General features: G+C 37.8%; 3 protein-coding genes and 1 long non-coding RNA gene across 7 annotated transcripts; 1 reads left to right on the top strand and 3 right to left on the bottom strand.

Annotated features, from left to right (window-relative positions):
* The first annotated feature begins 27852 nt into the window (after window positions 1-27852).
* Window positions 27853-33230, top strand: LOC119981673 (ubiquitin-like domain-containing CTD phosphatase). 2 transcript variants are annotated; one of them, XM_038824758.1, is made up of 7 exons: window positions 27853-28186; window positions 28627-28771; window positions 30590-30704; window positions 30803-30845; window positions 31126-31288; window positions 32373-32670; window positions 33016-33230. In XM_038824758.1, the coding sequence occupies exons 1-6, from the start codon at window positions 27864-27866 to the stop codon at window positions 32616-32618; spliced, it is 1035 nt and encodes a 344-aa protein (XP_038680686.1). In that variant the 5' UTR covers window positions 27853-27863; the 3' UTR covers window positions 32619-32670; window positions 33016-33230. The 2 variants fall into 2 exon arrangements, with proteins under 2 accessions (XP_038680686.1, XP_038680685.1); XM_038824757.1 differs by having other exon boundaries at window positions 27855-28186; window positions 30782-30845.
* Window positions 33231-34096: 866 nt separating this feature from the next.
* Window positions 34097-38971, bottom strand: LOC119983008 (uncharacterized protein At4g06598-like). Of its 3 annotated transcripts, none has more exons than XM_038826647.1 (5): window positions 38833-38971; window positions 37140-37890; window positions 35740-35815; window positions 35541-35667; window positions 34097-34623 (listed from the first exon to the last, which is right to left on the bottom strand). In XM_038826647.1, the coding sequence occupies exons 2-5, from the start codon at window positions 37856-37858 to the stop codon at window positions 34433-34435; spliced, it is 1113 nt and encodes a 370-aa protein (XP_038682575.1). In that variant the 5' UTR covers window positions 37859-37890; window positions 38833-38971; the 3' UTR covers window positions 34097-34432. The 3 variants fall into 3 exon arrangements, with proteins under 3 accessions (XP_038682575.1, XP_038682574.1, XP_038682576.1); XM_038826646.1 differs by having other exon boundaries at window positions 37140-37878; window positions 38833-38970; XM_038826648.1 differs by lacking the exon at window positions 34097-34623 and adding an exon at window positions 34653-34827 and having other exon boundaries at window positions 37140-37878; window positions 38833-38970.
* Window positions 38972-42104: 3133 nt separating this feature from the next.
* On the bottom strand, window positions 42105-46574 carry LOC119982274. Its single transcript, XR_005464333.1, has 3 exons — window positions 46236-46574; window positions 44619-44962; window positions 42105-42326 (listed from the first exon to the last, which is right to left on the bottom strand). It is a non-coding gene; the product is annotated as an uncharacterized LOC119982274 (long non-coding RNA).
* Window positions 46575-49316: 2742 nt separating this feature from the next.
* LOC119982273 lies at window positions 49317-51004 on the bottom strand. Its single transcript, XM_038825571.1, has 2 exons — window positions 49774-51004; window positions 49317-49600 (listed from the first exon to the last, which is right to left on the bottom strand). Exon 1 carries the CDS (start codon window positions 50540-50542, stop codon window positions 49994-49996), a length of 549 nt encoding a protein of 182 aa, XP_038681499.1. The 5' UTR covers window positions 50543-51004; the 3' UTR covers window positions 49317-49600; window positions 49774-49993.
* Window positions 51005-69506: the final 18502 nt, after the last annotated feature.

The following is a 69506-nucleotide window of genomic DNA, read 5'->3' as shown; positions in this document are numbered from 1 at the left end:
GAGGTAAATATCATAACAAATTTTTATCACTCTCTGTCTCTTTGTCTTGGTGATAATCTGGTTTTGGTTGCTTTGGGTTTTGTTCTCTGAATGCCATGATTTCCTCTCGGTAGTAGCTCTGAATCCTTCGATACCTGCAGTAGCATACATCTTTGGTTAATGTTCATTTGTAATACTTTGCTTGGATGCTTGGGATCTTGATGTTTGATATACAGTGGCTATTCCATTTCTGGCAGGGATAAATATGTGTATATATATATATGAGTTTATAGATATATGTATGTGTGTATATATATAGGGTGTGTATGTATATATATATGGGTTTGTTTGTGTCCATATGTTTATATATATATATATTGCTTTTCTGGTTGGGGAGTGTCTGTCCTTTTCACTTCTTTTTACTATTTTCGTTTACATTTTTTCTAACATTTCTAGTACCAACTAATTCATTCGGGTGAGACATCTCATGATGTCATGATGCACCCATTCCTATATATATATATATGGTGTGTGTATATTATAGACCGTGTGTGCATATTGATTTGCTTGTGTGTAAATGAATGTATGTATACCTACGGTTTGTATGAGTGTATATAACATGGTTAGGGGTGCACACATGTTCATGTTATTTGTATGCATGGTTTGACCGTGTATGACATTATGTAAAATATGTTTGTGTATATGTATACTTGATGCTAATTGGATCCCTTGATATTATGTTTGGATACCCCTTTGCCCTATTTTTTGTGTTTGCTTGTTGGGGCTTGGATCGGGCTTGTGATCGCTTGGGCCGGAGGGCAACTTAGAGGATTTGGGCCGGATTTGAGCAATGGGTCCCGTGGGCAACATCCCAATTGTTGTATAATATTTTACATTTGTCTTGTGTACATAATTGTAAAGAGTAATCCTTGTAATAGGATAGAAAAATAGTGGATGTAAAATAGAAAATGCATACATGATATTCTAGAATTCTAGAAGCATATAGAAACTAGGGATTGATTATGTGAATGATGATTGCATTAGAATGCATGCTTAGGACTTTGATTTTTTATACAATGTCATGATGCCTTAGATGCATGTTAGGATTGTTTGAATGCCATGAAAACAAATGCAACGCGTTAGTCATTAGAATGAATCCAAGCCGTCTCACATTAATAAAACACATCAAGATTAAATTATGGAATCCTTATGTTTTGTTTAAATACCAAAGAGCCTTCAAGATATTGGGGTTCCATGGGCATTCATTGAAAACATTTGGATTTCGTGGATCCGGAAAGCAAATGTGTTTTTAGGGATTAGGAGAATTTATTTACGGACTCAACGGTGGGTTTAAAGATATTTGACCCATTCAATGAGCCATAAATGGATTCTTTCTTTTCTCATGAAGAACATAATTGTGAGTAAGACTTGAATTGAACATTATTCCTTGATTGTGGGCCCTTTTGGTACATCAACCAAGTCCTCAAGAGTCATTTTTCCCAAATATCCAAACCCACTCCAAGTGGTGTTTTCTCCAATCTTTGGCCAAGCCGGGAATGACCCCAATGATCTCGTGCAACTCCTTTTTTCAAATATCCAAACCCACTCCAAGTGGTGTTTTCTCCAATCTTTGGCCAAGCCGGGAATGACCCCAATGATCCCGTGCAACTCCTTTTTCCAAATATCCAAACCCACTCCAAGTGGTGTTTTCTCCAATCTTTGGCCAAGCCGGGAATGGCCCCAATGATCCCGTGCAACCCCTTTTTTTCAAATATCCAAACCCACTCCAAGTGGTGTTTTCTCCAATCCTTGGCCAAGCCGGGAATGGCCCCAATGATCCCGTGCACCTTGTTCTCCAAACCACTCCAAGTGGATTTTTCATTTACATTCCAATAAGACCCATCAAAATGAGATTTTCAAAAACAAATTAGAGCCAAATAGGAAAACATTTAAAGGTAACCGATTTCGGGAGTTGTGGGGTGCCTAACACCTTCCCCATGCTCAATAGACCCCCTTGCCCATTTTTCTCGTAGACCAGAACGGATGTCCAATTGCATCCTAAAAATCAATTGGTGGCGACTTCATTGTTTTTTTTCAAGCCGGTTGCTTCAGCTGGCGACTTCACTGGGGAAAATTGGTTGTTGTACCAAAGGGGTCGGGCCTTTTTGTTAGTGTTTTCCTATTTGGTTGATTTGTTTATTTTGTTGTACATTTTTCTTTCAACATTTCGAGGAATCTAATGTGTTTGTTCATGATTGTAGATAAAGTAACAGGTTTTTGGTTTCATAAAATTTGGGTGTTGGTTGAGGATATGGTATGATTCCCCCGCACACACATCACTATTCACATGCACACAAATGGCCCATAAAAACCGGGTCCTACTAGTGATTAGTGAGGGTTGATCTTTGCTTTTGATGGATTTTGTCCTCACGTAAGCAAGGAAAGACATCCTCCTGGATTGACGTCCCTTCAAGATATTGGGGGATGGGTTCCACTTCCAGATATGGGGTGTGAACTAACCTGATCCAGTGGCCTCTCGCGTAGCCGCGTTATAGTTAGATATGCCACCCAAATGCACATTACATAACCCTAGATCCGGTTCGAGACCTTCAGAAATTGGTAGGAACCTGATTTTGTTAGGAACAATGGGGGATTCTCCTATCCTTAACTCTATTTATTTCCTGTACATTTAAATACCATGTACCTTTATTCCTCATTTACATGTTTATATGTATTTGATACATACCTGTATGTATATATTCATCAAACCATACATGTACATGTCTTATACACTTGCCATGTATATATTAGCCTAGGTTATGGTACTTGTACACTTGTTAATTGCCATACATGTCCATATATGCTTGCATGTTTGTTCATACATATCTTATATTCATCCTTTTCATGCCCCATGCATTCACTAGGCACATTCTTTGCAATTGGACAAGAGGATGTTTGCGGAAGCAGTGATAGGAACCAGTGACATAAGACGAGACAGCCCGTGGGAAACTAGAGATGTGTTGGAAAAATTGCAGGCAGAACTCGGAGATAGTTTAAAAAACGATTTACCATTGGGAATTGTTCGGAAGACACAGTTTCAAGAACAGGCACCACCGGGGTTAGCACAGTTTTGGGAGGCACAAAGTAATGAAGCACGCAATAATTTTGGGAAAATTTACGGACGTATTGGGCATCTATTAACTGTCAAAACACCGGTAACTCTTCTTCAGGCTGCTATGCATTTCTGGGACCCTGCATATCGCTGCTTTACTTTCAATACAACAGATTTGTCTCCTTTATTAGAAGAATATGGTCAGTTGTTGGGATATGATCCACATGTGAACAAGGTTTATAATCCGGAGGAAGTTACTGATGGAAGGAAGATTGTTCACCGTCTTTTACAGATAGAGCATACCAGGACTCCTGGAAAGGATAAAGGTAATATTTGGGTGTTTCCAATTGACAGGCTTATGGGTTTCGCTCAAGGGAGGTTTGCAACTCCAGAAGGGCAGATGGCTTTTGCCCTTGCAGTGTATGGAGCAGTGTTATTTCCTTGTGCAGGAGGATATGTAGAAAAGAACGTGATTAAATTGGTTCACCTTGTCAAGTATGGTACCAATCCAATACCTGCAATGTTATGCGAGACAATCCGGTCCCTTAATCATTGTCGCATTCAAGGAGAAGGCAGCTTTCGGGGGTGTTCGCAATTATTAGGACTCTGGTTGGTGAGTCACTTAAAATACCCAAAAAGAATTGGAGCTCCGATGATTGTATTTGAAGATCATACCCGGATGCTTAGAGATCCCATTCAGAATTTCAAGATGGCCGAGATGCAATCTAATGTACCAGCTGTTGACGTGTGGAGACAATTCCTAGAGGAGTTAGAACAGAAGGAGACATTTGATCGAGCAACATGGTACAAGCCCAAAGGTTTGCTTTACAGATGTGGTAATTACAACTGGGTGCCTTTGGTGGGACCATGGGGAGGCACCAGTCAAGCACCTGCAATGTTCTTGCGTCAAGAGGCTGGCAATTTATGTACGCCAATTACACATGGCTTGTGGGAGTTTGAATTCGCGCATGGGGATGAGAAGGCGAAACGTATGTCTTACCAAGTGTTAGAAGCATGGAAAAGGACCCACATAATGGAGCGCGGAAGGCTTACTGCAGACCCGGAAGGGAAATATCGATATGTGCAATGGCTCCGAGGAAGGAAGAAGACTATCACCCAGTGTCATAGCTTTGTTAGCATGAAAAAGAAAGAGACGATACCTGGTGGAAATGAAAATTCAGGTCTGGAAATACCATCAAATGAGCTTGATGAAGGTGTAGACACCTTGATTGCCGAAGAGGTAGAAATAGCTCAGAATTCCTGGAGAGAAAAGTATAACAGATATAAGAACAAATGCAAAAAACTGAAAAAGAAGGTCCAGGGGGAGAGGGAAGCCCGAGAAGTGGAAAAAGGACAGTTTGATACACTGAAGGAAAAGATCTCGAAGCTACAGAAGAAAATGAAGAAAAGAAAAGAGAAAGATGCAGCAAAACATTGTAGGACACAAGCAGAACTTCAAGAAATGCAGGAGCATATTCAGAGGCTAAATGAAGAACTGGCATCTCGGAAGGAGGACGCTTATCAAATGTATGTAGACAGAGAAGAGCAAAGAAGAATAGAAGCTGAGAAGAATAGATTGATAGATCAGATGAATGAGATGCTTGAAGAGAACCAGCAACAGATGGAAGGGATTACAACTTTAAGGGAACAGAATGATTATTTTCATTCAATGCTGGAGGAGGTCCAACAGGAGCAGACAAGTACCAAATTCAAAGTAAGGTTGATGATGAGTCGCTTGATGACCCTATCAGAATGGGCTGAGGTTTATGAACGACGTCTGCAGAAGTTGAGTTCCAATCCTATTTTGGAAATGCCAGAGTTGACACAGATATGGGCATTTTTGAAAAATTTGAAAAGTGACTTACAGGAGCTTCAGAGGAGGTTGAATGCAATCCAAGCAGGAGGTGCTGTTATGGTTGAAATTCCGGTTGTTCAAGTGGACTGAATCTGATGTTTCTTCTTGTATGCTTTGAATGAATGAAATGAATAAAAGAAGACAATCTTGTTCTCTTGTCCAATTACAAAGAAATCTAGGAAGCACATAAACTCACAATCATGCATATGCATAGTTAACAGATCTGATTAACTAATAAATGTTTCTTTCATCATGAAGGTGGCACATAAAAAAGAAAAAGCACCAATTCATTCATATCACCGTCATCCTTATCGCACCAGATTACAGTTGCGAATTGCTAGAACAATGGAGAACGAACAGCAGAAAGAGCTGATCCAGAAGCAGAGCCAGGAAATTACAGATCTGAAAGAACAAATGGCTATGTTGATTACTCAGATGTCGCAGCTTATGAAAGGAAAAGCAGTTGCAGAAAGTTCAGCACAGAAAGGAGAGCCCATGCTTCAGCTTTATGACAACGCGGTAAAGAACTTCTCAGGAAGTGCGCCGGTAGTTGGGCCAGCCCGGGATGGTGGATTTCCATCACTGGATTGCCAGCAGAAAACATATGTCATGCCCGTAGAGGCTAAAGGGGAGCAAGGAAGAGGTCTTACTATGGAGCAATACAAAAAGATGGAAAAATGGATGAATTCAATGGAAGGATTTGGGCCTGTTGGCGCTTTAAGTCCCTATAAGTTATGTTTGGTGAAGGATTTGATCATTCCTCCTGATTTCAAGCTTCCGGCTTTTACTCTCTTTGATGGTACTGGAATCCCTCTAGATCATCTGACCATGTATTGTCGGAGGATGCAGCCATATGTTCATGATGAAAAGATATTGATTCACTTTTTCCAGGAAAGTTTGACGGGGAGTGCAACTCGGTGGTTTACAAGCTTAGATCCGTCTTCTGTTGAGACTTGGGAGGATCTGGCTAACTTATTCCTTAAGAAGTATGAGCATAACATGGAGAAGGTCCCTACCATCTATGATCTTCAGGGTACTGTCATGAAGGAAGGAGAAAGTTTTCGGGATTGGGCCCATAGATGGAGAGACTTAGCATCCCAGATGCACCCTCCATTGGCGGAACAAGATCTGGTTAATGCATTCATTGACGCACTTCGAGAGCCTTATACTTCAAAAATTGCTGGAGGGGGGCATGCAGGTTTAGGAGAAATGATCCGAGCAGGGGAACGTATTGAGAGATGCATGCAAAGAGGAAATATTAGCATTAGCGTCCCGATGCTTGAGAAGCCAGAGTATCAGAAGGGAGGGAAGATGAAGAAGAAGGAAAACGAGGTGCATACCGTTAATTATAGCAGCAATCCCACTTATGGGTCTCCCACTTCTGAGTACAGGCCGCGAAGCAATGCTCCTAGGCTGTCGAGTCCATATAGCCACTACCCAAACTCAAATTCCTACCTGCCACCTCAGTATTCTTATCGACCACCACAACAGACTTACCAACCACCACAACAGACTTACCAATCACCTCAACAAGCTTACCGGCCACCTCACCAAAATTACCAACCACCTCAGCAAGCGTACCAACCACCCCGCCAAAATTACCGAAACTTTGAAAATAATCCCAAGCCCCAAAGGCAGATAGAGCAGTTCGCTTCGATACCGATGACTTATGCCCAATGTTATGACAAGTTATTGTCAAATGCAGCTATTGCACCTATCCCGGGAGGGAAACCCCAGAATCCACCTTACCCCCCTTGGTATAACCCTGAGGTGACATGTGCCTATCACGGAGAGTCGCCTGGACATTCAATTGAAAATTGTCTGGCCTTCAAGAGGATCGTGCAAAATATGGTCAATTCTGGATGGTTGAATTTTGATGGGATCAGGAAGCCCGATGTAACCACTAATCCTCTGCCAGACCATGGCAATGGAGGTACCAATGCTGTTGAGAATTCGGATGACTTTAGGAGGAAAATTGCGGAGGTAACTATGTCTCTGAGTTTGGTGCTGGGTGCTTTGGAAAATGAAGGACTTATTAAAAGAGAGGAGTTGGACTTGACGTTGAGATACGATGGTTATGATGAGTTGAAGACTTGTGAATTTCACAAAGGAGTTGAGGGACATTCTCTGGAGAATTGTTTTCAATTTCAAGCAAAGGTGCAGGATTTGATTGATAGCAAGAAAGTAGTATTTGGTGTGAAGTCAGGGTGCCTGAATGCAGTCAATGTTATTGGGGATGAATTCTATAAAGGACCAAGGCCTGGTGGGAGGACGAAGCCAATTGTTTTGCAGTACTTTTTAGAAGATCAACCGTTTGTCAAAGGTCCACATCCTTCAAAGCCTTCTTACGTAAGTGATAAGGCTGTTCCGTGGGTATACGAGAAAAATGATCTTGAGGTTGCTGTGGATAATATCTCAGGGGTGAGTAGGATAACCCGAACTGGACGGGTTTATTCTCGAGAGGAGTCAGGTGACCCAATGTCAGGAGCGGAAGCTGAAAGGAAAAGGAAGGGCAAGGACGTTGTAGGAGCGGAAGAGAATTTGAAAGATTTGAAGAAAGATCATATTGTATGTGAGGAAATTAAGAAAGCAGTGACTGATGTAGAAATTCAGGAGTTTCTGAAGATTGTCCGTCAAAGCGAGTATATGATTGTAGACCAGTTGAAAAAGACCCCGGCAAAGATTTCCATCTTAGAATTAATCATGAGTTCGGAGCCACACCGTAAAGTGTTGTTGAGAATGTTGAATCAGGCCTATGTGCCAGAAAAGATACCAACAGAATCTTTTGACGGGATCATCGGAAATGTGCTCGCAACTCACTTATTATCATTTACTGAAGAGGAGATTCCAGATGAGGGGATGGGCCATAACAAAGCGTTGCACATTTCGGCCATGTGTAGGGGTTTTGAAGTGGCAAGTATTTTGATCGACAATGGATCGTCGTTGAATATCCTACCAAAGGAGACTTTTGATAGGCTGCCAATTGACAGATCATATTTGAAGCAAGTACTAGTGGTGGCTAAAGCCTTTGATGGAACCAAGAAGGAGATAATGGGGGAGATCGAGGTCCCTTTGGAGATCGCAAATGTTACATTCAATGTCCCCTTTATGGTGATGGATATATCGCCGACTTACAGTTGCCTATTAGGTAGGCCGTGGATCCATACTGCTGGTGCTGTACCATCGTCTTTACATCAGAATCTCAAATTTGCTCACGGAGGAAGAGTCTACATTGTTAAAGGCCAGTCGGAATGGATGGTGGCTAGCGTTTCAAACTCACTCCATATCGATGCGCCCCTGCAGGGGATTGAAAGCTCCTTCCAGTCCCTTGAAATTGCTACTGCCAGTTTTGTGAAGGAGGAGCAGCTTCTGATGCAGCCCCGTCTATCAAAAGTGGCTAAGTTTATTGGAAGAATTATGTTGAAGATGGGATTCCGACCAGGAGGAGGTTTAGGTAAAGAGGAGCAGGGGATAAAGAAGCCAATAGCTGTATTGAAACAGGCTGAGCGCTGGGGGCTTGGGTATAAGCCCAGTAGAACTGATAAGGTCCAGGCCCAAGCTGAGAAACAGGCAAGGCGAATCGCTCGTTTTGAGGGTCGAGAGCTGAATATTCTGAAAAGGTCAATTCCTTGGTTGTATGACAGTTTCGTGTTTGGAGATTTCTTGGAAAAGGTCAATCCGCTCAATGCAGGGGCAATTCTAGGAAAATTGACCCTTAATTTTCCCATTGATCAAGTTGAAAGGAGTCTAGCTGGGGCGAATTTTGAAGAGCTGTGTGAGCAGTTGGAAGATTTTCATGTTGCTGCTATAGAGGAAGATCCGAACTTTGCTGCTGAGCCTTATTTTGTCATTCCTCGGCCTCCAGGTTTTGGGCTCAACAACTGGACCAGTTTTGAACTGCCAGTCTCGATCAACAGCCTTCAAGAGTAATCTCCATATGCACTATGATCTGTGGTCTAGCTCACGGCCACTGATTGGGTTTTTGTAATGAGCATGTCTTTACTTTATCTTTTGATGAATTCGCATAGTATGGCCTTCGCATATTCTCATGTTTCGGATGATTCTGCTATGCTTATCATAAATAAAAATCTTTGTTCAGAATTCTCACATCTGTTCACCTTATTTCATACATCACTTCTAAAAATTCAAATCTCACACATTCCCTTTCAACAGGACTGAAATTGATGATAATAAAAAAGATGAACCGAATGAACCAGATTTTGGGGCACCCATTAACAATGTTGAATCTGATTCCGACACTGAGGATGAATTTGAGATATCGCCAGAAATGTTAAGGCAAGTTAACCAAGAGGAGAAGATAGTTCAGCCGCATAAAGAAATAACTGAGGTTGTTAACTTGGGAACTGAAGATCAGAAAAAGGTGGTTAGGATTGGTGCAGCTTTTGAAGGAGGAGATAGAAAAAGATTGATAGGTTTGCTACATGAATATCAGGACGTTTTTGCATGGTCATATCAAGATATGCCAGGACTTGATACAAACATAGTGGTCCATAAATTGCCATTGAAACCAGATTGTCTGCCAGTGAAGCAAAAGTTGAGAAGATTGAAGCCGGAGATGCTTTTGAAGATTAGAGATGAAGTAAAAAAGCAATTTGATGCAGGATTCCTTGCTGTAGCAAAATACCCTGATTGGGTTGCAAATATCGTACCAGTCCCAAAGAAAGACGGTAAGGTTCGGATGTGCGTGGATTACAGGGATCTTAATCGGGCGAGCCCGAAAGATGACTTTCCTTTACCCCAAATTGATATACTAGTAGACAACACTGCTAGACATTTTGCGTTCTCCTTCATGGATGGATTCTCAGGATATAACCAGATCAAGATGGCACCGGAAGATCAGGAGAAAACTACTTTCATCACTTTATGGGGTACCTTTTGTTACAAAGTCATGCCATTTGGTCTCAAAAATGCGGGAGCTACTTATCAGCGAGCAATGGTTACTCTGTTTCATGATATGATGCATAAAGAGATTGAGGTGTATGTGGATGACATGATTGCTAAGTCAAAGGAGGATGAAGATCACGTGATTAACCTGGAGAAGTTGTTCAAGAGGTTGAGAAGGCACCAATTGAAGTTGAATCCCTCGAAATGCACATTTGGGGCAACCTCAGGGAAGTTGTTGGGTTTTATTGTCAGTAGAAGAGGTATTGAAGTAGACCCGGATAAAGTGAAGGCGATTATTGAGATGCCGACCCCTCGCACCGAGAAAGAAGTCAGAGGTTTCTTGGGCAGACTCAATTACATTGCAAGATTCATTTCACAGTTGACAACTACGTGTGAGCCAATTTTTAAGTTACTTCGGAAGAATAACCCATCAGAATGGAATGATGAATGTCAAAGTGCCTTTGAGAGAATTAAACAGTATTTACAAAATCCACCGGTCTTGATGCCTCCGGTTGTTGGGAAACCACTTATTCTCTACCTGACTATATCGGACAATTCGATGGGGTGTATGTTAGGGCAGCACGATTCATCAGGGAGGATAGAGCATGCGATCTACTACTTGAGCAAGAAATTCACCAGTTGTGAGGCAAACTACTCCATGTTGGAGAAAACTTGTTGTTCATTGGCATGGGCTGCGCATAGGCTCAGGCAATATATGCTTTATCACACTACTTGGTTGATCTCGAAGATGGATCCGATCAAGTATATTTTTGAAAAACCATCTCTTTCGGGGAGGATTGCAAAATGGCAGATGCTGTTGTCAGAATACGATATTTTGTATGTTGCTCAGAAGGCAGTGAAGGGAAGTGCAATAGCAGATTACTTAGCAGAGCAGGCGATTGATGACTCTCAGCCTATGAATCCAGGGTTCCCAGATGGAGAAATCTTGTCCTTAGAGATGGAGAGTCGGAAAGATATTGACAGATGGGTTATGTTGTTTGATGGCGCTTCTAATATCGTTGGTAATGGGATTGGGGCTGTGCTTATTTCTCCAGAAGGAAAAGTTACCCCGTTTACTGCTAAGCTTTATTTCAGCTGTACCAATAATGTGTCCGAGTATGAGGCCTGTGCCATGGGAATTCAAGCTGCTGTTGATGTTGGGGTTAAAAAGCTTCAGGTTTATGGTGACTCTCAATTGGTGATCAGGCAATTGTGTGACGAATGGGAAACCAGGGATGCCAAGTTAGTCCCGTATTATCAGCATATCAAGGAATTGATGAAGTTTTTCGATTGTGTAGAATTTGATCATATTCCAAGAGAAGAAAACCAGATGGCAGATGCTTTGGCCACTCTGGCAGCTATGTTTGATTTGGACCCTCGAGGAGAAGTAGAGGTTATCAGGATTGAGAAGCGTAAAATTCAGGCGCACTGTTTGAATATAGTAGCAGAACCTGATGGCAAACCCTGGTATTATGATGTGAAGCAGTATTTGGAGAAAGGAGAATACCCTCCAGAGGCCTCAGATAATGACAAACGCACCATCCGAAGGCTCTCAAGCTCCTTTTTCTTGGATAAAGACGTGTTGTATAAGAGAAGCTCGGGATTTGTACTTCTTCGATGCGTGGATACTGATGGAGCCAAACAGATTATGGAAGATATTCATGAAGGAATATGTGGTACTCATGCAGGTGGGTATTCAATGGCAAGGAAGATATTGCGAGCAGGCTACTATTGGCTTACCATGGAAAGAGATTGTATTAACTATGCGATCAGATGTCATAAGTGCCAAATTTATGCTGATAAAACTCATGTGCCAGTAAACCCTCTACGAGTATTAGCAGCGCCTTGGCCTTTTTCGATGTGGGGTATTGATGTTATCGGTCCTATCGAGCCCAAAGCTTCCAATGGACATCGCTTTATCCTGGTTGCAATTGATTATTTTACAAAGTGGGTGGAAGCAAATTCTTATGCTAAAGTGACAAGTAACGTTATCGCCCGATTCTTGAGAAAAGATATTGTATGTCGCTATGGGGTTCCCGAAAGGATCATTACTGACAATGGCACGAATTTCAACAGCAAGATAGTAAATGATTTATGCGAGCAGTTCAAGATCAAGCATCATAATTCATCTCCTTATCGTCCCAAGATGAACGGGGCTGTTGAGGCGGCTAACAAAAATATCAAGAAAATCATCCAGAAGATGACAGAGAATTACAAAGATTGGCATGAAAAGCTTCCTTTCGCTTTATATGGGTACCGAACTTCGGTGCGTACATCCACTGGTGAAAGTCCTTTTGCTTTAGTATATGGGACAGAGGCGGTCCTTCCCATTGAAGTAGAAATCCCTTCGCTAAGAGTAGTGATGGAGGCCAACTTGGAGGAGACGGAGTGGATCCGAGCCCAGTACGAACATCTAAATTTTATTGAGGGAAGAAGATTGGGAGCACTTTGTAGAGGACAACTTTATCAAAGACGAATGATAAGAGCACATCACAAGAGAGTGCGTCCTCGTTGTTTCAGAGGAGGGGATTTAGTACTAAAGATGATTCAGCCACCTCAAAGAGATCACCGTGGAAAATGGACTCCTACCTACGAGGGACCATATGTGGTGAAGAAAGCATTCTCCGGTGGAGCGGTAATTTTGACAAAGATGGACGGAGATGATTTGCCTCACCCAGTAAATGCCGATGTTCTCAGGCGGTATTATGCGTAAAAAAAAATCCCGCTAGAGTGAAAACCCGAAAAGGCGCTCTAGGCAAAAATTAGGGACAAAAAAAAAAAAAAAAAAAAAAAACCGCTAGAGTGAAAACCCGAAAAGGGCGCTCTAGGCAAAAAAAATCCCGCTAGAGTGAAAACCTGAAAGGGCGCTCTAGGCAAAAATTAGGGACAATAAGAAATTTTATTGAAGTGAAAACCCTTACGGGTACTTTAATTATGGCTGCAAATTTCGGTTGAAGATTGTTTGAAGAAAGGAGGTTGAGACATGAGTCTGTTGGTTGTTAACTTGTCTTGCATTGACATTGGTGCGGAGTACAAAATCGGCTTCGTAGTTGCCTGATCAGATGACAGTTATTTGAGCACGCACCCAAAACTGGGGCAGTTTTTGGGATGCTCTTTATGCTATCATTGGTTTGAGAAGTTTGTTGGCAGAAATGGAGGACTCAGAGACAATCTCAGACGAGTCAGATTTGATCATTGTTAATTGGGTGCACACCAAAACTGGGGCAGTTTTGGTGGAATCTTTGAATTATTACATATTTCATCTTGGCATTTACATGGTTTGTCCTATCTTCTTTTGATTTCACTACATTCTTGTACATATCTTTGTCAATTGGCACCCATCCTTTTCAATAAAAATGGTGAAGAAACTCATTTCTGTAGCCTGGTCACTTGTGACATCTTTTTCCATACCCAATTCCATTCTCAATCCATATTCCAAAAGGTTTATCATTTGCATTCAGTAATTGACATGCATGGCTATACTATTGAATTTATCACTGACAAAGTTTTGACAGAAAATATGAAGAATGCATTAGGACATTACTTTTGACAGGAATTTGATTAGATTTTGGCATCCTAAGCTGGAGAGGATTTGAATAAAAGACTTGAAGCCGAAGTAAGCATTAGCAGGAAAGAGAAGATCATAATCATATGACACGCACAACCAAATGAAAAAATAAACCCAGATGAAATGGCAGCATTGAACTCAAAAGTGGGCACACGTGCAAATAAGCAAAGAAAAGGAAGAAAGATAGCTGAAGAGTTGGGTTTGGGAATGAGCGAAGGCTTTTGCTAATCAGTATAGAGAAGATGCATCGAAAATCCAGAATCGGAAGGTCAAACCCTACAAAGAAGCAGATTTGTTCTATCAATTCGCAACTGTACGCGTGACTAAGGACGGCAAAGCCTTGAGAGAGCATGCATTCACTCATTAATGAGACATTCATATTTGAGCAAAATAGGTCATTACATGCATCATTTTTGCATATGGTTTGTCCTCTTTGTATTATGGCAGGTTTATGCAGAAGGTACAGCTTGGACGTAGTCATTCTCCTCAAATCAAAGCATATCATCTGCTCGAAACATCTTTCTGTCAAGGTGAGATTACAAAAAAACTCCCAAATACCTTTTCTCAAAAAAAAAAAAAAAACAACAAAAAAAAAAAACAAAAAAAAAAACAAAAAAAAAAAAAAAAAACAAAAATAGAAGATCCTTTTTCAGCCAAGCCGGGAATGGCTACAATGATCCCGAGCACATTGTTTTTTCAATTTACAACACCCACTCCAAGTGGGATTTCATTCAAGCATCGGCCAAGCCGGGAATGGCCCCAATGATCCCGAGCACATTGTTTTTTCAATTTACAACACCCACTCCAAGTGGGATTTCATTCAAGCATCGGCCAAGCCGGGAATGGCCCCAATGATCCCGAGCACACTGTTTTTTCAATTTACAACACCCACTCCAAGTGGGATTTCATTCAAGCATTGGCCAAGCCGGGAATGGCCCCAATGATCCCGAGCACACTGTTTTTTCAATTTACAACACCCACTCCAAGTGGGATTTCATTCAAGCATCGGCCAAGCCGGGAATGGCCCCAATGATCCCGAGCACACTGTTTTTTCAATTTACAAAACCCACTCCAAGTGGGATTTCATTCAAGCATCGGCCAAGCCGGGAATGGCCCCAATGATCCCGAGCACATTGTTTTTTCAATTTACAACACCCACTCCAAGTGGGATTTCATTCAAGCATCGGCCAAGCCGGGAATGGCCCCAATGATCCCGAGCACACTGTTTTTTCAATTTACAACACCCACTCCAAGTGGGATTTCATTCAAGCATTGGCCAAGCCGGGAATGGCCCCAATGATCCCGAGCACACTGTTTTTTCAATTTACAACACCCACTCCAAGTGGGATTTCATTCAAGCATCGGCCAAGCCGGGAATGGCCCCAATGATCCCGAGCACACTGTTTTTTCAATTTACAAAACCCACTCCAAGTGGGATTTCATTCAAGCATTGGCCAAGCCGGGGATGGCCCCAATGATCCCGAGCACACTGTTTTTTTCAATTTACAAAACCCACTCCAAGTGGGATTTCATTCAAGCATCGGCCAAGCCGGGAATGGCCCCAATGATCCCGAGCACTTTTTAAGCCAAGCCGGGAATGGCTACAGTGATCCCGCGCATCTTTCCTTATCCTTTCCGTACGAAATTCGGTTAAGTACACCTTTGTCCGCCTTTTACTTCATAAAAGACATACAAAGGGGGGCAGCTGTAGTAACCGATTTTCGTCCGGCCAAAAATACAAAACTATAAAAAAAATATAAATATAAATATTAAAACAAAAAAACAAAAAAGATAAAGTGGTGGAAAAGTAAAAAAAAAAGGGGAGGAGAAAAAGGGGAAGGAAATCGGTGGAAAAGGAGAAGAAAGGAGAGAAAAGGTAGGGGAGAAAGAGAGAAAAAGTAGGGGGAAATTGGGTAAATAAAAAAGAAAAAAAAAGAAGAAAAGAAGAAAGGGAGAAAGGAGGTGAAGAGAAGAAGGGGAAAAGAGAGAAGGAGGAAAGAAGAGAGAAAAGAAAACCGGGAGGCCAAGAGAGAAAGAAAATACACGAAAGAGATTTTTCGCTGCAATAACCAGAGGAAAGCGAAAGCGGGAGAGGTAAATATCATAACAAATTTTTATCACTCTCTGTCTCTTTGTCTTGGTGATAATCTGGTTTTGGTTGCTTTGGGTTTTGTTCTCTGAATGCCATGATTTCCTCTCGGTAGTAGCTCTGAATCCTTCGATACCTGCAGTAGCATACATCTTTGGTTAATGTTCATTTGTAATACTTTGCTTGGATGCTTGGGATCTTGATGTTTGATATACAGTGGCTATTCCATTTCTGGCAGGGATAAATATGTGTATATATATATATGAGTTTATAGATATATGTATGTGTGTATATATATAGGGTGTGTATGTATATATATATGGGTTTGTTTGTGTCCATATGTTTATATATATATATATTGCTTTTCTGGTTGGGGAGTGTCTGTCCTTTTCACTTCTTTTTACTATTTTCGTTTACATTTTTTCTAACATTTCTAGTACCAACTAATTCATTCGGGTGAGACATCTCATGATGTCATGATGCACCCATTCCTATATATATATATATGGTGTGTGTATATTATAGACCGTGTGTGCATATTGATTTGCTTGTGTGTAAATGAATGTATGTATACCTACGGTTTGTATGAGTGTATATAACATGGTTAGGGGTGCACACATGTTCATGTTATTTGTATGCATGGTTTGACCGTGTATGACATTATGTAAAATATGTTTGTGTATATGTATACTTGATGCTAATTGGATCCCTTGATATTATGTTTGGATACCCCTTTGCCCTATTTTTTGTGTTTGCTTGTTGGGGCTTGGATCGGGCTTGTGATGACTTGGGCCGGAGGGCAACTTAGAGGATTTGGGCCGGATTTGAGCAATGGGTCCCGTGGGCAACATCCCAATTGTTGTATAATATTTTACATTTGTCTTGTGTACATAATTGTAAAGAGTAATCCTTGTAATAGGATAGAAAAATAGTGGATGTAAAATAGAAAATGCATACATGATATTCTAGAATTCTAGAAGCATATAGAAACTAGGGATTGATTATGTGAATGATGATTGCATTAGAATGCATGCTTAGGACTTTGATTTTTTATACAATGTCATGATGCCTTAGATGCATGTTAGGATTGTTTGAATGCCATGAAAACAAATGCAACGCGTTAGTCATTAGAATGAATCCAAGCCGTCTCACATTAATAAAACACATCAAGATTAAATTATGGAATCCTTATGTTTTGTTTAAATACCAAAGAGCCTTCAAGATATTGGGGTTCCATGGGCATTCATTGAAAACATTTGGATTTCGTGGATCCGGAAAGCAAATGTGTTTTTAGGGATTAGGAGAATTTATTTACGGACTCAACGGTGGGTTTAAAGATATTTGACCCATTCAATGAGCCATAAATGGATTCTTTCTTTTCTCATGAAGAACATAATTGTGAGTAAGACTTGAATTGAACATTATTCCTTGATTGTGGGCCCTTTTGGTACATCAACCAAGTCCTCAAGAGTCATTTTTCCCAAATATCCAAACCCACTCCAAGTGGTGTTTTCTCCAATCTTTGGCCAAGCCGGGAATGACCCCAATGATCTCGTGCAACTCCTTTTTTCAAATATCCAAACCCACTCCAAGTGGTGTTTTCTCCAATCTTTGGCCAAGCCGGGAATGACCCCAATGATCCCGTGCAACTCCTTTTTCCAAATATCCAAACCCACTCCAAGTGGTGTTTTCTCCAATCTTTGGCCAAGCCGGGAATGGCCCCAATGATCCCGTGCAACCCCTTTTTTTCAAATATCCAAACCCACTCCAAGTGGTGTTTTCTCCAATCCTTGGCCAAGCCGGGAATGGCCCCAATGATCCCGTGCACCTTGTTCTCCAAACCACTCCAAGTGGATTTTTCATTTACATTCCAATAAGACCCATCAAAATGAGATTTTCAAAAACAAATTAGAGCCAAATAGGAAAACATTTAAAGGTAACCGATTTAGGGAGTTGTGGGGTGCCTAACACCTTCCCCATGCTCAATAGACCCCCTTGCCCATTTTTCTCGTAGACCAGAACGGATGTCCAATTGCATCCTAAAAATCAATTGGTGGCGACTTCATTGTTTTTTTTCAAGCCGGTTGCTTCACATGTCAATCTTTATGTGATTCGTTCTATTATAGATCTTGTTAAGAGATTGGGTTTTCTGTCAATAATAGGGAAAAGAGGGAAAAAAAAACTTTGTAGTGGATTTGTTATTCTGATGGCTAAAAGGGCTAAGAGTGTGGTATTTGGTAATAGTGTAGCATTGAGTTCAAGAAATGTCGAAAGACGTGTTATTCTAGGTCTTACAACATAAGCATCAATAGTGAAGCTGCAATCGAAAAACTTTTGCATTGCTAAAGTAGGTCCTTATATTGGTCTGAGACTTTCTCCTAGGCTAGTTGGTCGTGTATCGGCTGAAGTTAAGGTTGAGAATGACAGTGTAGTGGTTTCTCCAATATCTATTACTTTAGCCCTCCCAACAGTAAAGAGGATTTCTATAACAATCAAAGGTATGAGATATGTTTTTGGTTGGGAGTATATTTTATAGTGAGAGAAAGGTAGTCTGAGTGAGTACTACTCAAGTGAAACACTAGTGAAGACCACAATAGTGAAGATCTCGAGGTATTGAGCTGGTTCATGTGGTGGATTTCGATTGAAGGTCTACACAAGTCAAAAGTCTTTGGTGGACTCTAAAGCAAATTCAGCATTGGTGGACTCTTGTTGAACTAAAGCATATGCTGAGTTTAGATGTACTAAAAGTTTTAGTTGAGGTTAAGTAATTCCTTTGTAATCTCAAATTCATTATAATGGATTGTTTCAAGGTTAGTCGCTTAATAGACTCGAGGTTTTTCCCATTTGGATTTTCCTGGTAAATATCGTGGTGTTTGATTCGTTTCTTTATTCCGCATTTGTTTCCATAAGTGTCGTTTATCTAAATGTGTAAGTACACATGTTTCACACACACTTTTGCACTAAAAGTTTAAACCCAAAGCCATGAAACTTTAAACTAGGTGGTCCATATAGGGTAAAATTAGCCCATTTTCATGCGTTTGGCCAATCAATGGGCTTATCGCTTTTTCAATTCTTTAGGATTCTTTATCATACTGCCTTTTTTAGGTCATCCATGATTCCTCCTTTATTATTTCATCTACGAACCTGGCTCAAAACCACCTTTCTGGTCGCCTTCAATCCTTTGTTCATATACCTTCTTGGAAACTTCCCTCAAACTGCCTTTTTTTGGTCGCCTTTTGGCTCCACGATATGTTATTCTTTAAAGTTCTTTAAAGGAGCCATCTTTTGGACCGCCCTTTTTTTTTCTGGTCACCTTTGGTTACTTGATTCTTTCATTATTCAAGGGATTACTTTCGGACCACCTTTTAGGTCACCTTCAATCCATTGCAACTAATTTTATTTGGCACCTTATTCGACCATCTTTTTGGATCGCATCTTGTTTCTCATTTTATGCTTCTTTTGAAACCTTAAACTAAGTTCCTCATTTCCCCTTGGAACCACCTTTGACAATTCTTCTTGGTTGATGCCAGTTCTTCTTAATTTCACCTTAGATCATTTTTTCCATCTAAGATAATTCATTACTCATTTTCAACGGATATCTTCAAAAATTCAAATCAACCCCTTGATCACTATAAATACTATTAAAATACTAAAAGAGAATGTAATCCTGAAATATTCTTCAAATAAGATAAAATTCAGAAAAGGTAATATCCAAATATTACAAAAACATTTTCAACGATTAGAAGGGTCAACCACCACTCTATTCATAATAGTCAGAGGAAGAACATCAACTAGCTATGCATCAATGGGTTCAACCCCAAGTAAAGGATCAACAACAGCAGGTAGCTCGATGTCAATCGGTTCAATAGGATCAGCAGAAAAGACTGTCAAGTCATTTTGAAGTCAAATTGTCTTCAATTGCCACGACTTGGGTAGAAGTCTCACACAATTCCTTCTCCGCTTTGAATCTTCAGACTGTTGACATTGGTTCAACAATTCTTCATATTCAGTGATATCTTCATTGACTCTCAACATGCTAGGTCACCCGCTTGAATTGCTTTAGTATTTTAAGCTTCATTACCGATGCAACAAGCGCTTTGAGATCTCTTGCTTGCTCTATCATCTTGACTCTGTCCCTTTCAAAATTGGTCTCTATGCTGACTATCTTCTCCTTCAATTCTTGCCTCACCCTTACTACTGCCTCTTCTAGCTCTTTCTTTTCATCTTGAGCCTATTCCTAATGAAATTTAAGAGCGGTCTTGAATTTTTTGACTTTCGCTATAACCTCACCCTTTCTTTTTGAAGCTTAGTATTGCTCTCCAAAACAGTACGAGGACCTTCAACATTATTATTAGTCCTTGCCAAAACCTCAACATATTCTTGCTACCACTTCAAAGAATCAGTATTTCACTTCTCCACCTAAGACCTCCAATGTTTAACAATGCTCTTAAAATTTTGTATTTTTCAAGCGCTCCCCGCCAAAGCATGTCTATTCATGACTTCACGATGCTCAATCTTGGTCGTTGCCTCCTCAGTGATCTTAGCAGCCTTTTTCTTAGCAAGTTAGACTCAAGCATAAGCATCCTCGATATTGGATTGAGCAATGTCCAAACTCATTTCCAAATTTTTTGAGGCTTCAGCTTTTGAAATGTTGAACATCCTTTGGGAAAATCAATTTCTTGACCCCAATAGAAAGACTAGTAGGAATGATTTAGCACAAGCCATCCATTGGCAAAATACAAGAAATAGGTCCTCCCACAGTAGTCGTTGTTCCATTTCCCTCATCATCAACAACTTTTTCTCTAGCCTTCCCCTAATAAGAAGCTCCCCCTGACGATTGCCTAACCTCCACGATTGCCACATGATGAGGTTCACTTAGGGTTTTCTTTGAACTACCTACCTCTTTTTGGCGAGTTGAAACTTGCTTTTTCTTAGGGTTCGAAGCCCTAATTTCTTCTTTTTCTTTTACTTGGTTTTCTTCAATTAAGTGGCGTCTTTACTTCGACAATGTTGGAAAAGTCAAATAAACTGTAGAATCAATATCCACATCAATAACCTACACTTCATGCCCTTGAGCTTCGCTCATCGACAACATAGAAGTACTCTCAAAAACCGACACAGACCAAGACATAGTCCCTATCCTAGGTGATGCCATTGATGGACAACCAAGAAACGTCGTTTCCTCTTGTCCTTGCTTTTTTTGAGCTCTCATTCCTCATTCCTCTTCTCCGCTCTCTCAGAAAGAGCTAGGTCATCTCTCTCTTATCTCTCCATGACTTTATCACGAAGGAATGCGTCAACGCCCAACTTCGCCGGCTTGATGTTTTTCCGCCCTTCTCTAACTCAAGAGTTCTTTTGGCGACATCGAGTTTTAGAGTATAAATCTCCTCATCTCTTCTTCTACGAAGACAAAATTACTATTGCGTTAGCAAATACCCTTAAGGTGACCTCGACCATACAAATAAAGCTGCTTACCTTATCTCCACAAAGTAGTCCAAATAAGATTTGACTGACAAAGGGCAATCTTCCAATCTCTCTCCTCTGTTGGAATCTCAGGAAATGCCTCTATCTTGCTGGAAATTTTAGTTTAGGGTCAACCTGGAAGCCTTTCTCTCACTTCTGCTTCAGAACTGCAAGAAATAGAATACTAAGTTTCAGTCGACATTAACTGAAAATATACCTGTACAACAACACTTACGTTTTGGGAGCCTCCGTGCATACTCAAACCTATTTTTTCTCCAAACACCATTCTTCCCTTGGCAAAGAAATACTTGGTTTTTTGGACAATGTCGTGATCTTTGCATGGAAAATTCGAAATCAACTCCTCCTACATTCACTTGAGAGTAAGGGAATATCTCCAGATTCCATGCTTCTTCAACGTATACATATACAACAAATCATTCAGCATGAATTCCTTATTTTGAATCTCGAACAAACAATGGATAGCCAACACATGTATGAGTTAGGCATCAGTTGACTTAGTGCTAGATTGAACTATCTCAATAAAGCTCCAAGCAAAGTCATGATTGGAAATCTGAAACCGATCTTGAACATGATTTCATATATTGTGACTTCTTCATTATTATCCTAGTCCACTCGCTCCACATGCTTAGGCAATTTGAGTTGTATGTCACTAGGAATCCTATATGTATTCCTACACGTGCTAAGTATTTTTTTTTCCTAACTTAGACTCGACATTCGACGTTGTTGATAGAGTACCACCTAGTACGTTGTGGCAATCGAAAGATGGCTCTTCCAGAATTTTCTCTTCTCTCTCTCAAGCATTAGATTCTTTCGGAACCTCCTCCATGCTTGGAGACCCTCTTCTCAAACCAGGTAATTTGGCTTCCAACGTAACCCTCTCAACACTTTGCTGATCAGACTCCTCTTGAAGAACGAGACCCTATAGCAACAACGACCTCGTTGTCGTCCATGGCGAAACCCTTGCCTCCCGCCCTAACTTCGATTGAATCTCTTGAACTCACCATTTATTATGTGTGAATACTAAAAAATTTAAAGCTCAAAAAGAAATTTACCTTCACTAAGGAACGACTCTGAAGTTCTCTCAAATGCAAGAAACAAAAAAAAACTAAACGATGGACTCCTATTTCTCTCTTGAAAGTAATATTTTAAACATCTCTTCACATAGATTGGAGCAACATCATTAAGCATCATCTCGCTTAAAACGAGGCATCTCACCTTGAAACACAGTAGAACTCTGTTTCTTGTATCGATTTAGATTCGTCGGTCGGATGAGACATGTGATAAAATATAATTTTCCATGCTTTCTCACACCTTTTGATTGCACATATCAACCAACTACTCATTTATTGCATATACTTCAATGCATTTAGTGCAAAAATTTTTTTAGGGCAATCTAACCACAGGAAATGGATTCGCCCTCGAAGAGAAAAATTCCTGCCAAGAATAAACATATTCAGGTTACCTCGTTTACACAAAAAATCCTTTACTTATCTGGATTCTTCACTTTGCAGGAACTCCAGACAACATTCTTGAGTTTCACCACATGGTATTATTAGGCCTACTCAGGCTTATTCATATTCTCTCTAGAAAATCCTATAACGCCTCACTGCTAAAACTAGTTCGACTATAAGTCTTTGCCTCTACGAACTCATGGAAAGCGACAATTCTTGAGTTTCACCATTTTTTAAATATGTCAATTTTACATCTTCTAGGTTTCACCAGAATCTTTTACTATTTCCTTCTCTAAACTAAAATCCTGGTAATGCCTCGCTGCTAAAACCAGGCCAGTTATAAAACCTTGCCCTTGCGCACTCACATTTAGCTCTAATTCTTGAGTTTCACCACATGATATTCTCAATGCTACTATACTTTTATAGCCTCCTAAATTGAGTTTCATTGCACGGTATTCCTAATATTGCCACCTTATTAGAGATCACCATCTGGGTATCCTCAGATAACTTGCTGGAAAGTGAGAGTCACCATTTAGGTCACTCACTGCCTGGTCTAAGCTGGCCAACATATCATTTTTTATAGTCACAACTGACAAAGTATACACTTGACTAGCTTGATTCAACTCGATTCAACTTTCATTACTCTCTAAGTCAAGCTACACTTAACTCAGAGAGTGGGGGAGAAACTATAGCGGCAAAAAATGGTCAGGCCAATTTTCTTAGGTATGGCTTAAAGCCCATTCAACTCTTTGACTAATAAGACCTTAGACCTACGCTTTATGTTCAGGTTCACTATGATCACCTTAGACTATCCACAAATAGGCGCATGGACCTCCATAGGTATGTCAACTATATACTCTATTTTTTACTTTTCATATCACGTGCATGACTAGACACCATGTCCATATCATTCTCTATTCAGGCAACTTGCTGCCCAAACCTTTTTCTTCAACTCGCCCTCATCATTAGCCTTAGCAGTAATTACCAAAGTTGATCTCAGTGTTCCGCTAATCATAAATTTTCCTGCGGCATAAAGCCTAACGTTTGTTGCTCCATGCAACCTTGAGACTTGCCTCGTCCCATCACAGGGGACGAGCTCTAGTGACATATTCTTTTTGTTACTTATCTTATCAACCCCTATTTTTGACACACGCCACTCTCAAATCATACTACCACAAAATCATCATTGAGATCTGACCCATCATGGTGTGATGTCATCTTCATTGTCTATATAAACTCTTCTTTTCTCCCAGAAAAAAGGGAAGTCATTCTGAATATACTTCGAAACTACGCTCTCTTCAGCCTATAGTATTCTTATCTATTCTCTTTCCCTAAACACTTTCTCTGTCGCACCTTCCTCCACAGTCACAATCACACATACTTGCATTTCTTTTAACTTTCTTTTTGGCTTCCACCTTTACTGACTCGATCGTCAAAGTCTCTTTGGCCGGCACTCCACTGATGCCAAGGTTTTTCTGATTGTCTTTTGCCTATGTGTCTTATAGGTTGCTGGTGGCCACCTTGACTTTTCAACGATTGTAGATCGAGCATCTATGGTCGATATGTTTTTAATTATATTGTTTTGAAAATAATGTAATAACAACCTAATTTTTTTAAAAAAAATGTAATTACATTATTTAATACTCAAAAAATAATGAAAATACACTGTTTTTCAAAAAATAATGGAATTTATTAAAACATTAAAATTAAGCCTTACAAGGTGAAATTTAGACTAAATTCACATTTCAAAGAAGAATCACTGTTTTCTATATTTTTACTGAAATTACATTGTTTTTAAAAATAATGAGAAATCACATTGTTTATTTTAAAATTTAGAATTTGATAGTTTAACATATATATTATTGGAAAACAACTATAATTAACCAATTGTATTACATAATCATTGAGTCATGTGTTCTTTTTGTAATGATATTATTTTTAAAAATGATATAATTACAGGTATAGTATCAACAATCTCATTGTTTTATTTTTGAAAACAATGTAATTGCATACAAAACAATGGAATTAGATTACACAAAATAATGTATTTATTATCTGGAAACACAAGACATTGGATTGGAATTACATACAAAAACAATGAAATTACGATTGATATAATTACAATGTAATAACAATCTGGAACGTTCAAAAATAATGTAATAAAAATATAAAATACTTAAAACAATATAATTACAATCTGTAACATTGAAAAAATATTGTAATAACAATCTAGAATAGAAACAATGTAATAAAAATTTGGAATATAGAAAAATAATGTAATTATTTTATGTATTACGGAAAATAATGGAATTACATTCAATAACAATAGAATTATTGTTTGGAATACAAGAAATTAAATAATAGAATTGCATCTAAAGTCATGTTGATGTCACTTGCATCTTCCACCTTCCCCAACTATGTGTGTCCCGATCTTCATCAATAGATCGTCACCTCCACCTTTCATCATCACTACAACCCATTATCTCAAGCCATGTCATGGTACCTAATGATTATGCCACACCATCATCTTCTGGTAGATCTTTAGCCGTAACCTTCACCATAATCTGTTAGGATTTGATAAAAAGACAAAGAAATCTGGGCAGAGGTAAATCCATCCAGACGGGCGGGGAAGCAGTTTGAACAACAATCATGAAACAACAGTGGAGGGCAGACATACGTGTTACTGTTTGGACAGCTCGAGGAGTTGGCCATCTGGACAGCTGACGAAGAACTTCACTTCTAGACGAGTTTTTTTGCTACAAACGAGTCTCTATTTTGATGAATCTTGTTTTTCAAGTTGATCTCTAGTTAGGAAACATGATTGCTATCATATTTGTATCTAAAAGCATCTTAGGGAGGGACTTCTAGGTAGAATTAAACTCTAACATCATATACTAGTTTTGGTTTTTTTTTGTTTTTGAAAACCAAAAATGATTTCAATTTTACAAAACAATTTCTAAAAACAAACACTCAAATGAATTTTTTCACACATTTTAATTTTCAAAAAGAAAAAACTATTTTCGAAACTACAATCAAACACACCCTAAGTTTTTTGTTTACTATAAATACTAGTGTATCATGAGTGTTAGATAATCTTAGAGAGTATGAGCTGGAGTGGGGCTTATGATAATCTTTTGGCTTCTTGGGTTTCTTTGTTTTTGACGTTTTTATCTCAGATCAAAAATCTTTGATCGAAGCTTTTGTGTAAAATCTCAAATCTCAGATACTTCAGACCTAACCATAAACTTATAAAAAGTCTAAAAATTCTTAATTTTGAACATATCGAAGCTTCAACAATGAACTTTGACTCACAATCCACATCTGAGCCCCTATTACGATTAGAGGAGGGGGAGGGGCAGAGATGAGAGAGAGAGACGACGAGGGGGAGGGGTAGAGATGAGAGAAAGAGAGACGACGAGGGGGAGAGGCAGAGAGGATAAAGAGAGAATGAGGGGAGGGGAGGGGTGGAGAGGAGAGGAGAGGGTAAATATGCGTTTGAAAATAATTTTTAGGTTTTATGAGAGGAGAGTATTTTTTTTTAAAAAAAATTCATGCCTTGTTGGCATGTTGACATATACCTGCCACATAGAGTATGGATGAATATCGTATGGATACATAACATTTTCTTTATAATAAATCTATGATATATTTTTGATAAAAAAAAATCTATGATAAATAGAGTTGGTAAATACTTATCATAAATTAAAGGGGTATTACCCATAAGAACAAAAACTAAAAGTTATATTCCAATAAGGACAACCTAAAATAAACTTTAGAAAAAAAGACAAAGCCGACTAACTTACCAAAATACCCTCCATCCTTCTTCTTCCTTCTTTCTTCTTCTTCCTCCTTCGGAAGTTGGCTGTCCGGTCATCGTTTTAGACGAACTAACTACCAAAATGAAACTCTAGGTCAGCCCGATCAAAACCTAGTCATCACCCACAGTCGATTATCACTTAAGTCTCCGAAAAAAGCTTCGTGAAATCACGACCACAGTTTGAAAAAGAGCTAGATCCGGCAAATACGACCAACACCGACGATCATCAACACCCCCAATCAACTCCACAGAACAAGGTGCATCACCTTTGAGGTTTTATTGCTTTTTCGAACTATTTTTTTCCTTTTGAAATTGGATCTGAATCTGCAGATATTATATCTTTTCGAATATGTTCTAATATGTTATCTGTTTCAAAACTTCAAACATATAACATTTCATTAAAGACGGATAATATTTTAACAAGACAGATATCATTTAGCAAAAAAAATAACATAATAACAGATATCAAATTAATCGAAACAAATAACATATCACTGCAATCTACAGATCCCAAATTAAAACCAAAAAACCATAAAAATCACCACAAAAAATGTCAAAAATAATGATGCGATGACGGTTCGAAAGAAAACAACAAGATCTACATGTCCTATGGTGAGTATGAGTAGATCTAGTTATAATACAACAAAAGTCGGGATGAAAAATCACTAAAAAATGTCATAGAACTCTCGAATAACCCATGAGGGGTGGAGACGAAGCTTCCGGCGGAGGTCAGAGATGAATTATGTGTAGGAGACATATGTCGTGTTTAAGGATTAAGATGAGGGTATTTTAGACAATAAAACCATATATTTTAACTCTTTGTCTTTTTTAGAATATTAGTTCAAACTACATGAACTTTATAGAATAAAATTTTTAAGAGTGTCCTTGAAACAAAACTCTTCAATAAGGAATTAATATTTAATTTTCCCTAAATTAAAGTTTTACTCTTTTATATTGGTAGTACTTAATTAATTTCATTGATATTATTTGTAAATATTATAATACTAATAATAATTGTCGAATCGGGTATACAGGTTGAAAACATCTACAGAGGAGCTAATCCTTTTGCTCATGACGTGGTTAGGTGGGCTTTGGAGAAGAAGTGGTCAAACCATCTTAATCAAAATCATTCGACCCATTTCCTGAAGCTATTGACCAAGACTTGTGGTTCAAGTTGTTTGTTTTGTTTTCTTCTGTTGTCTTTGTTGCGACTTACTTGGTTTGTAAAGGACGGCCTTACTTTTACTTATTACAAGGCAAAGAAAAAAGTAGTGACAGTGTTATCGATTTTTTATATAAATTTAACCGATCAAGTGTTTTTTTTTTTTTTTTTTAGTTGGTTTTTCAGTTCCGTTTTGAATGAAAAAATGTGTAATTGTTTTTTTTAAAAAAAATCAACAAATCAATTCGGTTTGTATCGCTTTTGGTTTTAACGGTTTTTTATAAGAGTGTCAGAAAAAACTCATCGGTTAAGGGGCTTCCTTGCACTTTCATTGAAGATTAGGGGTCGTTTCAAAAGATCAAAGAACAAGGGTGTGGCTTTGCAACAACCTCCAACCTTCGGGGATCTATTTGCTATTTAGCCAGAGATCATTCATAAAGAATGCCCGAGACGGAAGGCGCAGCCGAGCTCTTCGGGAAAAAAATGGCTTCTTCTTCGTCAGTCTCTGCATCCGCTTCGAGCTCCTCTTCTTTGTCAGAGGAAGAGCTAACTCTGACAGTGAAGTGGTGTGGGAAAGAGTACACTGTCAGAGTGTGCGGTGACGACTCAGTGGCCGAGTTGAAGCGCCGAATTTGTGAGCTCACCACCGTCTTGCCCAAGCGCCAGAAGCTTCTCTACCCCAAAGTTGGAAACAAGCTCTCCGATGACTCCGTCTTGCTCTCTCAACTCCCACTCAAATCCTCTCTCAAGATGACCATGATAGGGTTGGATTCTCTCCTTTATGTTTTTGTACACTTACTTGTACATACGCTGCTGTTGCTCCCTATTTTTTTGTCTCTGTCGAATTGAAACATTTGATGCTTACGAGAATTTGATCGTTGTGATCAATTGTTCAGTATAGTTTCGGGCAACCCTTAAGCAGAGAATCGGTGCACAGAAGGTGTTTGGTAAATGTTTCTTTGCAATTGAGATAGATCTATCAAAGAAGTCCAGTAATTTCATAATGCACCTGTATCATAAATAAACCCAGGTATTTTTTTAAATATGACTGAAATCATGGCGAAAAATAGATCCATTAAAGTAATTGCTTTAGTTAATTGTAGGATGATGGTTTATCCTGTTTCTGGCATGTTGTGTCTTTTGTTTTCTTTTCCTTATGCCTGTATAAACTTAAACTCAACATCAAATTAAATTTAACTTCCAGAACTGTAGAAGATGAGATAATTGTGGATCCAGTGGACTCACCGGAAATCATGGATGATTTTGAGCTTGGGCAAGATGAAACTATTGACATTAAAGACAAAGAAGTCAATAAGCAGAAGTTAAGGAGACGCATAAATCAGTACAAGGTCAGTCAGAATTACAGTTTATTTTTTTATTTTTTTGTTGTAAATTGTTTCCAAGTTCCATAGCATTTTCCATAGCATGTATTTGCTAATTTATATCTGGCTCTGCCTACTAAAACAGTGGTCATTAGCCTTGTATGTTAACAGGTGCTTTACTGTTTACTGCCTTAATATGGTTGTGAACCTTAATTAAAATATATTTGCGGTTTAGAATTTCACAAGATATTTGCATCTGCTATTTTTTTGGTGACTGAAGACACCCTTGAAGTTAAATGACATTCTATAGGTGTGCTACGTAAGAAAGACAGCATTCTCAAGAAGCTGAATATAGCAGAGATGAGGATGCCTGCTGGATATGTGGCAACACCATAAAAAAGAAGAAGATAGGATAATGAATGAGTTCATTCAATCCAAAGCAGATGTAAGATTTGAGGGAAAATAGGTAGCATAAAGAGTGTATGGATGAGATAGGATTTGCGGAAATTGGAAAGTGTAGAGTTAGATCAGAGTGAATGGTGAAACAAAATCCATGTTGCTATGGCAAATTATTTTCACTATGGTTTTTTTGTAGCCAACCCAAAATGTTCATTAGTGAAACTTACACTGATGATGACAAAAAACAAAGTTTTGATGTAATTCATAGTTCAATGAATAAATTGTAGGCTAAAGTTTTGGTTCAAAGTTAAAAAATGTGGTCAAAATGCTTTATTGCTGAGACGAATAATAAGCTTTGTAGTGCCTGCTTCAGTGCCTGTGACAACACTATAATATCCACCTAATACTGTTGAATAACGTATTATGTAAGGTGTAAGGTCTGTGTACCCTTTCTGTCCCCGACACCGCCCACTGCAGGAGCCTTGTGCACGTGAGTTGTTTTCCACTTGATATCTTCTGGTTATGCTCAGGGGCTTAGGGTTTATGTTAAAATTAGAGAGATTAGATGCCTTATAACTTTGAAAATGAGAATGTAAACGGATTCATTTCGCATAGAGCACAGAAATTAAAAACTTACTTGATTTCACTATCATGTAGGCATTCCCTTATATACGTTCATCTACTCGGTTTCTCACTTCTCAAGTTCAAAGCCATTCCGATTGCCTTGAACTTGCATGTAATTAAAGTTCTCTCTCTTTTTCTATCAGACCTCTCATTGACAGATAGGAGCGCTTCACCAAATAACTATCCCACCTTAATTTAACTATGGGTTATATACTTATATCTAACGTGTAACTGGCCTTCAAGCTGTAGACACTACGGAAAAAACAAGTGGTGCTTTAAACTCTCATTCTGGGAAATGATCCTAACACAATGCCAATTCTATATAGGAATGGGGTTCATTATTTTCGACCCAAAAGACTTGAAGTGGGTGACATGCTTATTTTCTTTAAGGAAGCTGGAGTGAATGGAGTTTAAGAGAGTATAGAGAGGAAATATTTGGAATTTGGCTAATTTAATGCAAAAGTAGCCCTTCTTTGTATGCACATGTAGATTGGTCGTGGATTTAGGTGCCAATCTGGGTTGTGAATGTGCCAAGATCCTCTTGTTTCTCTAAGATTCTCTGGTTACATATTGATTCCCCACATACAGCCAGTGGTGCATCAACACATTGCACATGTAGATTGGTTGTTTTCACTTGCCAATCTGAGTTGTGTATGTGCCGAGATCCCCTTGTTTCTTTAAGATTCTCTGATTACATATGTTTTCTTTCAATGCTGCTGGTGGCCCATCAACACATTGCATTAATTTGGAAGCCCTGTGAGTAGAATAAAATTTTATCATCTGCTTGCTGATGGTGTCTGTTTATATTGTGCTAAATCTTAGATTGAGCTACGGAATCCATGTCGGAAAGGAAAGAAATTACTTGTTCTGGATATTGATTACACTCTGTTTGATCATCGATCAACAGCAGAGAACCCACTTGAACTCATGCGGCCTTGTAAGTAATCTAGTTTTTGATAGAGTTTCCTTTTGTTTTCTCTCCTGAAGAGTTAATTCTAACTTTATCTTGTGAAGATCTTCATGAATTTCTTACAGCTGTCTATGCAGAGTATGACATCATGATATGGTCCGCAACCAGGTCAAAATTTACCCTTGTTTGTCTTTTTCGCCAGCCCCATCTTCTTCTCCTTTAGAACATTTGTTGTTGTTGGTTTTTTTTTTTTATTTTTATAAATGATCCTTTGGCATCACTGAAAAATGTGGCCTTGGAGACTTCTCTTTCCACATTCGTCTATTATATGGTACACGGAAGTTTTATTGGTAGATGTCTTATTCCAGAATATTATTATCAAAACATTTTATTAGAGAATTGAAAGGTATGAAAGCCTTTTACGCAATTGTTTTTCTTCTTTCTACAGCATGAAGTGGGTTGAATTGAAGATGGGACAGCTTGGAGTTCTCAGTAATCCTGACTACAAAATAACTGCTCTTATAGATCATTTGGCTAGGATTACAGTTCAATCGGATTTTGGGGTCTTTGATTGCAAGCCACTTGGTTTGATATGGGCTCAGTTCCCTGAGGTATAAATTTAAGATGAATTTCTTTTATGTTCACAAATATTAGTTTCATTAGTTATTTTGGAGCAGATATCGAAATTGTTTAGCTTCAATTTCTTTTACATGGCATATGACTAGTCAAATCCATCATTTAGAATCAAGCCTTAACAACTGATAGGATTGTCCCACATCGAAAGATGTGGCAGCTAAGGTGTTGTTTATAGGGGGAGGTATGGGTCCTTAGTACCCAAGGTTTTCTAGTATGGACTGGGAGGCCTTGGGTACAGCCGGCCCATATGGGTGGGTGTCGGTTGGGCCTTGGGCGCTGAGCGTGTATGGGCGCGACTCTATCAATGGTATCGGAGCATGATCCTGTTGTGCCTTAAACTTGGGGCTGCGCTTGTGGAGTGGCAGGCCATGGTGCTCGACCAACGGGGGTGCGCCTGCCGGAGTGGTCGGCCATGGTGCACGACCAACGTGGGCGTTGGTCTTGAAGGGGAGGGTATTGATAGGATTGTTCCACATCGAAAGATGTGGGAGCTAAGGTGTTGTTTATAGGGGGAGGTATGGGCCTCCCTTAGTACCCAAGGTTTTCTAGTATGGGCTGGGAGGCCTTGGGTACAGCCGGTCCATATGGGTGGGTGTCGGTTGGGCCTTGGGCGCTGAGCATGTATGGGCGCGACTCTATCAACAACTAGCAAAGAAAAGGAAAAAAAACAGACTTTCACTACAGCCGGGAATATTGTGGGGTATTTGCTTCATATTCTGAAACCTATGAATAATTATGTGCCACTATATAAACTGTTTGAACTTGCACTAAATAAACTTGTGTCACTAACGTGAAGAGAGAAATAACATGAAGAGTGAAATAAAAGCATTGTAGATACATAGTGTTGGGATAATTGCATTAAAGATCCGAGGACCTTACTTATGTGCCACTATATAAACTGTTTGAACTTGCACTAAATAAATAAACTTGTGTCACTAACGTGAAGAGAGAAATAACATGAAGAGTGAAATAAAAGCATTGTAGATACATAGTGTTGGGATAATTGCATTAAAGATCCGAGGACCTTACTGATGGAATTGTGATTGCTTGTTGTCTCAGTTTTACAGTTCAAAAAATACTATAATGTTTGATGATCTGCAAAGAAATTTTGTGATGAACCCACAAAACGGCTTGACAATCAAGCCATTCAGGAAGGCTCATGCTAACCGAGACAGTGATCAAGAGCTTGTAAAGCTTACCCAGTATTTACTCACCATTGCTGAACTTGATGATTTGAGCATCCTTGACCATAAAAATTGGAAGTTCTTCTCGGAGGACAGTGCGAAAAGGCGCAGGCATGAATGATTGACAGTGGTGACATTTTTAGAAATTCAGAACATGCCAGATACAATTTGAGGTATGCATATATTCTGGGTGCTGTTAATACAGCCAACAGTGATTTAAAGCAAATCTTTTAAAATCCTTCTTTCCCCATTCCCTCACTCTCTCGCTTCTGTTCATGTTGGATTATGCCCAACTTTGTTTCCTAATCAGCTGTTCTTTTCATTCTGTTTCTTTTACCTTATTGAGACTTTTGGACTGGGATTGCAAGTTTTCTCTTGTTTTACCCTTGATAAAAATTGAGCAGTCTGGTATATTCACATTTGGTGTACCGTCTTCTCATAATCTCATTTAAGCCGGTTTGATGCATGCCAGCTTCTGATATAAGCTAAAAGGACTGCCTCTTTTGTTTTTCATGCAGATACAAGTTTCATGACTTCAATTATTCTGGCTGGAGTTTTTAAATTTTAAACATAGTATGTTGGCATGAGTTTTTATGGTGTTGAGAATATCTATATGGTGATGAACCATGTACAACAAACCTTTATTCAGAAGGGCGAGATATGAATTTGATCATTATAACTAATCTACGTTATTTAATGCAAGCTTACTGAATGTGCAAGGTGGATTTCTTGATTCTAGGATTGTGTTTGCACAACTTAGAAATTATTGCTTCAGATTTAGTTCCAAAATCTCGTTTCTTTCCTTCAATAGAAAAACCATGAAAAATGGAACATAGATCTTAGTAGAGAGGGTCTACTTTAAGATGGAAAGACTATGTAGACAAAAAAAAGAAAAAGAAGTAAACAATTTTGAAACTCCGGAGATAAGTTTGATGCATGAGGACTCTACAAATACATCCTTTCTTATTAATACATATACGGCAAAAAGTATTTTTCGTCCCTCAATTATTGGTTAGGTTTCATTTTCGTTCCTTAGTTTTTTTTCCTCCCTTTTTCGTCCCCAACTATAGAAAAGTATCCTGTTTGTCCCTCGAATAAATCCAATGACTAAAAAATCCAATGTGACATCTTATTATTCATCAAATCAGATTTCTTCGATATGAAACGTGCACATAAGTTTCTCACATGACAGAATAATTTTTATTGAAATTTACAATGCCTACGATATCAATGTAAAACATCACCATTAAATGGGATCTTCTGCAGGCCAATGGTCTAACTAATTATGCAAGTGTTTTGCTTTATGATTTTTTATCAAGTGTATACATTCTTTAGACTTAATCATACAAGACGATACTCAAGAGTGCAAGAAGGATCAGCAAAAGTCCCATAATAAACCCCTTTTATAATATTTTTTTTACATAAAAGTAGTAAACTATATATTCTAAAATAAAAAGGGAGCAACAATATAACTTTCAGTAGATAACAAGCTGCTTTTTTTTTTTGAAAGATTGTGCTACAGTCTTAACATATGCTGATCCAAACACCCACCCCTCGCAAACTTTGCACTAAACTTGATCCGACAATTGGACGTGTCAGGAAGTCAAATGAAGTATGCCCATCTCCAGACTGAACCATACGAGAACAGCCCAAAGATTGAATCTTTTTTTTTATAAGTTACCACCTCCGGTGAGTCATCTGCCTCGAGTATTATATTCCAGCAACGACTACCAGGTGCACATGAAAATGTAAACTACATTTATCGAAACGAAAGAGTAAGAAACAAAGTAAAAGCGAAATCCGGAATCATCGGTAAGGTGAGGGTATCTAGACTCGAAGACCCCGATTTGATCCCATACAAGGGAACAACATTGACTGAAACCATGGCAAGCACCAAATGAAGCAATGCAGTGGATACAACAAAACTCTGAATATCTAAGTGTGGAGTGGACCGGTCACAGGATCACGTCCAGAACTGGCATCTTTATGTTTCAAAGAGAGATTAGCAAATTGGGAATCAAGGTCCCTGCTCTTAGAGCGCCGATGACCAGATGATGGCTCTTGTTGATGCTGTTGATGCAAGGCTCGCAGCCTTCCAATCTCCCTCTCCAACACTTCCTGTTCCACTGAACAACAGGCTTTAAACAATTAAATATCTTCCAGATAATTAACTTAAATCATAGACATAAAAATAGCTGTTAGGTAAAAATCAGGTTCGTAACTTCATCTCTCAATTACTTCAATGTATGACCTAAAAATTGTTGACACTACCTAGGGGAGTACTGACCTCTCAGTGTTGTCAATGGAACAAGGTGCACTTAAACATGGGCCTGTATAACAAAATTAATTATGTTTTGAATTAATTACATAGACCCTGTGCAACTGCAATCCTTAGAAAATGTCAGAGAAACACACTCAGAGCCGCATCTAATCTTTTAGTGTTCAAAGAGACTGCTGCTAAAAAAAATTAGTGGAAAATGTTAATGATAACCATTTTCTCCCTTGTACATCTATACATACCCCTCCAATCCCACAATTATTCCTATACCGGCCTTGCTTACATGCTAAAGTGACCAAAAAGTAACACACAACTCAACAATTGCAATTTTCCTAGATTGACAAGCTTGAATGCTAGTCACATATAATCTTCTGAGCTCATGATACATCCTACACAAGAAATTTCAAACATTCCCAGAGTGCAAGATCATGAAAATCCTTGCCAATAAATAATGAAGTGATTCTTACCACAAAAATGTCCAATACATCATATTAATTTTTCAGTCATTTCAACGATAACAAAATTGCAGTTTTCCTCCATAACATATGCATAACTAGTCTTACACATATATGGTGCGTGATACCCCACCTGATAACATACAAAAACTAGCAAAACCAACGAGTTGACATCATTTCTATGCAAAAAGGTCGCTCTTAGAGCTTATACGAGAGCTCATTCAACTAACAAAAGTTTGGTTTCCAAACAACAGAAGGATTGGACAAAAATATTTAAGTAGAAATTTAACACATCAAGTACATAACTTACAGTATTTGATAAGCTGCTCCTGAGCTAGATTTTCTAAACGTTGCTTCAGGGCTTTGTTCTCCATGTTCAGAATAAGATTCCGCTGGTTGAGAAATTCGAGTTCAGCTGATACTTCTGATCCTTCGACCTGTAAAACCAATATTTTGTTATCCCCACTCCAATTAAATTGTTATAACTTCAGCTTTCACTTGCACTTTACCTGTAAAGTTTGCACATTCCTTTCTAGCTCAGCTATGTACTGAAGCTTACGAACCCGCGAACGTTGAGCGAATTGCCTACATAAGTTAATAATCAACTTTATCGACAAATGTAAAGCAAAAATCATTCATAGGCAGCCATTGATTGTTTATCATTTTTCCCGCAAAGATTGGGGGATTGAAGCCAACCATTTTAACCTATAATTACCATTTCGATCAAGTATATACTAGTGTAACCAGCAAATACCTGGAAATTGCCTCATATTTTGTTTTACAAGTGCTTATCAGATTTTTGTTCACAAAGTGACTTTAATCTTTAAATAAGTCACCACACAAATATGAACAGCCCTTACAAAGCACTTCTTAATGACAGTTCAAACTAAAAGAAATAGGGGAAATAGAAAGGAGGTTTCTGCAACCAAGAAAATGCTTTGAGGAGCCCAACGCAGATGGCAGCTAGCAATTAAAAAGCGACCTTCATGCATAGTTAGAGCGAAATCGTTTGAAGTGACTCAGAAAAGTAGAGCTCAAAGAAGCAGGCTTAAGAATCATCACATCTTTGGCGATACAATTGTGTGATTATGAAATCAGATATGCTAAAGAAACGTCAATCTCGCTAACCAAGTGAAAGTCCACAAATGACTGGAAAATAAAATAAATAGAAAGACTGGAACGAGGTTGCCAAGCCGAGTGCTAGGATTATGGTACGATAGATGCATGCATACAAAAAATCCCAATATGTTTGCATGATAAATTCAAGCTTTACTAATAAAGACTGGAGGCGATTAACAATGGATCTTGAGCCACAGGGTAGAATCTAATGACATGCGTAAGGTACCAAGGGAAAAGGGATGGTATTTCTATCAGTAATGATTAAAGAAAGTAAGAAACTATGCAAAGAGTAAAAAAATTCTAAAATGCACATTCGCCTCGTTCACATGATGAAAACAAGTATGAAAAGGAGGAACAACATAAAAATATAAGAAAACATAATTAAGACGTCAAGTTTTTATAGCATCCACTACAATAACTAGCATACTTTTCACCATGTCCCAAACTATTCTAGCTTTGACTGTATAGTATTTTCACAAGTACTTCAAGTTTTCAACATATCCATAAGAGCCAAAAAAAAATTAATGCAGAAGATATTTTTCCAAGAGCACCAAGAAGGTGCAACTAAGAAGGAGCAAATGCAAGCAAATAATAAATCAATGGCAGTGTCTCGTCTAATGTGCATTACATGGACTGCACCAAAACATGTTATGAGCAACATAATAAAATAAAAGGGGAACACTGGGAAAGCAGCAAATGACAGTTAAGAGCTGAACTAAGGATATAAGTCTCAAGTTAATACGTGCAGGATTTTGACTATAAGCCGGAGGACAAACAATATAGAACATACTGTTTAGCACGCTTTGTGTCTGTCTCAGACGTGGAAGGCTTAGCATGACCGTCTTTTTTCTCAAACAAAGCTTTGGGGTCAGGTGGAGTGGATTCAGCCAGATCCTGCCTTTCATTTGTGGAAAATGCAACCCCATCCACTTCCAGTGGCGAACAAGATGATCCTGAATTCTGAAGAGAAATATTTTCCCTCATAGCAGGACGTCCAGTTGAGTGGGTCACAGTATTCATTGATGGTTCCCATGCCCTATTCTTCTGCTTTGCCAAGTTCAACTCACCATAGAGAGAAGAATGGTGAGCATCTTTGTGATAACCAAAGTCTTGCGAACCCCAGGAAGGTATAGACGTCATATTTTTAATTCTGTAATAGTCCTGTGCCCCATAATCCACATTAGAAGCATTAGCTACATCTACATATGCAAAGGAGTCACTTGATGAACGCCGATGACCTCCTTTGCGAACAGGTGTCTCAGGCTCGTTAAGTAGATCATCAAGCCAAGAAGGTTGCTCTTCAATGAAGAGGGTTTCCGAAGAAGTTCTTTGGTGCTGTCCACTACGATCCCTAGGCTTTTGAACAGCTTTTGATCCTATTACATTGCTAGGGGCATAATCAACATATGATGGAGAAACACTAGGAAAAGGACTTTTAGGCGGAAGTAAATTATGCTTTCCAGTGTACATCAAATTTCTGATGTTTGATGATCCCTTGGAATTTTCCATTTCTGAAACACAGCCAGCCCCTACAGGATAGACTAAATCAATATTCCATCAGAAAATACCACCATAAGTCCAAGTGCAGTACTAAAAATCAACAAAATAACTCATAGTACCCTATCACCATCGCCATAGCTTGCTTAATCCACAAAACAATGTGCAAGCAAGAGGAAGCGAATCATGCACACCCACAAGAGTTTTCGCCCCTCTTGAATATCACATTATATAACCATAAACGAAGCACAGAGTCACACGCAACCAAATGTAAGGATGCCATAAACCATAAGAATCATATTGGGTATTGAAATGCATACACAACCAAATATAATGGCCCCGTAAACCATAAGAATTGTATTGTGTATCAAAATGCTTCCAGCCACATATTAGGTGATCTGAGTTCTTAACCACATTCAAAGAACAAATATTTTCGATAAGCTAAAAAATCTAGCAAGCAAAACAACACAACTACTTCTTTTTTTAACTACGGAACTATTACAAAGTACATTAAAAAACCGACAATTTGGAAGGAAAAAAAAATCAAAAAGAGATCTCGCAAGCTGTGAGCAACTGCCACACACACACAAAAAGCTACTCCCTCTTCTTTGTTGCCAACAACAAAAAGTTTTAGAGCCTCCATTGAGTCAAAAATCAATATCTTATCAAACGCCAAAAGACCCAGATAACACATGAATCAAAGCTCAATTTCCCAAATTTTCCAACATCCTCCGAGCAACCAAACAAAGACAAAATTAGAAGGCAGGAAGAGAAAAACTCTGAAGTAATATCAGAAAACCCTAAACGAACAAAATCTTTGACTCAGCGGACCAAAATGCTGCAATGTGCAAGCTAAAAAGCAAAAATATACAAAGAATCGCCAATCGTCTGAACGAGATTAGAGCAAAAAATACACACCTAAAAAGGGTTTTGGAAGCAAAGGACAAAAATTGGTTTGTATTTGAACAACGAAATTAAAAAAGTACCTTTCTTGATTGGCGAATTGAGATCTCGAAATCAATAATCGAATGAAAACGCTTTTATCTCCCTCAGGGTTTGCTCTTCCCCTTCGAAGCTCCCTTCTCTCTCTCTGCTTGTTGCAAGTCTGGCTTTGACAAGGGGCGAGATTGTAAATCTGAAAAGTACAACAATATATATATATATATATATATATATATATATTTATATTTATATATATATCATTATATTGTTGCATTTTTTTTAATATTTCTGTTTTTTTAACATTTTCAACCACAAAAAACTATCAATTTGTATTTCTGTCATATGAGTTTGAAGAATCAATTAACGGATCTTTTTAGTTTTATTTTATTTTATTTTTGTGTGGAATCAAAGGATCAATAAATGGACAGGATTATGAATTATTTTGCCTTTTATTCTATCTTCTTGTTTAAAATTTAAATAATTTATAGATAAAAAATACGTACTTCTGCTTATAATATACGCCAACAATATTGTCAACTTTGAATTTTCTGGTTCCAATGAATATATCGGACTCGCACAGCTTTGTTCCTCCTTAATCCTATTATTACAGACCCAAACCTATAGGTCAAAACCCAACTCACTTGAACTAGGAAAATGCCTTGTTGGTTAGTAAGGGGGTTGAGTTTTGTTTATTAACCCATTGGTTGGACAAGTTCCAATGGATTGATGAGAATCCAAACCTCTTATTATCAACCTGAGTTTTCAATGGAGAGTTAGGTTTAAACTTATGATGTTAGACTTAGGCCTCCATCCCATGTGACGGGTATTCATCACGGATGTGAGACTCTTTTTATTTGTAAGTAAAGTCTTTAACATATTGACTATTTTTTTTATAGGTAAGTAAAGAGAAGATGAATGAATGCAAACATTGGTATAATTGAATAGGTGTTTAAGGATGGTTTTATAGCAAATTAGTTGAACAGAATAAAGTTATCAACAACTCAATGGCTGAAAATGAGTTGTCTCTTACAAAAGGCATTTGGATTCTCTTTTCTTAATGTAGCGTTTAAACCCCCCTAATATCTTTTGGGTGGAGGATGAAAGATAATTCTCTCTTTCCCTTCGGAAAATTAGTAGAACAAAAAAAGAAAAGGCACATAATAAATAGATTCTATTAGTGACAACTTGACTGATTATATTACAAGTGTTGGAAGTGTGGTGTGAGTTGTTGGTGTGGATTGTGATTGGTCAATAAAAAAAAAGAGAGAGTGAGAGAACAGACGGTGCATAAGAAGACAAGAAACTCCACACATATAAAGACAAGAAAGTCCCATTTGTTTAAAACACAACTTGCCCACAAAGATTAAATTCACCTTTTGGCCAGTTGCATGGCTGGAGTTTGCTCACCCAATGAAGACATTCTTTTCTCATTTGCAAGCCATTGACCTTTAAGGCTTTGTCATCTCCTCTCTCTTGTTTGTGCTTAATGTGTACCCTAGATGGCTACACTATTGCCTGGACCCGGCTTAATTTTACTCCTTTGACCCCCAAAAACAACACAGGAAACTAATTCAATTTCACAAGCATCCATCTACGCTGTGCCACTAAGAATCATAGTTATAATCAATGTTAATCCTCTTACGCTGTTTCAAGACGTAGAACTAGATTATCGCTCTGTTTGGTGGGGCGGTCCCACAAGCAGGACCAACAACGTGTGACGCTGCTCTACGGGACGATTATGAACAAGTTTCAAAATGAAACTGGTTCTGCTGGATCGCTAAGTGGTTGAGCAAATTGTATATATATTTTATTTTTTTACTTTTATTTTGTTTTATTAAATTATAATTAATTCAAACTTTATTTTATATCAACAAATTTTTAGTAAGAAATATAAAATTATTTTCACAACTTATGACTTATCATCCTCTAAAAATTACGCCAAAAGCTTATCTCACAGCTTTTTTTTTTCATAGTTTTTAAGCTAACATTGAAAATCAATATAATCGCTCTACCAAACGGAGCTCATGAAACGAAACACAAAAGACAATAAAGTAGAATTGTGAATCATTGGAGCTTATCCAATCAGGCATATGCCAGAATTACTAGAAAAAATAATAAATAAAATGCCGAAGTAGCACCAACAAATAGCCAAACCCTATATCTAATTGATTAAAAAAAATCAGTGAATCTTTGAAAGAACATCAATGCAATTCATGATTAAGGTAAATTAAGACATAATCATCTTTGATCTTGCGTATCCCATAATGAGTAGAAAAACCAAAAACCAAAATATTGTAGAACCAAATATAGTTGGCCAAAATACCCCATTCACGTCATATATCACACTGTGACACTGTTTGGTGTACAATTTATGTCAGCAATTTATGGTTTTTCAGCAATAAATTGTTAACAACAACCAAACAATAATTTGTTGGCACAAAAACCAAGATTTTTCCTCAACAATATAATGCAATTTTTGCAATTGCCACTTCTGGATAATTTTGAGACAATTTGGGTTTGATATTACTTAAATACCCTCCATTAGCCTTCTATGGACGAAATTGCCACCCCTTACCGTCACCTCTCTCGTTCTCTTCTTTCCCATCTTCTTCACCTCTCTCTTCCTCCTTGAACACACACTACTAGCTGTCTACCTCCATCGCAGCTCTCTTCACCTCTTCTTCCTCATCGGCGCCTTCTCCTCCAGCTCGTCCTCCTCCGAACAAAATAAGAGAATTTTGAGTTACAGGGTCATGGAGTGGAGGCTTGATGTCATCTTGAACACATCTGAATGGGGGCTTTTGATGCTTCTCTATCTTTTGATCGCTTTGCAGAACGTCATTCTTTGATTCCATTCACTACAACAACAATGTCCGTAATGGCGCTTATAAAACATCGTTAATAAGCACAAAACCTCATTAAAAGTAATTATCGACGCTTTTCAAAATGTCGAACAAGCGCCGTAAATATTCGTGTCGTGAATGATAAAGCGACGCTTTTGAAAAAATGTCATAATAATTATATTTAACAACGCTTCTAAAAACGCCGTAAATGCAATAAAAAGCGTCGTTATTTAGAATGTAGGATTGTTGTTCATGAATTGGAAAACCGCCGTTTATGTCATAAGTGACGACGCTTTTCATGCGTCGCAAAAGTTTTTTTTATTTGTTAATTTTAAATTTAGCGACGGTATATAAGCATCATAATAAATAAATAAATAATTTATTTTAATTTTACCGACGCTTTAAAAGCGCCGTAAATAGCTAAACCTGTAACCAAAAATAGCATATTTAATGATTCCCGTCCTGGACAATATTACAGTAAAAACCATTCTCCACTTCATAATAGAAAAACAATATTCATTGTTCAATTCTCTTCTCAAGAAGTACTAATAATATCCCAACAACATACATATATAAAGAAAACTAAACTAGTTAGCTTGTTCCCAAAAACATACATAATACTACTAGTTCTACTGGATCCAATTCTGCCAGTTTCTCAATCCTCCAAAGCTTGTGCAGTAGCTGCTCCTTTGCTCCTGTAGATACAAGAAAATTATAGATATTCATAGCCCGTACATTATTCGAATTTCCAACAACATGAGTAAATGCTTCGAAGTATAAACAAAAAAGTTTAATGCTATGAATCTCACTGCCATTACAATGTGATAGATTCACAAGCAAATACAAGAAGAAAAGACTGGTTTTCGAGGAACCAGTGACCTCCAATGGTTTTCGAGGAACCAAAACCTCCCAAATACTACCTTTCCAGACCCCCCTTCCCAGACAACCCATACAAGACCCTTTATACAACCCTACCCGTACCCACTATGTCTAATTACCAAATTACCCATACTTTTCCATACAATTACTTGCAATAGATGCAGGGTTCTATCACAATGAAAGGGACTATGTTTATATATGGGAAAATTTTGCCGATACACTTGCAAATGGAGGTGTGCAATGGTTCTACTGATTGATGACTTCAATAGAAACGCAACAGCAGTACAACGGAGTTGCACTCTCATTTTTCATATATCATTCCAGGCATCCAATACTCGATATGATTGCAAGATAACAAGCATATATTGTCATTAGATCATACATTGCAGCCCTACCGACCAGAACATTGTCAATTAAATCCCATGAGAACCCACCAAGTTCAGACAACAAACATGCACATTTTACAGTCTTAGGTAAGCGTCGCCACATCTTTCGCGCGAACTAATTAGCGCGAATTTTTTTTAGCAAAACGACACATTTTACTTTAGCGCCGCTATTGAAACCTTGTAATGACGCTTATTTTGAATGTCGTAATTGAGTTTTCGTATTACGACGCTTTATTAAATACGCGCCGTAAAATGAAACAAGCGTTGGCGCTTGCTAAGAAGCGTCGATAAAAAGCGTTGTGAAAAACTCAATTTCTTGTAGTTATTGCCAATACCGATAATCCTATTATTGCTTGAGATGAAATCCCGTATTCAAAACGTTGTCGTTTATTGTCCGTTTAAAGCCACATAATAACAGAGGATTAATACTTTTTTTAATGACAAACTCTCCACCTTGGCAGGATGATGGATTTTTCCTCATTATTTTTATTTTATTAAATTAATTAAAATGTTTTTATTAATATTAAAAAAAATTTCTTATTTATTTTAAACTCTCAATTATAATAACCTCTTGACAGTCTTTAATGTTATTTTTCAAAAATGATGCAACAGAAAACTACTTTGTTCTCTTCATATATGCTGCTTAATATAGTCAGTACTTACATAAAACATCATGATTTTGGGTATAAGCACTATGCAGGCAGCAGACATACTAGAACAAATAATAATTAATAAATGATGTGACATGTACACAGACATAATTCTCAACAGGAAGAAATAGGTGGCACCCCCTTTGTGCCTTCTTAAAAAATAAAAATGTTTGTCTTCCCATTCAAAAGAAGGAAGCAACATGAAAGTTACAAAAGTGGACAGAAGCAAAATTTATCACAAGAGAAACCCTAACGAAAACAAGGATTGATCTAAGTAAATCTCAAAAGGCAACATAAATACAAATATATATATATTTTTCCCTTTTGAATTCATTAGCGGAATGTTTTCTTCCTTTTCATAGTTTTCTCACGTTCAACTTCATAGCAAGTCGAAAAGGGTGGTCTCTTAGGAGGGTAAAGGGCTGTACTCCTCGTGAGATGGATTCCTAAATTTTTTTTCTTTTCGGTTTGGGTTAAATTTAAAACTCCAATTTGTATTTGAGAGTTTTTAGTTTTGATGGTTCTATTGTTTTAGTTTTGATAATATACACATAATGTATAAATAATTTTTTTCAAAAATTTAAGGGACTAGTGAGGAGAAATATATATATATTAAAAAATTTATAGTTGCTATCACATTATAAATATTATAAATTTTATATATGTAGGTAAATACATGTAATGTTTATCTCATATTACAAATATTATATATTATATATATATGTAGGCAAATACATGTATTGTTATTATTGTTTATCATATTATAAATATTATATATGAATATATGTGTGTGTCTATATATATATACACAATACAAAAATTCAAATTTTAGGGGAGGCGGTGACGACCCTGCCCCTTAGTGACTCGGCCACTATTTGTATTGTAATTTTATTTTTGCAATAAAACTACTTGCCTTATGCAGAAAAGACGTTCATATCAAGCTCAACTCCTATGAAAAAATTTACTGATATACTCTCCTTCCTTTCATTCATAAATTTTGAACTTCACGAGGAGGTGACATGACTCAAACTTTTAATTGAAATATACCATACAAGAAGAGAGAATACCATACTTGTTGAAGACGAACATGTAGATGGGTAACATTGCTCTTCAAACTCCGCACAAGTTCAAGATCTTGGTGCTAATATTCCTGGCCAGATCATCTAAAAGAGGGTAAGCATCTCTCGAGTTCTTCAACACTGACATACAAGTATCTACATAGAACCTCTAATGCTATCTCCAGAACTTGAAACTCAAATGGGAGCTCTGACTCCATATGTTTGTCTGGCTATAGTTGCCTTAGCTGATCCACAACAGGAAGAACCTCTTGGCGAAGAGGATCTAGCAACAGGACTTCTACAGCTGTTGCTATAACCTTAATAAAATCCAAATTAACAACCATGGCCTTTTCCCTAACTGCAAGAGTATGAGAGAGCATTTACTTCCTTCGCTCATAATAGAGAATCACAATAAACAAAGAAATAAGCAGAAAAATAATTGAAGGATAAAAAAGACAAGACAAAGACAACTAAAGAGAACTATTATCAGAACACATATATTCAGGTCTCTAAAGTATTTTAACACATACATTATTTGGAACCAATAAAAAAAACCCTCAATGCAAAAAGCCTCCACTTTTTTTTTTTAAAAAAAAAATTTAGAACCAAAAAGACTACAAATTCCACAAGAGGACACACAATTGCCCAACCAAATAGTCAAACAGACTGAGTAAACATACACATTATGGGTATGTTTGGTGGACAATGTTGGTTTAAATGATAACATATATGTTGTCTAAAATTTGAGATAATTTGGTTCAATTTATGCAGGTAACATATATTCTGTTTAAAATGCTGTGAGAAATGATGTATAGGGGTATTACGGTATTACCTTATACAAAATAATTAAAAAAAATTCAAAGAATAATTAAATTCTTAGCTAATAATTTCTAGCGGAATAATTGAAGAATTTTCGATAAAAATCTTGACCCACAAACACATCTTTGTTGACCAACAAACAAATACGCCTAGGAAATAACCAAGCTTAATTCAATAATAAATAATTAGTCCCCATGCACCGCATAAACCTCCATTGAAAAACTAATCTTTCTTCAGTAACTGACCTTTGCGCTGCACACATACAAAAAGTGCAGGAAATTGATTCATTTCCAATAAAGAAGCTCCAAAGTAACAATCCGTCATTAGAAAGAGAAAAGGATCAATGCAAAAAGGGGCGGATCTAGGAAATGGTTGAAGGGGGGCTTGGTCAATTTGTAAGAAGGGAGCGAAAGGTTGATGGCGTTCGAGGGCAACAGCCCCGAAATTTTTTTAGGGCTAATTAGTGCTATGGCAACGAAAAGTAGTCAAAAGAAATCCAATTAGGCAATAGCATCCCATATATTTTTCTGGACTCTTCCAATCACAATTTTCTTGTTTGTTTTATGCAACCAAATACATAGGCCCTTAAATCATTAAGACCCTAGTCGGCTAAACAAGGAATTATTGAGATTCTGAGAATGTAACGCCATGTTTGAAATTAAACGGCTGTTATAACGAACCCCACAAGTCTTAAGTGCCAAACCCGTTTAGCCGGGAAGATACACATAGCACATCAACCATTCAAATATAACAAATAAAAACACTGCAGTCACGCAGATAAGGAGATATTAGAGATGGGAAGCCGAAAGTACCTTACAATCTCTTGCCCAGAGAATAAAGAGCAAACTCCGACCTTGAAGACAACAATAGCAAGGTGTGGAGATCAGATGGGGCAAGTTCTTTGGATTCAAACTCTCAGTTTCATCTATTGTATGAGGTTTTGGGTAAAGAGTTGGGCCCATTAGGATTTAATTTGTATTTAAAATTATTGGTCTTATTTTGAGATTTGAGTATTTTATTGTATACTAGTAATTTTTTGTCCAAATTTGAGGGTGGGCTTGAGCCCAACTTGGGCCTACACTATCTCTACCCCTGGATGCAAAGAGGCTGACTCGAGTAAATGACCGATGCAGAAAAGTAAAACAACACAAGAATTTCGTATGAAAGGCTTAATTTCTCATTGATCTTTTACACTGATTTATACACACTCTAAATTATAAGAACAAAACCCAAGATGGGACTACTCTAAGTTGTTACAACTGGCAGATACAATCTGTTATAGATATACATGAGAAGAAGTAAACTAATTTGTGAGGAGATAAGTCTACAAGAGATAATCATGTTAAGACGTAGAGTTATCTTCTATACGTCCCGACAAGATTGGGGTCCCATTGGAGACACCAATCTGGACCCCAATCTTGGCACACAATAGAGTGTGCAGTTGACGTGACAGTGGCTTGGTTAATGCATCAGCTAGCTAATCCGTTGTAGAGACATGAGCCACTCAAAGTTGGTCATGGGTGACTTTGTCACAAACAAAATGAAATTCAATTGCTATGTATTTCATGCGTGAGTGAAAGACTGGATTCGCACACACATAGTTAGCACCAACATTGTCACAATATATCACGGGAACGCTGTTGTGCCGAATGCCAAGTTCATGAAATAGAGATTGCACCCATGAGACTTCAGCTGCGGTTGACGCTATGGTATGATACTCCGCTTCAGTTGAAGAATGAGCAATGGTTCGTTGCTTACGGGAGATCCAGGAGATTGGATTACTATAGAGATAGATAATGTAGGTAGACATGGAGGTCTGGTTATCATGAAAAGATAGAGGCCGATACTGGCTTAGTAATAAGCCATGGAATATAATGCCTTTAAGATATCCAAGAAGACGTTTGACAGCTGTCCAATGTAGTTCTGTAGGCCAGTGCATAAATAGGGAGAGCTTATTGACTGCATATGAGATGTCTGGTCTTGCGAGATTGAGATACTATAAGGCACCCATGATACTTTGGTAGGTTGATGCATCAGTTGAGGCAGAGCCATCATTAAGAGTAAGAGATCTTGTAGTATAAAGTGGTGTACTTACTTCCTTGGCACCATCCATATGTGTTCGAATAAGGAGATCCCGGATGTATTTGTGCTGAGTGAAAAAGTCCTTGACTTGTAGGTATGACCTCAACGCCAAGAAAGAAATGTATGAGCCTAAGTTTTGACAGAGAATCGGTGAGAGAGAGCAGCAATGAACTGAGTGACTTGAGATGACTGATTCCATGTGACAATTAAGTCATCAAGATAGACAAGGAAGTAAATCACAGTGCCATTGTTAAAGTATGTAAATAAGGATGCATCAGACTTGACATTCACAAATCCATATTGAAGCAAAAAGGTCATTAGTTCTTGAAACCAAGCAAGTGGTGCCTGTTTGAGACCATAAATGGCTCGACAAAGCTTGCAGACATGGGATGGTTTTTGTGGATCAATAAAGCCAGGAGGCTATGACATGTACACCTCTTCCGAAAATGAACCATGTAGAAAGGCATAGTTTACATCAAGTTGGCGAATCAGCCAACTACAATGGAGAGCAATAGTGAGAACTGTACGTATGGTTGTTGGTTTGACCATAGGATTGAAAGTTTCTACATAGTCGATACCGGGTCTTTGATGGATGCCTTTGGTTGTAAGGCGGGCTTTGTAGCATTCTATGGTTCCATTGGATTTTCGTTTGATACCATTTGCAGCCAATGATGTTTTGTGATTGGTGAGAGGGCACAAGATCCCATGTACCATTTTTCATGAGGGCATCAAACTCTGCAGACATGGTAGCACACCATTTTTCATCTTTAGTGGCTTGGGTAACGGAGGTGGGCTCTATGGGTGGTGTAATGGAGTGCTTGGTTGTGACATGTAGGTATTTGGGGTTGGGTTTGTGGATGTAGGTATTTGGGGTTGGGTTTGTGGATGTAGGAGGGGCCATGGTTTCGGGGTGGTTGATGGGTGAAGTAGGTTCTGGTGGTGGGTTGATGTGGGAAGGTTGAGGGAGGGTAGAAGGACTGTTGGAGAAGGAAGACTACTCATGAAGAGGTCTCTGATATGTTGGCCACAGCTGTTGTGGTGAGTTGCCATGCAAGATTGGCACTTGAATGACGTATGTGGAAGAGGTAGTATGAGGTATGTTAGGAGTGGATTGTGGAAGAGGGTTGGACGGTAGAGTGTTGTAGGAGCACGAAAAGAAAAGTTCATCAAAGATGACATGACAAGAAAGGAATAGACGCTTGGTGAAAAAATCGTAGCACTTGTAAGCACTTTAGGTAAGAGAGTAGTCGAGGAACACACATGGGCGGGAGCGATAATCAAGTTTATTTTTGGAGTAAGGAAAAAACCATGGGTAGCAGAGACAACCAAACACATTGAGTTTGTGGTAGTTTGGTGGGGTACCAAAGAGCGTCTCAAATGGAGATTTATTGTTTGAGAAGTGGAGTGGGAAGACGATTGATGAAATGTATGGTTGCAAGAAGAGCATGAGTCTAAAATGATGAAGTAACGAGGAATGATGGAGGAGGGCTAGGGCAATTTCGACAAGGTGTCAATGTCGACATTCAGCTGTGACATTATGTTGTAGCGTATGAGGGGGAGTGGTTAAGTGGGAGATGCAATGAAGTGAGAACAGATGACGGAGGGATTGATATTCGCCCCCACCATCGGAATAAATAGTGACAATTTTTGTCTTTAAAGACATGAAATATAATGGAGACATAATATTTTTTTTGAAGAGGATACAACCACATATATTTTGTAAAATGGTCAACAAAAATAAGATAATATTGAAAATTATCAATAGATTTGAGAGGAGAAGGGCCCCATACATCGATGTAAATCAAATCAAGTGTACAACGACTCTTAACAGAGGACTCACTAAATGGTAATCTATGATTCTTTGAACAAGAACATGACTGACATAAGTTGGACTCATTCGAAATGGAAGATACTAGGAGGGAGAACTGGTTGACTACTTGTTGAAGAATGCGAGAGAACGGATGGCATAGTCTTTTGTGCCCATTTTACAAAGGAGCTTTGACACTAACCATGGCAGAGATGGGAGGCGACTTGGGCCATTCATACACATCATTGTTATTCAGGCCTTGAACTAGAGTCTCTCTCGTGCACAAATCTTTCACAACAAAAAAAAAGGAAAAATTCAGTGAATGTTTGATTAGTTTTGAAAAATTACGAAACGAAAATAAGATTTTTTTTGCATAGAAGGAACACAAAGGATATTTGATAAAGTAAAATATTTAGAGGGTGTGGGAATAATAGTACAATCAGAGTGAGTGATACTTAAACCTGAGCCATCACCAATGATAATATTGTCACCGCCATCATATGGTGATGAAAGAGAGAGATTTTGTAGATCTAAGGTAACATGATTTGTGACTGCAGTATCAACAAGCCACGATTGATGAGAAGTGTGTCCAGTGGTGGTAAAGTTGGCCATGGGCGCAGATTGTGCAAACCGATTAATTTGCAAACATCGTTTGACAGAATGACCTTGGATACCGCACAATTAGTAGAAGCCTCGATATCCTAGGTCATGGGTGTTGTTGTTGCGACAGTTTTGATTGAAACTAGGTGCTGAGACTGTAGGATTTGAGGCATTAGAGGGTCTAAAACCACGACCTTGATTACCTCCACGGTTAGCGAAAGAGTGAGTAGTGTTGGCACGATTGGTTGCATTGGCTGATAGAACAGGAGGATCAACTTTGGTTTCATGACGATGAAGATAGGCATCAAACTCAAAAAGCTTGTCATGAAGATCTTCGAAGGAGATCGGTGCCTCTCTAGCATGAACACCAGCGGTAAGCTCTATGAAATCATCTTCAACACCATTGAGGATGTGAATCACAAGATCATCATCATATAGAGGTGCTTCAATTAGGGTCAACTCATCAGAGATAGCCTTGAAGTGGTGTAGATAATCGGCAATAGATTGACCATTATGAGGTCTTATCAATCGTTCTTTAAGACTCATAATACGAGAACGAAATTTGTTGGCATAGAGATTCTTGAGTTTTTCCCAAGCTGCTTTGGATGATTTTGTGGAGGCAATAAACATTACTATAGGGTCAGAGACTGAGATGCGAATAACATGAAAAAGAAGTTGGACCTAACGCATCCAAAGGTTGGAAGCATTGGTGGTTTCTGTGGGATAGGGATTTGAGCCATCAATGAAGCCAATGAGATCATATCCAATTAGTAAGGTAGTTTGTTTGAGTGAGTTTAAGAGGAAGATGAGTATTGGTGATGGCAATTTGTGAGTTGGTTGTGGTAAGAGTGGCCGATGTGGTGAGGACATTGGGTGGTGTTGAGGTGCTAGAGTTGTCGGTTGCCATAAGGAAACTTGTTAATTTGCTCGTGAGAGGTGAAGCTCCAATACCATAAAACAACACAAGAATTTCGTATAAAAGGCTTAATTTCTCATTGATCTTTTATATTGATTTATACACTCTAAATGATAAAAATAAAACCCAAGATGGGACTACAATCTGTTATAGATATACATGAGAAGAAGTAAACTAATTTGTGAGTAGATAAGTCTACAAGAGATAATCATGTTAAGATGTAGAGTTATCTTCTATAAAAAGGACATCGTATTTGTTTTGAGGCCTCTCTCTCTTTCTATGGCTTGATTTGGATCATGCACGACTACCCATTTCAATTCAGCAAAAACCCACGTCAACTTCATACAAATCATTGACCATTACACGATTCTTGTAGTGCTTCATTGCTGCGATCGATGGTGAGAGTGATGATCTTTCTTTCACCTCTGCAATCCGAGGGTATTTTACGAGGGTGATCTGGATCAGAAACCCTAGGGGAAAACTAAGGGTATTTATGAAAATTAATGAAAATGCTGAGGATGGATTGGTGTTGAAAAGTGAAATACTGGTAAAATGGTTCAAATGGGGATCATTTCAATCCCAAATTCAAATCTATTGGTTTTATATTATGCCATGCGTTTTGATCGTATGGCCATAATAAGTTATATTGTGCCAATTTCTTTCCAAAAAGTAACTGAACTTTGTCTCTTTCATTCGTACACTTCATCGCCGGTGACATCAAAATCGATTTCCTTCATCTTCCTTATCCTTTCCAACCTCAAGATCATCAAAATCTCCCTTCTTTCTTAGTTTATTTCCAGCCTCAAGATCAAGTCTTGGTCCATCCTTTAAATTTCAAGTCACCGAAGCCACATCCACTAAAATCAAGGGTGCATGATGTCAGTTACAACTGAGAATGGAAACGTTGTTAAAGTTTATGTTATTTTCCTATTTTTATTATTACTTTTGTTGTTTATTTTTACATTGTCGTTTTGTCTTTGTTTTAGACTGTGTCATTTCTATTTGTCTTAAGTAGTCCAGTGTCTTAGGGTTTGGTTTATCTCTCTGGATATCTCTATCGAATATATATCAGATGTTCGTGCCAAAATCTTATCATGGTATTGGAGCTTAGATATAAAGTTATCTGTGTTGTTGTGATCTCTATTTGAGCTTTGTTTTGTCAATGACAAATTTTTCAATGGCGAATCCAGCAATCCTTCTACCAGTATTCTACCCATCTTTTCTAGTGAGAATTAGGACTATTGGTCCACTATTCTATGAAATTACTTTTAATCGAAGGGTCTTTGAGAATTTATTGAAGTGGGATGCCTTGTATGCTTGACTGAGAAGGACATCACTGCTGCGGAATCATCCTCTGAAAAAGATGGATCTTCAAAAGGTGTCACCGATGATTCAAAGATTAAAAAGGATATTGAGAAGGATAATATTGCCCTCTTGGTAATTCAAACAACTGCGGCTGAGGTTATTTTTCCAAGAATTTCAAATGCTTCCTGTGTCAAGCAAGCCTTGGATATTCTAAGTACTGAATATCAAGGGCATTCAAAGGTATGTGTTGTCAAACTTCATAGTCTCTGTAGAGAACTCATGAATCTTTTGATGAAGGATGGGGAGCTTATCAAGGATTATTACACGAGAATTATGGATGTAGTAAATCGTTGCGCATATGTGGTGAGGACATGCCTGATAGAAGGGTTATAGAAAAGATATTAATAAGTCTGACTCCTAAATATAACAATATAGTCACTACTATTGAAGAAACCATAGATATTGACAACATCACTGTTAGTGATTTGATTGGATCTTTGGAAGCACATGAAACTCGTGTGAAGATAGAGGGATTGAGTGTTGATGCTGCTGAAAGTGCCTATCAGATGAGAATGAATCAAGAAGTGTAGAAAAATTATTCTGGTGGATCACCTGGTTGGAATAAGCCATCATGATCTAGACCTCAAAGCAATTTTTGTAAGAGGGAAGGACATATGGAAGACTCTTGCTGGAGTAAAACTAAACCTCAGTGTCGATTTTGTAAAAGAGAAGGATATGTTGAAGATCATTGCTGGAATAAGGGGAAGCCACAATGTAAGGGTTGTGGGAAGTATGGGCATACTCTCAATGAGTGCATGGAAAAAACCAAAGATAACCAACAAGCAAATTATACTCAAGATCTGAAGAACCTGTTGGAAGTGACAAAGAATTCATGTTTTTGGCATGTTTTAACACTACTGAATCAAAAACCAACATTTGGTTTATTGATTCAAGAGCTAGTAACCATATGACAATAGATATAAAATTGTTCAAAGATATAGACAGAACTTTTATAACTAAGGTTGTGTTGGGAAATGGAGATGTAGTAAGGGTGGAAGGTAAGGGTACTATGTCTGTGAATGCTGCAAAGGGCAAGTATCTAGCTTATCAACGATTTTATGTATGTTCCTAAACTGGATTCTCATCTTCTTAGTATGGGACAATTAATGGAAAGGGGTTTTACTCGTGTTTGGGGGAACCACATGTAAAGACCAAAGACCAAGGACACTTGAGTCCTCAGAATATCAAAAGGATACATGACCTTCCAAAAGTTGATTGTAGTCCTTTTGTGTGTAGTAGCTGCATGGAAGGTAAACAGAAAAGAAGGCCTTTTCATGACAAGCCTGTTTGGAGAGCTAAAGAGGTCTTGGAGCTCATTCACACTGATGTATGTGGGCCTATGCGTACTGTCACCTCTGAGGCTAACAAATATTTCTTACTATTTATTGATTATTTTTCGAGAATGACATGAGTTTTGTTTTTGAAGGAAAAGTCTGAAGTCTTTAAAGTTTTCAAGTTCTTCAAAACACTTGTTGAAAAGCAATATGGCAAAGTAATTAAAATGGTCAGTGATAGAGGAGGTGAGTTTACCTTTGGAGAGTTTGAAAATTTCCACAAAATGAAGGGAATCCATCATCAACTAATTGTGGGTTTTGCTCCAGATCAAAATGGGGTATCTGAATGGAAAAATAGAACTGTCATGGAAATGGCAAGGACTTTGCTAGCAGGGAAGAAACTTCTTAAGTGGTTGTGGGCTGAAGCTGTTAATACTACAGTTTTCCTCCTCAACAGATGCCCAACCATTGTAGTTCAAAATATGACTCCCCTGGAGGCTTGGTCAGGTACAAAACCTTCAGCAAAAATCTTAAGGTTTTTGGCAGTGTGTGTTTTATACATATTCCTGATGTTAAAAGAAAAAAACTTGATAAAAAATGTGAGACAAGTATTTTTTTGGGATACAACACAATCAAACTGATATAGAGTTTATAATCTGGAGACTAAAAGACTCTGATTTGTAGGATATAAACACTCACACATCTGAAGTTGACTTACATAATCTGCCTGGAACTGATGAAGGCACCAGTGACAGAGTGTCTTCTGTGTTTGATGACGATGTACTTGCTATGGAAGAATCTGATTTGCAGGAATATCTTAGTGATGAAGACTCTGAGTCTCCAGGGAGGAAGTATAGGATCCTTTACAAACTGCAAAAATAGCTTAGTGATGTAGATTCTTAATCTCCAATGAGGAAGTACATGAGCTTATCTGATGTCTATGAGAGTTGTAGACTTACCTCTTTAGAACCAGCAAGTCTTAGTGAAGCCTTCAGTAGTAATGTCTAGATTGCTACTATGAATGAAGAATTGGAGCAGATTGAGAAAAATGGTACTGGAAGTTAGTGGATCTTCCTGCTAATAAAGAAGCCATAAGAGTAAAGTGGGTGTTCAAGACTAAGTTAAAGCCTGATAATACTGTTTTAAAGTACAAGGCTAGACTGGTAGCCAAAGGGTATTTTCAACAATATGGGAAGGATTATACTGAAAAGTTTGCTCCAGTAGCTCGAATGGAGACAGTCTGGTTATTGTTTGCTTTGGCAGCCCAACATAAGTGGAAACTACACGATTTTGGATATGAAGTCTACTTTCCTAAATGGGAACTTAGAAGAAGAAGTGTTTGTTCAACAACTTTCTGGGTTCATAAAAAAAGGTGAAGAGTCTAAGGTTTTGAAGTTAAGTAAAGCCTTGTATGGGCTCAAGCAAGCTCCAAAGGCTTGGTATAGCAAGATAGATGGTTATTTTGCTAGTCAAGATTTTAAGAAAAGCATAAGTGAGTCCACTCTCTATGTCAAAGAAGGAAAAAGTGGGAAGAAGATAATTGTTTCTTTGTATGTTGATGATTTAGTCTTGACTGGGAATGATGAAGAACTCATAGTTGATTTCAAGAAGAATATGAAGAACATGTTTGAAATGAATGATTTAGGCCTCATGAACTATTTCTTGGGGATTGAAGTTGATGAACAGCCTGGTCAAGTTTTTATTTGCCAGAAAAGATACATCAAAGATTTGTTGACCAAATTTGGGATGCAAGACTGCAAGGCTATTGCAACTCCAATTGATCATCATGAAAAATTTCACAAGGAAGATGACTCTCCAAAAATTTATCCCAAAGAGTACAATCATATGATAGGAAGCTTATAGTATTTATCCTCAACTAGACCAGACATCTAGTATGCTACAAACTTATTTTCTCAATTTATGCAAGCTCCTTGTGAGAATCATCTAAGTGGTGTCAAAAGGATTTTTAGATACTTGCAAGGTACAAGGAACTATGGAATTCATTACTATCATAAATCAGGTGCTGTGTTACAAGGTTACTCTGATAGTGACTGGCCAGGGTCCCTGGATGATTTAAGAAGCACAGCTGCATATGTTTTCACTTTAAATTTAGGAGCCTTTACATGGCTTTCAAGGAAACAAAAACCTCCTGCTCAATCAACTGCTGAAGCGGAGTATGTAGTTGCTGCCTTGGCTATAAATCATACTGCTTGCCTTAGATATGTGCAAGATGATCTTGATGAGTTAAAAAAGGGCCCATCAGTGTTCTTTGTGACAGCAAGTATTCTATTTCCATGTCTAAGAACCTTGTTTTCCATAGTCGAAGTAAGCATATAGCTATCAAGTTTCATGTACTGAGACAAACTGTTAATCAGAAGATCATTGCTTTGGATTTTTACCCCAGTGAAGATCAACTTGTTGATTGCCTCACCAAAGGGTTTCCTAAGCTCCAGTTTGTTGACTTACGTACCAGACTTGGCGTGAAGGAAAATAACATCAAGGGGGATGTTAAAGTTTACGTTATTTTCATATTTTTATTATTACTTTTGCTATTTATTTTTTCGTTGTCGTTTTGTCTTTGTCTTAGACTGTGTCATTTCTGTTTGTCTAAAGTAGTCTAGAGTCTTAGGATTTGGTTTATCTCTCTGGTCTTGTTCTTTGGCGGTTGTAGCAAAAAATTCTCAGTAGTTGAAGAATGTTAAGAGGATATTTCTATTGAATATATATAGGATGTTTGTGTCAAAATCTTATCAAACGTTTCTTGTCTTTTTGTAACTTGTTCATTTTTGTGTGTCTTTCTATTTTGGCTTTGAAGCGGCCAAATTTGTCTGAACTTGATACGTGCCACGTCCATGCAGAGCCAGAGTCATGGGGATGGAATAACAAATCTGTAGCAAGTTATGAAGTGGTTTCGTGCAGTTATAGTTCGGTTATTGTGCAGTTTATTATTTGGTTATTAATATAGATAATGTACAGAGTTGGCAGTTCATTCAGTTATTCCTCTTGGTTGTATATATGCAGTAGAACAAATCAATAAAAGGCATGTTGATATTTGCAACAAACTTCTCTATTTCCTTCTCTGATTTCTTCTCTTCTGTCAACCTAAATTATTCATAACAACTGGTATCGGAGCCGGTTCCGGCATTGATACGCATGGCAAATCCAATGCAGAGTTCCCCAATGACGTTAATGAAATTCTAGCCAGACATGAGTCGAGCTTTGATTAGGTGAATTCTGCCTTCCAAGCAGTGCTAACCAAGTTTCAGGCCTTACGCACTACCCGAACCTCAAATACCCACCATTCCGAAATCAATCCATTTGCTCTTGAAGCATCCTCTCACCCCCAAACCTCTCGCTCTTTCCACCAAAATGATCAAACCAACCAAAGCCTCAAACTATACTTCCCAAAATTCAATGGAGATGATCCGACTGGCTGGATTTACAAGGCGGAACAATATTTTGATTTCAAAGGAATTGCACAAGACCAACGTGTTCCGTTGGCTTCATTTCACCTTGAAGGAATACCTTTACAATGGCATAGATGGATGACGAAATTTTGAGGGCCATTAACTTGGGAGGAACTCACGAAGGCAGTGCTACTCAGGTTTGGACCAACGGAGTTTGAAGATCCGACGGAAGCATTGACACGTCTCAGGCAAGTAACAACTGTGGCAGCTTATCAAGAGGCCTTTGAAAAACTTTCTCACCGTGTTGATGGATTGCCCGAGAGTTTCCTTGTTGGCTGTTTTATCACAGGGCTACGGGATGACATTCGCATCGATGTAAAAATTAAACAACCTCGTACCTTGGCAGAAGCGATTGGCGTAGCTCGGCTAGTAGAGGAATGACCCAATCAAACAACCGACCACAACCAATTTCTTCCTCATATCGGGTATCACCAAATCCCGCTGCTGGAGTTTTAGGACCACCACCAAACCTTCGTTCCAACCTAACCCAAACCGCTACACCTATAACCTTCCGCCGAATTACCAATCAAGAGGCGCGGGAGCGTCGGGAGAAGGGCCTATGTTACTATTGTGATGAGAAGTTCACCCCGGGCCATCATTGTGAGCGGCCACAACTATTTATGATTGAAGAATCAGTCCAAGCCAGTCATGAGGAGGCTGAAGCCAACCATCCAAAGGATGAGCATCCTAAAGAAGCTATACCTGAAATCTCTTTCCATGCAATTACTGGTGCGGAGCACCCACATACCATACGCGTCGTAGGTTGGAGTGTCGGTTGACCCATCAAAAATACAAGCTGTACTCGGGTGGCCTACGCCAGCAATGGTGAAGGGAGTTTGGGGTTTCCTTGGGCTAGCAGGATATTACCGCAAGTTCGTACGACACTTTGGTAGTATGGCAGCTCCTTTAACCAAGTTACTATCCAAAGAGGGGTTTCACTGGGATGCTGAGGGAGAGAAGGCATTCACTCAACTGAAGGAGGCTCTGCCTTCACCACCGGTCTTACGCCTACCTGATTTTTCTCAAAGGTTTGTAATTGAGTGTGATGCTAGCGGAATTGGAATTGGAGCCATCCTCATTCAACAAAATCAACCGGTCGCATTTTTTAGTAAGGCTTTAAAGGGATCGGCCTTGTCCTTATCCACCTATGAGAAGGAGATGCTGGCAATAGTCAAGGCGATCAAGAAGTGGCGTCCTTATTTACTTGGAAAGCCCTTTACTGTTCACACAGATCAAAGAAGCCTGAAGTATTTATTGGAGCAGAGGATTACAACCCCAACACAGACACGTTGGTTGCCAAAGATACTTGGATATGACTACGAAATTGAATATAAAAAAGGCCCGGAGAACCAAGGTGTTGATTCCTTATCTCGCGTAGTAGAATTCCAATTTTTTATCAATTTCTTTGCCACATGCAGATTGGTGGTCACGGTTACAACAAAAGGTCCAGCAAGACTCTTTTTATGAGGAATTTAAGCAGAAGAGTCCAACTCAGTCAGTTACTAGATGCTTAAACATGATGGCGTGTGGTTTAAGAGAGATAAGGTTTACTTGAGTCCCACCTCTGCTTTGATCTCCAAGATTTTGATGGATTGCCATTCCTCCCCAATTGGAGGTCACTTTGGATATCATCAAACTCTCGGCCGTGTCAAGCAAAGTTTCTTGTGGCCCAACATACGCCAGACGGTGAAGGAGTTCTTGCACCAGTGTGATGTTTGCCAGCGGAATAAGATTGATTGTATGCGGCCAGCCGGTTTGCTTCAGCCGTTATTGGTACCTCACCAAATGTGGACCGAGATTTTCATGGATTTTATTGAAGGCTTACCATCCTCAAACGAGCACACTGTCATCATGGTCGTAGTAGATCGTCTAACCAAATATGCACACTTCATCACCTTAAAACATCCATTTACCGCCATCACTGTGGCCAAGGCATTTGTCGCCCAAGTGGTTCGTTTACATATATGGACTTCCAACATCCATTGTTAGTGACTGGGATCGAGTATTCATTAGCACTTTTTGGCGGACATTATTCCAGTTGCGAGGCACTCAATTATGTATGAGTTCCAGTTATCATCCCCAGTCGGATGGTCAAACTGAGGTTGTCAACCGTACATTGGAACAATATCTTCGCTACTTGGCTGGAGACCAGCCACGAAAATGGATCGAGTGGCTTCCTTGGGCCGAATTCAGCTACAACATTTCCAAACATTCTTCAACTAAAATGACCCCTTTTGAAGCTGTGTATGGTATTCGTCCTCCAACCTTACTATCTTATGTACCAGGTACTTCCCATGTCCAGGTGGTGGATGAGTACTTGATTGATCGTGATGCCATCTTGCGAGAGTTGCGTCATAATCTGTTGGTAGCGCAGGACCGGATGAAGAGCCAAGCCGACCAATATCGCAGAGAGGTTTCATTTTCTGTGGGGGATTATGTTTATTTAAAACTTCAACCTTACCGCCAAACTTCAATGGCTTTTCGAGGATCCATGAAACTTTGCCCCCGATTCTTCGGACCCTACAAAATCCTGGAAAAGATGGGTCCAGTAGCATATAAGTTGGAGCTTCCACCGGGTTCCCAAATTCATAATGTTTTTCATGTCAGCTTGTTGAGGAAACATTTGGGTCCGGTCACTACTAGTTCTCCTCACTTGCCCCCTGTCTTGGATACCTCCACCATCCTTCCACAGCCAGAAGCAATCTTGGATCGCCGTGTAATTCGCAAGGGTCAATATCGTCCCAAGTCCGAAGTCTTGGTCAAATGGGTTGGGGCCCCAACGGAGGACGCAACTTGGGAGAATGAGTGGCGTTTCACTAAGTCCTATCCTGATTTCATCCTTGCGGACAAGGATCCTTAAGTGTGGGGGAATGATACGTGCCACGTCCATGCAGAGTCAGAGTCATGGGGTTGGAACAACAAATCTGGAGCAAGTTATGAAGTGGTTTCGTGCAGTTATAGTTCGGTTATTGTGCAGTTTATTATTTGGTTATTAATGTAGATAATGTATAGAGTTGGTTGTTCATTCAGTTATTTCTCTTGGTTGTATATATGCAGTAGAACAAATCAATGAAAGGCATGTTGATATTTGCCACAAACTTCTCTCTTTCCTTCTCTGATTTCTTCTCTTCTGTCAACCTAAATTATTCATAATAGAACTTTGCCAAGACATTACTCATTAGAGATCGATTCTGATTTAAATTTGACTTAGAGAGGCATAAGGTAATTGAGATTGAACCAGAAAATAGTTAGGTATTTTCTGGATTATGAGCAAGTTTTTGTTATCTTTTGATTTGTCATGACTAATTTTTGTTTGTTCCTTGAGGGGTCAGCAGAGGTTAATGCTATTTGTTCTTCTGTTGTTTGTAAGTGAATCGTATGTGTGTGATTTTAAACTTCTAATAGCCCAATTTTGTATGAGTTTCACCGTGGGCATTGGGGGTTGATGCTTTATACTAATTTGAATATGGATACTAATTTGTAGACTGCAAGGGGCAGCTGGAATTTGATACTGATTTAGTTTGGAATAGCAAGAATCACATTATGTAAATTTACTGAAGTGCTTAATCTGTTTTTTCCTTGTGACAAATTGTGCGTTCTCTTCAATTTTAATCAATTTCGTGTGAATTATGTGAGGGGTGATTAGACAGTGTTATTGATTCTAGTATGGATGAGGTATAAAGGTGATATCGAAAAACTAATTAGTTAATTAATAATTGAAATCTAAATGGTTAAATTAAAAATTGAAATTGGAATTGTGAAATTATGTGGAATCTTTTAAATTGTGACCATTCATCGATCTAATGGTTGAGCTTTAACCAACATTTATTAAATTAAAATCATGTCTTTTCTCCCAAAGCTCAGATAAAACATCATTTTCTCCCAAATTTTTTCTCTATTTCATCGAGATAACTCCTCTTCTCTTCTCACCAGCGAAGCCTACAACAAAGGTGATGACGATGGACACAACACAATCAGTGACCATTCTCATCGACGAAGGCTATGGCGACCACTATCACGAGCAGCATAGCGACGACCCACTCTCAAGAACACATTATATTACAATAAAGTACACAGAAATGGACCATTATATACTATTTTGTTTTAGAACATACCAAACAAGTGATGCAGCGCGACGTGGTGGGAAGAACGCGTATTTGGACCTGTTGATTCGACACACGAATACCAGGAATAAGTCTACTTAAATCTGTTGATTCAACACACAAATACTAGATTTAAGGCTTCAATACTTTGTTGATTCTGGCAAATATCAAAGAATTGGAAAAAGACACTCGTCTCTTAATTTTTATTCAACTCAAAACTGAAATTCCTTAATGAGGGTTACAACCTTCAATAGTAAACTAAACAAAACCCTAGTTAAACCCTAAACACTTCTAACGAGAAACAAATACCTAAAAAGATACTAGACTCCTAGAAAAATAATACTAATTGATTTACAAACAATTGATCTCCTAAAATATCGAAATAAAATATTTTAACTGAAATATATCAGTCTCTATCTACATCAACAAGGAGTATTGCAACTAAGTTTCACAAAGTTCGAAAGGCAGTTTGAAGAGGACCTGAGAGTGGTCTTCCATGCAAAGATTCACTTGGGTCATCGTTGTTCGTGGTCACCGTTCGTGGGTTATCGCTCGTCGTCCATGATTGCCCCGATGCTTCAGAACCAATTTAGGAGGGAGTGGAAAAGTTTTGGGAGAAAAGGGCGCCTTAGGTTTGACTTATGATTTTTAATTTGATAAAATACAACTTTTAATTTGGTTAAAGCTCAACCATTAGATCTGATGAATGGTCACGATTTAAAAGATTCCACATAATTTCACAATTTCAATTTCAGACCCTCCAATCCCGATTCAAATTTATCGATTTTGAGGGTTTTAGGGGCTTTTTGATTTCCCTAATTTTTTGTCATGATTTTTGGAATTAATATCTTCGGTAAGAGAGATGAAGGAAGAAACAGACAAACTTCGATGGCATCGAGAACTCTGATTTGTAGGTCAAAAGGAAGAGAGAAGGCGCTTTGTGAGGCCAGAGAAACTGATACTCTTTTGATATTCAAATTTGGTGCCACGTGGATGGTACTCCTTGCCTTTTGAATTGTCTGCTTCTCTATCAGATAGTTGTCTAGAGTCTGAAGTTCTTCCCTTCCAATAGAGGTTGCTTTATATGGGTCCCCTTTTGAAATTTTGACTACTCCGCGATTTCGGTAACACTATTCATCCCTAAACAAACATCCCTAAGTGTACTTAAACACGTGGCGTGATACATAGGATTATGACATGACAAATTCAAATGAAAAAAAATTTGCTCAAAATTTGGGCAGGGCTTCTTAAACCTACCAGATATTTGTTTACCTCTCTCAAAAACTGTCAGATGTGATTTCACTATCTCTCACCAACAATCACAAAGCTTCTCTCTCCTCCAAGAATGATATTCTCTCTCTAGTTCTCTCCATCTCTCATCTATTGGAAAACATGACAGTGGCCGCATCAACAGTGTCGTTTGACGTTTTAAAATGGCAAGAGAGAAGCACCTCTTTCGTAGGTAAATTTTCGAACCCATTTCTCACATTAACAAAGTAATCGTCGATATCTCTCAATTTCTTTGGGTATTTGTGTGTTCGCAAGGTCAAGTAGTGTTTTTCTGTCAAAAATTTGTTCTTGCATATCTGTGATAGTTGAAATATTCGATATCCAAGGTATTACACTTTTTCTGAAGAATTTATGTTTCCTTGGTAAACAATGACATGGTTGCAAGTAATGTAAGTATAATACCGTCAATCCATGCCATTAGTTACATTATTTGATGTTTTTATTACGCTTCCATTCTTTCAAATTGCATTACATACTATGTTATTACAAATGAACTGATGCTAATTACATACTATGTATACTCGATTATTACATATTTATCTAGTTGAAAACCATATATTTGGTGTGTGATGTGGGGTCATTTCTATGTTCATCTTTGAGAAACTTATGGACAAAATGAAAATTCTTAAGAAACTAACCAAGGAGGACATATTGAAGTATAAGTCAAGACTGGTTAATCAATTCTTGAATGATCCAATCTACTCATTGGATATAAATTTATACAATCAATTCTAACTTCTAAAGTAGTACCCATGTAATATATTTAGTATGCCTGTAGTCTTCTAAACTTGATTGGGCTTTTTGTTTATTATCATGGTAGTAAATTGGTATTTGTAATAATTTTGAGCCCATGGCATTATATAATTAATTACCTTTCTGACTTGTAATTACATACTGTCCATATATAATTACATATTTGATGACTTCAATTATACATGTGCAATAACTATATTAAACAAGATAAAAACATTACTAGTAGTTTTAAAAACACAACGTCACCCTACTATTACATTTCAAATTCTAGTACTTCAAATAAATATAATAATATAAAGATCATCAACATTCATATAACAATTGAAAATAAGTTCAAATCCCTAGGGCATGAAATACAACTTCTTGTTGGTCTATCGACACTATACAACCCTTAAACTTTATCTTAACCCACGTATGACTTCTCCTTACATCCTTCTCCATCCATTGATTTGATGCCATAGTACATCATTTTAGTGATTTCCTTTCGAAACTCAAAAAACTGTTGCACGGTGTACACATCTCGGATTTGCTTCTCCATTTCACAGAAGGTTGCACAGAATGAGTCAAAATTAGCTTGACTCTCCTTCTCTACTTTCTTCCGTAGGGCATTCTCATATTGTTTGACAAACTGCTTCAAAGTAGTTTTTGAATTGACGTAGCCATCAAAAAAAATGTTCATACTCTCACTACATCCAATTGTGGACATTCCTGCCCAAAAATACATTTTCACAAACACTAGAACCCATAACTCTTTATCCAAATACAAAGACGCCAACCATGTATTCTCTTCGAAGTGGAACACACTCATCAACATCCCCCACAACCTGTTCAGGAAGTAATACACTATTAGATACACAATTACACAACATATCACTAAATTGTACTATCGATAAGTATGATTACACTATTAAAAGATGGAATTACACTATCACATGTTATAATAACAATATCAATCTATCACATTACACTCTACGTGCTTATAATTACACAACCACATAAGTAATAATTTCATATCAATATACTGCCAAATATCACACAAATCGTGGAACTTATAGCTAAAACGTAGTGTTATGCATGCAAACAACACGTAATAATAACATCAATAACGTAATAACCCTATTCAATAGCGTGACTAAACACAATTAGTGCGTAATTATAAACCTTTAGAAATTAATAACATTATATGATACAAGTATTCCAAACTGTAAAACCATATTCAACAACCAACTTTTAAATGTAAAAACTCGAACTTGAAACGTTCTATCTATCTACACCCGTCAGTCTAGAAACGGATACTATGCATGCCAGTCATATATGTAAAATTAGATCTAAAATCACTCATCACCTAGAATATTCACTAGAGCTCTGCATTGTAGGTCTTCCTCTATTATAAATCTGAAAACCAGTTAAAAAACCAAGAACATCACTAGATCGTAGAACCGAACCAGACAAACACGGGTAAAATAGACGATCTACAACTCGGTGGTTCTAGCTTAACTCAGGTCGGCTCAATAGATCTGTATATGCATTCTTTGATCTCATTTCTGTATCTTGGAAGCTTTTAGAGAGAAGAATGATGAGAGAGAAATAGTTTGGATGAAGACAAAGGAGAGAGAACTTCATCTTTATGCGTAATAGGTAGCACACCGACCGATATTGTTCTCCAATACTTACGTGTTTATTATGCAATTTCTTAAACAATTATTTATCTATGTGGCAAGTGTAGGGATATTTAGGGATAAAAAGTGTAGGGAAGTTTAGTGTTTTTGCCGCGATTTCCTTATCTACCAGAAGGCCAGAGAAGGTTTTTCATCTTCTATATACAACGTACAATTGCTACATGGAAATTGGTTTTAATTAAACGAAATTTTGTTTGCTTTTAATCAAATAAAATTAATTTCAAACTAGACTGTTTTAATTTGCCTTTTCATCTCTTATTGCATCCACAGTGGGTGGTGTTTAGAGTGCTCCAAACAACACTTTATGGATAAGTGTAGAGCTAGATCCTTACAATAGGAGCAAAATGACTCTTGAAAAAGGTTGATTAATTTGCCCATCCTCCTCATTTGGAGTACTCTCTACTTGTTGAATAGTGCCCTTTACCATACCCACTCAACACACACCCATATGACACATATATTTTCTTCTCACTTTTCCTTTTGTATTTTCTCTCTCCAACCTCTCTTCTCTCTCCAACGCCTCTTCTGTAACCCTTTTAGAGTGCTTGGCTTCTTTTTGTCATTGTGGGTGTATTGGAGCCAAACACTTGAGAAACACAAAGTTTGAGACATAAGGAGTGTGTACAAGTTTTAACACTATGGACGCTTACACTCCTCCAGTACACCATGTCACCATCGAATATTTTAATTTGCCTTTTCATCTCTCCCACTCCTTCAAGCTTCAGTACGCCATCGAATATTTTAAAACTAGACCGATAATGTTCAATTTGCCTTTTCATTTCTCGTGTTCTTTTAGAACACTATCGACTTTGCTTGTTCGTGGAATCGGTGCATGCACTATCAGGACTTGTTATTGTTCAACATGATAAAAGCTAAAAGATGTGGGTTTATAAGAGTGAGCCCGTCTAACACATGTAAGAGGCATTTTCTTAGATTTAAGTGAGTTGGGCTAAGCCCACTTGTTGGGCCTAGGAGAAATAAAGATGTGCGAGCCCGATGTATCCATGAAAATCAGATAATCCAAAATGGAGTTGGCCTAGAAGAAACAAAACCGTTCGGATCTTATGTATTTACGGAAAACTAATAACCCAAAATGGATAATATCATGTATATGAGTGTGTTGAGATTTCTGTAACATGCACCGGAGAGATTCGTGTCTTTACTTTGTGTGGGGTCATTTATAGACGTAATCACATCTTCCCCTCTCCCACGTATGTGATTTTCAGGCGTCGTCGACGATTTTTTGGAAGGACATATTCATTTGTTTAATTTGTTTTCCTCTTGCTTTTACTTCAAGCAAATGAACTTTATTTCGTGCTGTCTTTATGTGTTATAGCTTGCCTGTTAGATTTGTGGTGAAGCACACAACCTATTCGATTAATATTCTGACCCCGTAAACTGCACCAGACCAATCAGGGAAAGGTATGTCAAAGTGCTCCCGGGTGGTGCAATATCTAAACTGTTAAGTTCCACATAGACCCAACAAAGAGTGGTTTATAAACTCAAACCCACTCTATAACATCCAACAAGACTATTTCCTAGGCCAAGTGAGTTGGGCTTTGGCCCTTAGTAACTAGGTTAAAGAGGGAACAAAGCCCGTGTGGTCCCGATGTATTATCGGGAATCGGACAATCTAAAACAGACAATATTGTTGTTTGTATGCAGGGACGGAGCCATGATTTCTTGTGTGGAGGTGGTGAAAAGTTGGCGGTGGTTCGGGGGCAACATCCCAAAATTTTTTTTAAAGCTATTTATTGAAAAATTAACTAATTTATCAATAGTTATATAACAAAATTAAAGTGAAAACCAAAAACATCACAGAATGTATAGACTTAAAAAAAATATTTTACTTTAAAATGAATGTAGTTACAATATTTAGATGAATAAAAATTAACTAATTTCTCATTAAATATATAACAAAATTAAAATGAAAAACAAAAACATCATAGAAGACATAGAAATCCCATACTTACAAAAAAATATTTTACTTCAAATGAATGTAGTTACAATATTTAGACGAATATTATTTGAATGTAGTTACAATATTTAGACGAATAAAACATTAACTAATTTTTCATTAATTATATAACAAAATTAAAGTGAAAAAAAAATCACAGAAATACATAGAAATCCCGTACTTCCAAAAAAAATATTTTACTTCAAATGAATGTAGTTACAATATTTGGACGAATACTATTTGAATGTAGTTACAATATTTAGATATTTAGACGAATAAAAATTGTATTGGACTACTGCTCATAAGAATCAAACTTGGCTGCAATAGATATCTAACAAACTCACAGACCATAAAACTAGCAAACTACTTTTGTCATGTGTACACTACTATATATATATACACTATGTTTTTTTGAAAATCCAGGGGATCAAATGCCCCCTTGCACCTATGTGGCTCCGCCACTGTTTGTTGGAACTGTTACACTAACCTCTACTCCACTTGTTGAGTCTGGCGTAACCCAGCCCACAAGTGCGGGGGTGTGTTAAGTCCCACATCGATTGAGTCTCCCAACCAAGAGTGGTTTATAAACTCAAGTCCACTCCCTTACATCCAACAAGACCTTTTCCTAGCCCAAGTAATTTGGGCTTTAAACCACAGGCGGACCCAATGTATCCTTGGAAACTAGAGAACCACTATAAAACAATAGTGTTAGTTTGTATGAGAGTGTGGATTTACAACATAAACAAAGGCAAGGGCATGCTGATAAAATGGTTACATAAAATGGAACTAAGATATATTTTAAGCAAATCAATAGGTCTAATAGTGCTTAAAAAAAAACTCTTTGTTGATTATTTCTCCAACCAACAAAATGATTATATGTTAGGACACAAATAAAATAAAATTAAATGGCAATGCTTTAATTAATTAACATACGGACTTCCAATAATGTTCTCTCGTCCCCCAGTTTTATAGTGAAAAATTGGCCCGTTAGGATTACGAGTCACGTGCCAATCACAATAAGAGCAACCACTCATGTCGTCATAGACATCCAAATAACGACACTGGTTGTCCCACATGAATCTGCAAAAGAAGAGTGTTGCGTGCCAAAAATTCCTTCTAAAATGAAAGTTGAAGTTCTCTGTGTATTAGATGTTATGCCAACCAAGGTCGTCAACTCCGGACTGACAATGAATAGTAAGATTGGATCCAGGACCCAAATCATTGTTAATTATGACTTTGATAGCTAAATTTATATCACAGAAACTCACAATCAATTGAAATTGTACTAGTAGCAACGAATGAGTATTCATGGTTTTAGGGTTACTAACGAATAACGATACTCTTTTGAGTTGTATATGTATTGTATTTATAGGTAAAAAAATAACTCTTTCAACAATGGTATCGAATTAAAATACATGCATGCATAAATTGTATATAGACGTTGAAGTGTTGTTTGGTTTGCAGAATTCAACTTTTTTAGTAGTAAAAGTTTTCCTTTTGTCAATGGTTCCTATGTTTTGATTGGTGAAATTTTTGGAATTTAAGATTTCAAGGAAAACTAGATTTCTCTTAAAGAAGGAATTCTCATTTGGAATGGGAGAGGCTCCAGTTCCGGCTCCAATTCTCACCCAAAAATCATGATTTTTTTTAAAATGACATATTAGAGTTTACGAAATTAGTGTTTGGGGTTTACAGTTTAAGATTTAGGGTTTAGAGCTTAATTTTTAGTGTTTAGGGTTAAGAGCTTAGGATTTAGGGTTTAAAATTTAGTATTTAGTATTTAGAATTTTTTTTCCCTAAAATCTACGATATTCTAACATTATGATCACGAAAATACTTAATCACACATTTTATTTCATAATTTAACATAGTTTGGGGGAGAATTGGAGCCCCCCATCCCTTCTCATTTTCTCCCAAAAAAGGATAATCCTTGTAATCTTATTTATAATTAAATACCTATAATGTCACTTTTAAAATATATAATTTCGCCAATATTCAAAAAATATATATTTTAAATATGTTGTTTTTCGTATTATTTAATTTTTCATTCACTTAATTTGATCAATTTTGTTTTTTTTACAGTTTTTAAGTTTGATATTCAAAATTAAATCCGCGAATCAGATGAGTTGTGAATTTGCATCTTTGCAGTTTTGGTATCATATTAAAATACATGCATGTATCAATTTTCAACTGTAAAGTAATACAGTTGTATTGTCGATGGTAGTTTTTACCTTATAATCATCCTTCTAAAAGAGTATATAGAATATTATATTACTAAATTGTACCTTTAGAGAGAGGGTATACTTTTTCCTAATCGTTAGATTAAGAGTTGATTATTGATTTTAACTGAGAATTATTAATATTATTGGACTTCTTAAAAATGCAGCCTCGTTTTGATTATGTTATTGTTAGAATATGCTTAAATGAAAAATTCATCATTTAGGTGTCATTTGGTTCGTTGAATCCCACTTTTCAAGAATAATAGTTTTTCTTTTGCTAAGGACTCATATGTTTTGTTGGTGTAATCTTTGGAATTTATAATTCTAAAGAATGCTAATATGACAGTGTAGTTGACATATTGACAAGATAATAATTGTCCCTTTTTTTAAAAAAAAAAATTGAATTTCTCATGTTTTTCTCTCTATGATGAAAAGACAACGAGGCCTAATTCTTAACTTGTTTAAACTGATCTCAATACCCACGAAGGAAAGATCCAATATGGTATTTGATCAATCTCCCTGACTCCCTCAACTATTGTTCCTGGACTTCCCTACCAAAGCTATGGTGGAC

This window comes from Tripterygium wilfordii, chromosome 17 (assembly GCF_013401445.1).
Source record: "Tripterygium wilfordii isolate XIE 37 chromosome 17, ASM1340144v1, whole genome shotgun sequence".
Taxonomy (NCBI): domain Eukaryota; kingdom Viridiplantae; phylum Streptophyta; class Magnoliopsida; order Celastrales; family Celastraceae; genus Tripterygium; species Tripterygium wilfordii.
Note: the sequence above shows the minus strand (reverse complement) of the source record. Positions and strands in the feature narration are given on the sequence as shown.

Excerpts from the sequence above, each read along its gene's own strand:
- LOC119981673 (XM_038824757.1), top strand. The coding sequence starts at position 27,864 with ATGCCCGAGACGGAAGGCGCAGCCGAGCTCTTCGGGAAAAAAATGGCT. Across the intron at positions 28,772-30,589 it reads GACGCATAAATCAGTACAAG|ATTGAGCTACGGAATCCATG; the intron begins GTCAGTCAGAAT and ends GCTAAATCTTAG. Across the intron at positions 30,705-30,781 it reads ACTTGAACTCATGCGGCCTT|ATCTTCATGAATTTCTTACA; the intron begins GTAAGTAATCTA and ends TATCTTGTGAAG.
- LOC119983008 (XM_038826647.1), bottom strand. The coding sequence starts at position 37,858 with ATGGAAAATTCCAAGGGATCATCAAACATCAGAAATTTGATGTACACT. Across the intron at positions 35,816-37,139 it reads GACACAAAGCGTGCTAAACA|GCAATTCGCTCAACGTTCGC; the intron begins GTATGTTCTATA and ends TAACTTATGTAG. Across the intron at positions 35,668-35,739 it reads GGAATGTGCAAACTTTACAG|GTCGAAGGATCAGAAGTATC; the intron begins GTAAAGTGCAAG and ends TTGGTTTTACAG.
- LOC119982273 (XM_038825571.1), bottom strand. The coding sequence starts at position 50,542 with ATGTTTATTGCCTCCACAAAATCATCCAAAGCAGCTTGGGAAAAACTC.